This window comes from Natrix helvetica (assembly GCF_964273705.1).
Source record: "Natrix helvetica genome assembly, chromosome: W".
NCBI lineage: Eukaryota > Metazoa > Chordata > Lepidosauria > Squamata > Natricidae > Natrix > Natrix helvetica.
In genome coordinates, this window is record NC_138555.1 from 83310051 (window position 1) to 83380972 (window position 70922).

The 70922-nt window shown below is 44.0% G+C and overlaps 3 protein-coding genes across 6 annotated transcripts; 2 read left to right on the top strand and 1 right to left on the bottom strand.

The window, feature by feature from the left end:
* The first annotated feature begins 5514 nt into the window (after positions 1 to 5514).
* On the top strand, positions 5515 to 19302 carry LOC309400531 (nucleolar protein 9-like). 4 transcript variants are annotated; one of them, XM_081969097.1, is made up of 11 exons: positions 5515 to 5686; positions 7365 to 7607; positions 8821 to 9228; positions 11137 to 11262; positions 12150 to 12291; positions 12608 to 12797; positions 14391 to 14564; positions 14672 to 14776; positions 15527 to 15760; positions 16537 to 16642; positions 18615 to 19302. In XM_081969097.1, the coding sequence occupies exons 2-11, from the start codon at positions 7391 to 7393 to the stop codon at positions 18770 to 18772; spliced, it is 1860 nt and encodes a 619-aa protein (XP_081825223.1). In that variant the 5' UTR covers positions 5515 to 5686; positions 7365 to 7390; the 3' UTR covers positions 18773 to 19302. The 4 variants fall into 4 exon arrangements, with proteins under 4 accessions (XP_081825223.1, XP_081825225.1, XP_081825224.1 ...); XM_081969099.1 differs by having other exon boundaries at positions 14424 to 14564; XM_081969098.1 differs by having other exon boundaries at positions 12611 to 12797.
* A 1126-nt stretch (positions 19303 to 20428) lies between these two features.
* Positions 20429 to 30485, bottom strand: LOC309400532 (lipid transferase CIDEB-like). The gene is made up of 5 exons (XM_081969101.1): positions 30332 to 30485; positions 27104 to 27248; positions 25961 to 26110; positions 22628 to 22818; positions 20429 to 21272 (listed from the first exon to the last, which is right to left on the bottom strand). Exons 1-5 carry the CDS (start codon positions 30370 to 30372, stop codon positions 21134 to 21136), a joined length of 666 nt encoding a protein of 221 aa, XP_081825227.1. The 5' UTR covers positions 30373 to 30485; the 3' UTR covers positions 20429 to 21133.
* A 9643-nt stretch (positions 30486 to 40128) lies between these two features.
* On the top strand, positions 40129 to 46670 carry LOC309400634 (uncharacterized protein; the record flags this gene model as incomplete). Its single annotated transcript, XM_081969194.1, has 7 exons — positions 40129 to 40225; positions 40350 to 40661; positions 41564 to 41875; positions 42783 to 43103; positions 43227 to 43331; positions 45244 to 45341; positions 46497 to 46670. The coding sequence occupies 7 exons, from the start codon at positions 40129 to 40131 to the stop codon at positions 46644 to 46646; spliced, it is 1395 nt and encodes a 464-aa protein (XP_081825320.1). The 3' UTR covers positions 46647 to 46670.
* Between the last annotated feature and the right edge of the window lie 24252 nt (positions 46671 to 70922).

A 70922-nucleotide genomic window follows, 5' to 3' on the forward strand; every position in this document is an offset into this window, starting at 1 on the left:
AAAAAGAAGAAAAGGAAGGAAGGAAGGACTGAGAGGAAGGAAGGAAGGAAGGAGAAAAGAAGGGAAGAAAGGAGAAGGAAGAGGGAAGGAAAAAAGAAAAGGAAGGAAGGACTGAGGAAGGAAGGAAAAAAGAGGAGAAGAAGAAAGGAGAAGGAAGAGGGAAGGAAAAAGAAGAAAAGGAAGGAAGGACCGAGAGGAAGGAAGGAAGGCGAAAAGCGGAGAAGAAAGGAGAAGGAAGGGGGAAGGAAAAAGAAGAAAAGGAAGGAAGGAAGGAATGGGGGAGAGAGAGGGAGGGAGCAAGGAAGGAAAACTAAGAGGGCCACGCCCACCATGCCCACATCCACGCCCACCAGCCCTTCGAGGTCAAACACAACCCTGATGTGGCCCTCAATCAAATCAAGCGTGACCCTCCCGAATTCGATTAATGTCATTCCTAGCGGAAGCGATTCTGACAGAAGCCGAATAGCAAACGACGTCCAATTCATTCTCTCCTTCCATGTCCCTTCGGCGTCAAGCTTCTCCTGCTGGATGATGGACGGGCGAGGTGAAAATTGGGCCTGGGTGTGTGGGCATGAAGTCATCGAGCCAAGCTGGATTTCCCACGGTGGGGAAAACGGGGTGCAATATGTCATCCAGAAGGAACGGGGAAGGAAAGGAGGGGATGAGGCTGATTGACAGGATACTCCTGTACTTTGGAAACGCCTGTCGGAGTTCCATCTCCCTGGGTGCAGGTACCCGAAAAAGCTTTGGCAACCTGCTATTATGCATTCACATTCGGGCAGGCCTGATTTATGCCGACAATTAAGTGGCTATTTCGAAAGAAGGACACGACACAACCCCGTTGGGGAGTTTTCCGCAAAATATTTAGATTGGACAGACTTATGTTTAATTCCAGCCCAAATCAAAACGCTCATTCGTATAATTTACAGGGTGTCCCAGCGGCAAAGATGCTGAGCTTGTCGATCGGGAAGGTCGGCCGTTCGGCAGTGCGAATCCCCAGCGCCGCGTCACGGAGGGAGCTCCCGTGGCTCGTCCCAGCTTCTGCCAACCGAGCCGTTCGAAAGCACGTAAACAAATGCAAGTAGAAAAACAGGCACCACCTTTGGTGGGAAGGGAAAAGCGTTCCGTGCGCCTTCGGGAGTTGAGTCCCGCCGGCCACACGACCGACGGAGACGTCTTCGGACAGCGCTGGCTCTTCGGCTTTGAAACGGGGATGAGCAGCTCCCGCTAGAGTCGGGAACAATTAGTGCAAGGGGAACATTGACTTTAATCATGTATAATTTACAGTATATAGGTGATCCTTCACTTACGACCACAATTGTGCTCCAAATTTCTGTTGCTCAACAAGACGTCATGTGAATTGGACCGTCTTCCTCGACGCAGTCGTTATCACGAATCACTGCGGTTGGGAAGGGATTAACGAGGTTGTTAAGTGAATCTGGCTACCCTATTAAACTGTCAGAAGATCGCAAAAGGAATCACGTGACTCTGCAACGGTCATAAATACCATTTATGATATTTCTCATTTACCGTTACGACGTCATTGAAAAAAGTGACTTATAACTGTTCCAGCGTCTTTCACTCAGTGGCCTGTTCTAGTTTACAACACTACTGAAAAAAAAGTGACTGAGGACCGTCCTTCACACTTATGACCGTCGTCGCATCCCGGTGTGGTCACAGGATCGAAACTGAGATGCTTGGCAACTGGCATGTACTTACGACGGTTGCAGGATCCTGGGGTCTCGCGATCCCCTTTTGCGACCTTCGGACAACCATGGTCAAGGGGAAAACCAGACTCACTTAACGACGATGTTACTCCCTTAACAACTGCAATGGCTCACTTAACAACAGTGTTATTCCCTTAACAACTGCAGTGATTCACTTAACAACTGAGTCAAGGGAGGCCGAAAAATAGGGCAATATCACTGAACAATTGTCTTGCTTAGCAATGGAGATTTTGGGATTCAATTGGTGGTCGTAAGTCGAGGACTACCTGTAATTGTGGCTGTGATCCTGATATTTTTGGACACTGATGCGAGTTTGACTTTGTTCTACTTATTGATTGTGTCACATTGTGTTGTTTCTCGACTGCTAGCCATCCCACGGATCGATTTTCTCTACCCTTAACTTGGTCTTGCGAGTTTCCCGATAGCGTACCAGAACTCCTTGACTTACAACAGCCCGTTTAGTGACCGTTCAAAGTTACAGCAGCATTGAACAAAGTGACCTATTAGGACATATTTTTTTCCACACGCATCGCCGCGTGGTCAACATTCGGAGGCTTGGCAACTGACTCGTGTTCGTGACAGTCGTAGTATCATGTGATTTCCCTTCAGCGACTGTCGGAGACGCAAAGCGAATGGGAAAGCCGGATTCAAACTCCATTCCTCGGAGTCTCGGAGAGTCAGGAACCAAGGAAGGGAACTCCTGCAAACTCCACTCCCCTGGCGCTCCCTCTTTTATTCCCTCTGGGAGGGGCCATTCACCGTCCACCTGTGGCCTTACTCCCAAGTCGACTCCTGTTCCTTAGCCGCTCCCTTCATCTGGCCACTCTGCGCATGCGCACACTGGGAACAGGCTCCAGCTGTTCTTCTGCCTCACGGATGTCCGACTCCGAAGGCAGCTGATAACCGTCAGACGGCCTTGGCTCCGTCTCTGTCTCTGACGCAGAGCCCTCCTCAGAGCCTTCCCCAGACTCCAGGACTGGCCCTGGTTCCTCCCCAACCCTCCTCACTGGCCGACTCTGCTGCTGCCGGTGGGCCATAACACTGCAGGGATTCACTTGCAAGAAAGGTCGTAAAACCGGGCCCACTCACTTAACCGCTGCCTCGCTTAGCAACGGAGGTTTTGGGCTCGTTTCTCATCGTAAGTCAAGGACTAGCTGTATTCCTCACCACTGTGACAAAGATTGAAAGGTGGAGGCTCTGCCCTTGTGAGGCTGCCCTGCCCTGGGTGGATGGCATGAATCAATCCGAGATTTCAAAGGAGGAAGCTGCACTCACCTGTACACCTGTTTGCTGAGCTTTTCCCACCATTCAGGAGGCCGAGAAAGGTTGGGACCACAAATATTTATGGCATTATTGCCTTTGAATTGCCAGGTTACAGGGTTTTTTTTTTCCCCTTTCAGGTGTCAACATAAATTGTCTTCTTGGCCCAACTTCACCCAAGGAGCTGAGTTCCCAGACCTGCCCATTTTCTCTTCCTGCAAGTGGCTTCTTCTGGATACCGTTTCATGATTTTGTTTAGTTTTATTTATCAAACCCATGTGGCGGTTGTGGCCTGCCAGCGGCCCTAGTGGCAAACAAGGACATTGAGGAGGGTTGGGGAGGAACCTGGGCCAGTCCTGGAGTCTGGGGAAGGCTCTGAGGAGGGCTCTGTGTTGGAGGCAGAGTGAGGGCCAGGGCTGTCTGACAGTTATCAGCTGCCTTCGGAGTCAGACATCAGTGAGGCAGAAGAACAGCTGGAGCATGTTCCCAGTGTGTTCACGCGGAGAGCAGCCAGACGAAGGGAACAGCTAAAGAACAGGGGTTGACTTGGGAGTAAGGCCACAGGTGGACGATAAATGGCCCCTCCCAGGGGAAATAAAAGAGGGAGCGCCAGGGGAGTGGAGTTTGAATCCAGCTTTCTCATATATTAGTTTCGCCTTTTAAGTTGCATTACTGGAATAAATGAACTTTTGCACGATATTCCAATTTTTCTCGTTTCGCCTGTAAATCTCATAATTATCCTTATGAAATAAAAGTGATAGCCAAAGCTTGGCTTTGAATATTGTAGTTCATCACATACATTACTACAATAGTAGAGTTGGAAGGGACCTTGGAGGTCTTCTAGTTGAATATTATAGTTCATCACATACAATAATACAAGAATAGAGTTGGAAGGGGACCTTGGAGGCCTTCTAGTCCAACCCCCTGCCTAGGCAGGAAACCCTATACCGTTTCAGACCAATTGGCTCTCCAACATCTTCTTAAAAACTTCCAGTGTTGGGGCATTCACAACTTCTGGAGGCAACTTCTGTTCCACTGATGAATTGTTCTAATTCGCTTTGTGTGTCCAACGGTCCATTCCATATTTTAAATTCTATTCAATTCTGTCCTGTTCTATTATCCTATCCTATCCTATTCTCCATTCCATATTTTCTATTCTATTCTATTCTGTTCTATTATTTATTCTCTATTCTGTTCTTTATTCTCTATTCCTTCTCCATATAGTCTATTCTATTGTTTCTAATTTTTTTTTCTATATTCTCTTCTAATTCTGAATTCTATTCTATTATTATTTTATATTCCATATTCTATTTTAATTCTCAACTCTATTCTATTATTTTATATTCCATATTCTATTCTAATTCGGAACTCTATTCTATTATTTTATATTTCATATTCTATTCTCAACTCTATTCTATTATTATTTTATAATTCATATTCTATTCTAATTCTGAATTCTATTCTATTATTATATATTCCATATTCTATTCTAATTCTCAACTCTATTCTATTATTTTATATTCCATATTCTATTCTAATTCTGAATTCTATTCTATTATTATTTTATATTTCATATTATAGTCTAATTCTGAATTCTATTATTATTTTATATTCCATATTCAATTTTAATTCTGAATTCTATTCTATTATTTTATATTTCATATTCTATTCTAATTCTGAAATCTATTCTATTATTATTTTATATTCCATATTCTAGTCTAATTCTCAACTCTATTCTACTATTATTTTATATTCCATATTCTAGTCTAATTCTCAACTCTATTCTACTATTATTTTATATTCCATATTCTAGTCTAATTCTGAATTCTATTATTATTTTATATTCCATATTCAATTTTAATTCTGAATTCTATTCTATTATTTTATATTTCATATTCTATTCTAATTCTGAAATCTATTCTATTATTATTTTATATTCCATATTCTAGTCTAATTCTCAACTCTATTCTACTATTATTTTATATTCCATATTCTAGTCTAATTCTGAACTCTATTCTATTATTATTTTATATTTCCTTTTTTTATTCTAATTCTGAACTCTATTCTACTATTATTGTATATTCCATATTCTATTCTAATTCTGAACTCTATTCTGGTCTCATTTTTTAATTCCATATTCTATTCTAATTCTGAATTCTACCCTACCCTATCCCTTATCCCTATTCTTGTCCTTTGGCTGGGGAAGATGGGTATGAGAATCAATCCACTCCCACATCGTGCAATGCCATCACAGAGAATTCCAAGAAATCCCCCCTCCCTCCTTTCCCCGTCTTCATTCGGTCATTCAAAAACCGCGCGGACCTCCCCTTTCCCAAGGAATGACTGACTGACTGAATGGGTGACGCAATGAACGAACGAGCCAATGAGGCGAACGGAAGGGTGACGTCACGGGCGCAATGCTTTCTGGGAGGAGAGGCCGGCGCTGATGGCTCCCTCGGCGCGGGGCAGGCCGGGAGGCGGCGTGGCGAAGCTGGTTCCGGGAGGAGGGGGCGTGGCCCGCGAGAGTCCCGCGCAGGCGCGGAGGAGCCCGTCGGTCCGCGTGCTGCCCGGGTTTGCAAAAAAAAAAAAAAAAGGTTATTGCCGCGGCGTGGGAGATGCGCGATCCTGTGATCGCTTTTGCACGCGATCCCGTTGCGATCCAGCAGGAGCAGAGGCAGCCAGCGCGGACTTTGGGGCCTGTAAGTCCTGCAATATTCTGATTCTCCCCCCCCCCGCAAACCCCCGACTTCTCTTCCCTTCCTTGCAAAGTTTTGTTGGGGGAATCCAGGCAGAAGTGCAACCGGTGAAGCGGCCAGGAGGTCTGAAGCAGCAGCCCCCCCCCTCCCCACTCTCTCTCTCTCTCATTGGCCGCGATTGGCAGCTCCTGGTGACTAGGGGGTGGATGCAGAAACTCTGGGTTTTTTTTTGGGGGGGGGGTATTTTATGCCCTTTGACCCTTGGCAGCCTGAACTGCTTTTGGAATTTGGGAGGTTGTCTTTGAAATGGGAAAGCCCTCCCCCCCCTTTACCTTGATTTTATACCCTTATAGTGAAATTGTGCATTATAAATTGAACACACACAGACACACATGCACACAATACAATACAATGCAATGGCAGAGTTGGAAGGGACCTTGGAGGTCTTCTAGTCCAACCCCCTGCCTAGGCAGGAAACCTTATACCATTTCAGACAAATGGCTATCCAACATCTTCTTAAAGTTTTCCAATGTTGGGGCATTCACAACTTCTGGAGGCAACTTCTGTTCCACTGGTGAATTGTTCTCACTGTCAGGAAATGTAATCTTAGTTTTAAGTTGCTTCTCTCCTTGATTAGTTTCCACCCATTGCTTCTTGTGCTTTGGAGAATAATTGGACTCCCTCTTCTTAGTGGCAACCCTTGAGATATTGGAAGACTGCTTTCATGTCTCCCCTAGTCCTTCTTTCTATTAGGTTTAGGTTTTAGGTTTATTTGGATTTATATGCCGCCCTTCTCCAAAAGGACTCAGGGCGGCGTACAACATTAAAAACACACATCACAAAAGTTTAAAAAAAAGATTAAACCCATTTCCAAAAAGACCAAACCGATTTTTTTTAAAAAGAAACAATACATTTAAAATACATTAAAATTAAAATTAACATTAACAGGCCAGGCCGGCTTGCTGGAAAAGCCAACTTTTTAGGGTGCGTCGGAAGGACCGGAGGTCGGGGATTATGCGGAGCTCCGGGGGCAGCTCATTCCAGAGATCCTGCAACCGTTCTTCATATGTTTTATCCTCCAGTCCCCTAATCCTCTTTCTTGCTCTTCTCTGCACTCTTTCTAGAGTCTCCACATCTTTTTTTTACATCTTGGGGACCACGCTTGTTACATCAAACAGCTGATACACCCTCAATCATTAGTCTTGACTAAACGGGCTAAATACATACCATGCACCCACGTGCGTCTGTGTGTGTGAATATAAGCATAGCATATTGTAGAATGTTACCTGTATTATCTAAGGCTATACGGTAGGTAGCCCCCTATGGCTTTGATCGTGGGATGTATCAGAAACATCGGCGTCCAAAAGGTTGTTTTAAAATGCATTGCGTTGAGGTGTTAAGCTCTTCATTTGCTCTTCCTTTTGTCCCTTCCATCCTCACAACAGCCCTGTGAGGTGGGGCTCAGGGAGATTGCAACTGCAAGAGGATTTTAACCCGTGTTTTTTCTCCTTCCTCCCTGCTCTTGTTAACAGCAAACGGAGCCCCCCTGCTGCATATCGGCCGTCCCTCTGCAACACCCTTGTTTTTAAATTCTATCTTTTATGTTTATTGCATTTTCAAATTCGTTTATTGAATTTATACGCTGGTCCAAAGTGACTCCTTCTTGCTCGTTTCCTCGAAGGTTGGCAGGCTAAGCTGTTCAGAAGGATGGGACCCCCTGCCCACCGCCAGAAAACCGCCAAAAGCAGCAAAGAGCAGAAGAAGAAACGACGGGGCTCGCCTGTTTCTAAGCCTGGGAAAGGAGACCCCGAGGAGATCAAAGGAGTCAGCGGCGGTGGTGTCAAATTGGAACCGGCGGTGGGGGATTATTTCCGCCAGGCGCATGATACCTTCAAGTCCGGCTTTGCCTCCGACGAGGAGAAAAGTAATTTTTTTGTTCACTTTAGGGGAGACACGCCAAGCACGTTGTAGAAGAAATCCTCGAGTTACGGCCGTAATGGACCCCTGCCCATCAGCGTCGCAACTCGTGGACGTTCGTAACTGGGGCCATCCACGCGACCGAGTCAATTTTAGGACCTGATTTGGAGCGGTCGTTAAGTGAACCCGCGGTGTCTCTATGAGCTGGTTGGCAAAATGGCAGTAAAATGAGGTCATGTGATTGATAAACAATCCAATGCGCAAATGGCGCTAATGGTCATGTGACCACGAGGGACAGCCATTGGTCCTTCAAATACGGGGTTTAACTATCCCCACGGAAGTCTGCCGTAACTTCAAACGGTGGGTAAGTAATCGGTCATAAATTGAGGAGTACCGGGACACAATTTGGTCCGTTGGAATTCCGTAATTTGGGAAGGTGGGAGGTGTTGTAAGGCATTCTGGGAGTTGAAGTCTACCCACCTTCGGCTCTCCAAGGTTGAGAAACACTGAAACAAATGGTACAGGCGGTCCCTGACTTACAACCGTTCATTTAGTGACCATTTGAAACACTGAAAAGGCGATTTACAGCTGTTCCTCCCACGTTCCACCGTCACGTGATCAACATTTGAGAGTTTGCCAACTGTCATGTACAGCTAGTCCTCAACGTACGACCACAATTGAGCCCCGAATTTCTCTTGTTAAGGGAGACATTTGTGAAGGGAGCCTTGTCTCATTTTACAGCCTTTTTCGCCACCATTCAGTGAGTCCCTGGAGTTGATCAGTTAGTCACGTGGTTGTGGGACACCGTCATAAATACGAGTCAGTTGCAAGCCTGATCCCACGATCACAGGGAGGCTGCCAAGGTTATCACTGAAAAACGGGCATAGGTTGCTTTTTTCAGCGCCGTTGTAACTTGAACGGTCACTAAACGGAAGTGTAAGTTGAGGACTCTGTCTGGACAATGGCTGAAGCATCCCGCGATCGCCATTTGCGGCCTTCCCGGATGAATAAATAAAATAAATGGGAGAAAAGCCGGATTTGCTTAAGGACTGCATGTTTCACTTAACGACTGTGATGATTCGCTTAACAACCCTGACAAAAAAGTTTGCAAAATGGCAACCATTTTGGCACACTCGCCTTATTTGCGAGGGAAATTGTGTTCCCACTTGTGGTCGTAAGTCGAGGACCCCCGGTAATGGCTGTTATGTTGTCCCCCACAGGTCTGTTTGTGAGCAACGTCCTGACGGAGGCCACGGGCGTGGCACTGCCGCTGGCATTGGATGCCTCCGGGTCGCTGTTCCTGCAGGCGCTGCTGCCGTCCGCCTCGGGGGCCAGCTTGGAGCCTCTACTCCGGGCGCTGCTCCCCTCTCTGCGCCCGGTCGCCTGCCACCCCTGCGGCGCCCACATCCTGGAAGCGGCTCTGTGGAGGGTCCCACTGCTGATCTCGGAAGGAGGCGAGGAGGCCCAGGCGCTGGAAGAGCTCCTCCTGGATCTGGGGAAGGGTCTTCGGGACGAACTGGCGACTTTCACACTGGACGTCCACGCCAGCTTTGTGGTGCGGACTCTGCTGCAGGTCTTGGGAGGGGCCCGCGTCGGGTCGGACGGGGGACGGGAGCTCCCGGGCTCAGGTGAGTCGCGGCCATTGAGCGCCTCCCCCATCGTGGAATGGGTGTTTGAGGAGGGGGTGGAAGCCATTGCCCACTTGCCTACCGGTTGAGATCCAATGTGGGAGAAAGATGAGACCTGGGTTAATGCCGCCGCGCCCCCCCACTTCAGACACGCTCCTTCGTCTCAGTCCATTGTACCCCACCTGGTTTGTTTATTTTTATTTTATTTTGTTGTGTTTTTTTGTTTTGTTTCATTATTTTTTATTTTATTTTAGTTTTTTATTTATTGCATTATTTTATTCATTTTATTATTTATTATTTTATTCATTTTATTTTATTCATTTTATTATTTATTATTTTGTTCATTTTATTATTATTTTATTCATTTTATTATTTATTATTCATTTTATTATTTATTATTCATTTTATTATTTATTATTCATTTTATTATTATTTTATTCATTTTATTATTATTTTATTCATTTTATTATTTTATTCATTTTATTATTTCTTATTCATTTTATTATTTTTATTTGATTTTATCTTTTTTATTTACTTCATTTTATTTTGCTTATTTTATTTATTGTTTTATTTTATTTAGTGTTGTGTTTTTTGCTGTGTTCTTTATTTTGTTGTGTTTTTGTTATTTTATTTATTTTTTTGTTTATTTCATTGTATTTTTTTCCCTTATTTTTTCTTTATTTTATTTTTTATTTTATTTTGTTTACTTCATTTTATTTTACTTGTTTATTTTTGTTTGGTTTATAGTTATTTTTTGTTTTATTCATTTATATTATATTTTCTTTATTATTTTTAATTTTATGTTTTATTTATGTTTTTTATTTTTATTTTTATTTATTTAGCTTATTTTATTTTTTTATTTTACTTATTTATTTTTGTTTTATTTATAGTTATTTTTTGTTTTATTCATTTATTTTATATTTTCTTTATTATTTTTTATTTTATGTTTTATTTATATTTTGTTTTTTATTTATTTAGCTTATTTTATTTTTTATTTTACTTATTTATTTTTGTTTTATTTATAGTTATTTTTTGTTTTATTCATTTATTTTATATTTTATATTTTATATTATTTATTATTATGTTTTATTTATATTTTGTTTTTTATTTATTTAGCTTATTTTATTTTATTATTTTACTTATTTATTTTTGTTTTATTTATAGTTATTTTTTGTTTTATTCATTTATTTTATATTTTTATTATTTTTTATTTTATGTTTTATTTATGTTTTGTTTCTTAGTTTTATTTATTTATTTAGCTTATTTTATTTTTTATTTTGCTTGTTTATTTTTGTTTTATTTATAGTTATTTTTTGTTTTATTCATTTATTTTATATTTTCTTTATTATTTTTTATTTTATGTTTTCTTTATGTTTTATGTTTATTTATTTATTATTTTGTTTATTTATTTTTATATTTTATTAAATTTTGGATTTTTATTTTTTATTATTATTTTATTATTAGTATATTATATATTTTTTATTTTATTTTGATTTTGATTTCCTTGATTTTGTTTTATTTTACTTGTTTTATTTTTTATTATTTTATTATTTTTTTAATTAGTTTTATATTATTTTATTTTTAATTTTTTGTGTTATTTTACTTTATTTTTATTTTATTTTATTTATTTGTATCCCACCTTTATTATATTTGCAAATAACTCCTTATTTGAAATCCTCAACTCAATGTATGATGTCCTCAACCTGTGGACTTCAACTCCCAGAATTCCCCAGCCAGCCGTGGTGGGGAGTTGAAGTCCGCAAGTCTTAAAATTGCCAAGGTTGTTGGATACCCTGGTTAATGCCATATTTTGCCAGGGGTTTAGACCAAGTTAATCTTTTCCTTGCAGGAAAATTAGGGTGTCTAATTCACCCCTTCCCCTTTTCTGTCCCCCTTCCACCATTTTAGGGTCTCTTCGTCCCCAGGCCAAGAGTTCGAAGGTGGGGAATGAAGGACCAGCGGTATTCGAAGTCCCCGTCAGTTTCCTTTCCCTCCTACGGGAATTCAAAGGCTGCTTCCAGGAGCAAATTGCAGGTGAGATGCTGCCATCTGCTGGGCAGGTGGGGAAACGGCAGCCTTGCACCGCTTTCCATCGAATACAGATAGTCCTCATTTAACGACAGCAAGCGAGTGTGGAATTTCCGTGATAAGTAGTTGAAGTTGTTATGCGGGTCTCCATAGGAGCTGACTCAATTTTACGGCCATATTTATGACAGTCAAATGACTCACAGCAGTCGTTAAGTGAATCAAGTGGTCGCGGAGCAAATCCCTTTTATGAATGGGCGTTTTTTGCTGCACTCTAGCAAAAAACGTTGCAAATTGGGGTCACGTGACTCGGACTTTGCTACCCGTTGTAAATATGAACTGGTTGCATGCCTGAAATGGGGGACAGTCATAACTTTGAGGATGGGTTGTAAGTACCTTTTATGGGGTCGGTTACTGTGATCACATAACCACAGGGTGGGGGGGGGCAGTCATAGATTTGAGGTCTTAGTATTTTTTATGGTGTCTGTCGTAACTTGAAAAAGTCATTAAGGGAATGGTCATTAAGTGAGGAGGACCTGTATGCCCGTGAATGGGAAAGTGTGAGCTTGGGAAGGTCATACATAGAGGTGGAGCTTTTGCCTCACAATCAGGGGGCTGTGAATTCGATCCTCGGTAGAGGCAGATATTTCTCTCTCGGCACGATGAGAATATATCTACTGAATAAAACTCCGCATTGGCAACAGGGAAAGGCATCCGGCCATTAAAAACACTCCATTCAGTTGCCCAGACTCCACCCAGCAAGGGATTCCGGAATCGTTAAGATGATGATGATACATTTATATATCCTTTGTTTATATACCGTTTCTGATCTGACTTTAACCAAGATCCTTACTTTAACCAAGATCCTTATTAAACTAAACCTGTTTCCCCTCTAGAGTTCATCACCAACAAATGTTTCAGCCTCTGCCTGCAGGTGGCGCTGGAGATCCTACACAGAAAGCTGCCTGAAGAGTGTGCTGAGCTCTGCCGGTCCGTGATTGGCTACCTGAGCAGCTGTAACCCGGCTGCTGAGCAAAGGTAGGCAGTTGGATTGGTTGGATGGTTTGGGGAGGCGGGGATTGGTGGGAAGAGTCACTGCAAAAATTTGCAAGGCTGGCTGGGGAATTCTGGGAGTCGTCGAAGCGGTCGCCGTGAGCTTAAAAGGACTCCAGAGGATGGTAGAGGACAGGAAGGCCTGGAGGAACGTTGCCCATGGGTCGGACACAACTAACAACAACCACAAATTGAGGAAAATCCTTGTGTTTTTAGCTTTTTTCTGCCCGTTGTGTTGGCTTTGGAGATTTCCAGCCAGTGCGTTTGTGCGTGACGGCATTCCTCTCCATGTTTTGCTCAGCAGCCTCCTGATGTTCCTGAAGGACGCGACCTGCAGCCGGGTGCTGGACAAGGTGCTGGAGGTGTCAGATGCGAAGGCGCTGCGCTCCTTCTACAAGGCCCACGTGAAGGGACAGCTGCGCACCTTGTCAGCTCACAAAGTGGCCAACTTCACTTTGCAACGGCTCATCCAGGCCGCCTCGCGGAAACTGGTAAGGGGTGTGTGTGTGTGTGTGTCTGTCTGTCTGTCTGTCTGTCTGTCCTCCCAGCTGGCTTAAAGCGGGGCGTCGATTTTTGGTTGAGCTTGCAAAGCTAAGAAGGGACAGACCTGGTTAAGGCTTCGAAGGGGCAGGTAGAGATTTTGGTTCCTCTGTCAGGAATGGTGGAAGGGACTGGTATGGCCACAGGCTAGAAGCCAGGAGATGGTGAGTTCTAGTTTTGGCTTAGGTGTGAAAGCTGGCTGGGTGGCTTTGGGCCAATCACTGGGAGATGTGGAGTTCTAGTCTCACCCTAGATATGAAAGCCAGCTGGGTGATTATGGGGCAATCACTAGGAGACGGGGAGTTCTAGTTCTGCCTTAGGCATGAGAGCTGGCTGGGTGACTGGATCAATCACTAGGAGATGGGGAGTTCTAGTCCCACCCTAGTCGTGGAAACTAGCTGGGTGATCATGGGCACTAGGAGACGGTGAGTTCTAGTTCGGACTTAGGTATGAAAGCTGGCTGGGTGACTATGGGCCAATCACTAGGAGATGGAGAGTTCTAGTCTCACCCTAGTTATGAAAGCCGGCTGGGTGATTATGGGCCAATCACTAGGAGACGGTGAGTTCTAGTTCTTCCTGAAGTATGAAAGCTAGCTGGGTGACTGGCTCAATCACTAGGAGATGGTGAGTTCTAGTTTGGCTTAGGTATGAAAGCTGGCTGTGTGATTTTGGGCCAATCACCAGGAGATGTGGAGTTCTAGTCCGAACCTAGTCATGGAAACTAGCTGAGTGATTATGGGTCAATCTCTAGGAGACGGTGAGTTCTAGTCTCACCTTAAGTATGAAAGCTGACAGGGTGACTGTGGGACAAACACTAGGAGACAGTGAGTTCTAGTCCCACCTTGATATGAAAGCAGCTGGGTGACTTTGGCCCCAAGTATGCAAAGTATTCCCCAGAGTTCCAATTTATGAAGAGAGACATGTTGGCACACATGGGAAAACCCGAATCTGAAGGCTGAAAATCTGGGTGCGTCTTATACATGGAATACAGCGTTTTTGGCCTCCCGAAGCCCCGCCCCTTCACCAAAATGGCCATGCATACCCTTATGGAGGCTTTGAGAGAGTTCCTGGAGCTACTCTCTCCCTCTCCCTACCTACCTACTGTATTTCCCTCTCTTTCTCTCCCTCTCTATCCCTCTATCTATCTACTTACTTTTTAAAAAAAATTGCCTCTTCAAAACCTTGCTGCGTCTTATACTCTGAAAAATACGGTAAGTATACTTCCAGAAAGCACATCAATTTTAGCAGCATCTCTACAAGTATAATCTGAAATATAACACTACAAACAGTGTATATTCTCTGTACTGTTTGCTGTTTGTTGCAAGGTGGCAAATTGCTGGGAGGCAGAGGCAGATATTTTTCCCTTGCTTTCCTCCCCAAAAGCTAGGTTCGCCTTATACTTTAGAGCGTCTTATACTCCGAAAAATACAGTATAGAGTAATGATCCCTCAGCTCCTAGCGATCTGATAGGAACCGTTGCAGATCAATCAAACAGATCCCTGCCGGTCTAGAAGAGGTGAAAGGGGCCCTTCTCTTAGTCTTAGGAATGTCACCTCATGTATATCCCGTCCCTGAAGCTGGGGCGGCTTTTTCAGGAGCTGGGCCCCGGCGTGGAAGAAATCTTGGCCCTGGAGCATCTCGGCATCATCACGGCACTCCTCGGTGCCTGCCGGAAACGCGGCGCCCACCAGCCGGAGGTGTTGCAGCTCCTCTTGGAGGTAACCAAACTTTTCTTGGTTTTCTGGTTAGTTTTCTGCTCCGTCTTCTCCGGCAAATTGTTGAGCTGGGTGGTTTTTTTATCTCCCCCCCCCCCCCCCCCGCACAGGCCTTCCACTGTTGGGAGCCCCCCGCCCGCCAGCTGGCCTGCGTCCCCCTGCTCGCCTCGGTCCTGGCCTACGAGGTCTACTTTGGAGAGGAGGAGAAAGAGCAGGTAGGTGTGATAACTAGAGGTAGTCCTCGACCTTACGGCCGAAATCGAGTCCCAAATTTCTCTTGGCGAGTGAAAGAGAGTTGTTAAGCGAGCTTTGCCCCATTTTACGACTTTGCTTGCTGCTGCGGTGAAGCGAATCGCTGCTGTTAAGTCAGTCACACGGTCGTTAAGCGAATCCGGCTCGCCCATGGACTAAGCTTGTCAGAAGGTCGCAAAAGGGGATCGCTTGAGTCTAGGAGGGCCGCAGCCATCAGAAATCGGAGTACGTGGCCAAGCAAGCCTATGAGGAGGCTGCCACGGTCGTAAGTGCGAAAAACGGTCATAGGTCACTTTCCCCAGTGTCCTTGGAACAGTCACAACAGCTGTCGTAAGTCAAGGACGATCTGTGTTACCACATTGTCCGGCCTTCACTTGGCCTTCGTGCTGATCAGGTCCCCAAATCGGTCGAATTTTTCTGTCATAAGTCGCTTTTCCCAGTGTCTGGCAGCTCGCCAAGCGAGATAAGGTTCGTCTGGATAAATGTTCCTCTGAAAGACTGTTGGCTAACGCTTGTGGACTGTGAATGAAAGGAATTCAGTCGTGTAAATAAAAGAGATTTTGGCAGGACCAAGACTCTGCTTCATGCTTATTGAGGAAGCCTAGGTCAGAACACAAATTTGGCTGTCTCTTCGTCTTCTGGAATGGGGCCCCTCCCTCCGGGGAATCCAGACTTCATTCCACCACACCTGTCGGATTCTCTTCTTCCTCCAGGAAAGTGCGACACCGCCGGCCCTGAGCGCCATCTCCTACCACGGCTCCCTGATGTTGCAGCACCTCCTGCATTTCACAGACCCTTCCCTTGTGCTGGGCAGCTTGGCCGCCATGCCGCCCGCCGACCTGGTAACGTTGGCTTGCGATCCTTCCGGGAGCCACGTTTTCGATGCCCTCTTGGCCAGCCCCTCCGTCTCCGAAAAGCCCAGGCGGAAAGTGTTGCGCCAGCTCAAAGTAAGTCCCTCCCTGGGGTGGGGGGAGGGGAGGATTCTGTGCTGGGCTTTAGAGGCTGCCGGTTAAGCTCGTTTAATAACGCCCAATCGTGTGCGTTTTGTTGCGTGGGATCAACCTGTTGTGGCCAGTCGGCGTCCAGCGGGGCTGGCAGCATATTCGGACAGTGAGGAGGTTGGGGAGGAACATGGTCCAGTCCTGGAGTCTGGGGAAGGCTCGGATGAGGGCTCTGCGTCGGAGCAGAGAGGGGGCCAGGGCTGTATGCAGTTATCAGCTGCCTTCGGAGTCGGACATCCGTGAGGCAGAAGAACAGCTGGAGCCTGTTCCCAGTGTGCGCATGCGCAGAGTTGCCAGATGAAGGGAACAGCTAAGGAACAGGGGTCGACTTGGGAGGAAGGCCACAGGTGGACGATGAATGGTCCCTCCCAAAGGAAATAAAAGAGGAGCGCCAGGGGAGTGGAGTTTGCAGGAGTTCGCTTCATTGGTTTGTGACTCTCCGAGACTCCTTGCCAAGTTCTGCAGGGATCGGCCTGGCAGCTCTCCAAGCCAGAGAAGGTCTGTGACCGTAAATCCTCCTTTGAAAGACTTTGCTGGATGGGAAGGAGCAGAATTCACAGCCAATGAATCAAAGGGGTTTTTGCCGGGACCAGGAGTTGGCTTCCTGCCCTTGGGAAGTCATGCAGGGGTGTCATTGCGGCTGTTATTTAAAGCAAGTCCTGGATTTTAACAACCGTTCCATCTCTTCCTCCCCCTCCTTTTTTGTTGCTTTGGATTCTCAGGGCCACTTCCTGTCCCTCGCCTGCTCCAAGCATGGCAGCCGGGTTCTGGATGCCATCTGGAGCAGAGCCAGCCTGCCAGCCAGACGGGAGCTGGCCCAAGAGCTGGGTAAGGAGCCTCTGTGCCCCCTTCCCTCCCTCCCTCCTGCTCTCCTTCCTTTTTCCTTCCTTTCCTTCCTTCTTTCTCTCTTCCCTGCCTCCCTCCTTTCTTTTTCTATCTTCCTTCCTTTTTCTATCTTCCTTCCTTTTTCTATCTTCCTTTCCTTTTCCTATCTTCATTTCCTTTCTCTTCCTTTCCTTTTTCTCTCTTTCCTTTTTCTCTCTTCCTTTTCTTTTTTCTTCCTTTCCTTTTTGTCTTCCTTTCCTTTCCCTTTTTCTATCTTCTTTCCTTTTTCTCTCTTCCTTCCCTTTTCCTATCTTTCTTTCCTTTTTCTCTCTTCCTTTCCTTTTTCTATTTTCCTTTCTTTTTCTTCCTTCCTTTTTCTATCTTCCTTTCCTTTTCTATCTTCCTTCCTTTTTCTATCTTCCTTTCCTTTCCCTATCTTCATTTCCTTTCTCTCTCCCTTTCCTTTTTCTATTTTCCTTTCTTTTTCTATCTTCCTTTCCTTTTTCTATCTTCCTTCCTTTTTCTATCTTCCTTTCCTTTTCCTATCTTCATTTCCTTTCTCTTCCTTTCCTTTTTCTATCTTCCTTTCCTTTTCCTATCTTCATTTCCTTTCTCTTCCTTTCCTTTTTCTCTCTTTCCTTTTTCTCTCTTCCTTTTCTTTTTTCTTCCTTTCCTTTTTGTCTTCCTTTCCTTTCCCTTTTTCTATCTTCTTTCCTTTTTCTCTCTTCCTTCCCTTTTCCTATCTTTCTTTCCTTTTTCTCTCTTCCTTTCCTTTTTCTATTTTCCTTTCTTTTTCTTCCTTCCTTTTTCTATCTTCCTTTCCTTTTCTATCTTCCTTCCTTTTTCTATCTTCCTTTCCTTTCCCTATCTTCATTTCCTTTCTCTCTCCCTTTCCTTTTTCTATTTTCCTTTCTTTTTCTATCTTCCTTTCCTTTTTCTATCTTCCTTCCTTTTTCTATCTTCCTTTCCTTTTCCTATCTTCATTTCCTTTCTCTTCCTTTCCTTTTTCTATCTTCCTTTCCTTTTCCTATCTTCATTTCCTTTCTCTTCCTTTCCTTTTTCTCTCTTTCTTTCCTTTTTCTATCTTCCTTTTCTTTTTTTCTTCCTTTCCTTTCCTTTTTCTCTCTTTTCCTTTTCCCTTCCTTTCCCCTTTCTTTTTCCTTTCCTTTTCCCTTCCCATTCATTCCCCGTCCCTTCCCCCTCTTCCTTTTCCTCTTCACTTCCCTTTCGTTCCTATCCTCCCCCCCTCTTCCTCTTCCCTACCCTTGGGGAATAGGGTCCCTATATCCCTGGCTGCATTTTTATGGGGTTCCAAAATTTCCTTCTTAAGCGTAGTGGAAGGGGGTCACTCAATTAAAGCCATGCTCCAAGTAATAAATCCATCACAAGCAAGACTCCGAGGCAGATAAATTCTTCAAAGATTACTTTTATTAGGAATTATCCTATTGGCACTTATCTGGTGAAAACCGATTCTGAGGGTCTCCCGCGGTTTTCACCTAAATTAAAAGTTTTTTCACTTTTTCAAAACAATCAGTCACATGGTCCAATCACGGTTCGGTCTGGTTGCCTGGTGACATCACTCCGCCTTCTTCCGACGAGGTGTGAGAACGTCCTTGATTCTCAAGAGAAAAATATATTGTTTTGGCTACAGAAACTCCTCTATCTCAAATCCCCACTCCCTATCCCTCAGCTCCAGTGTGGCAAGACTGAAGCGGCAAAAATGGCTTCGCTCAGGTCAGCTTTAGGGTTGCCGCCATGTTTCTCAACCTTGGGCTCTGTAAGATGTTTGGACTTCAACTCCCAGAATTCCCCGGCCAGCATAGCTTAAAGGGCCCTGCCAGACTTCTTAAAGGGCCCAAGGCCGAGAAGCACGGAGTTAAAAAACATAGAAAGCTTCTCCGTTTTACAGCGACTTTTATTTGTGCCCTGAAGTCATTCCTCAAACTTAGCCCCCCCTTCTCTTCTCTCCTCCCAGCGGCGCATGAGCCCCAGCTACGACATGACCCCTTTGGCCACCACCTCGTCCGTAACTTCGCCTTGACCCATTTCCTCAAACGCCGAAGGGACTGGGACAGCCACCAGCAAGCGGAGAAAAAGCGGCGGGATCTATTTGCCGAGTTCCTGGAGGATTGAACGCGTGGGGTTGGTTGGCCCAAGATGGGATTTTGGGGGGTCGACCGATGGGATCAAGAGGACTAGCTCCTTCAGCAGGCTTTGTATTTCGCACCCCGCCCGAATCTGCCCAGAAGAGCGTTTGAAAACGCTCCTTCGCCCTCAGGAATGTGGGTAGGATAGGAATCGTTCCTGTCGCTCTCGGACAGCTCGTGATGGGAACTGTAGTCTGAAGGAAAGAAAGAAGACAGGAGGGAGGGAGGAAGGAAAGAAAGAAAGAAGGGAGGAAAGAAAGAAAGAAGGAAGGAAGGAGAAAGAAGGAAGGAAGGAAGGATAAAAAAGAAAGAAGGAAGGAAGGAAAGGAAAGAAGAGAGAGAGAGAAAGAAGGAAAAGAAAGGAAAAGAAGGAAGGAAGGAAAAGAAGGGAAGAAAGGAACGAAAAAGACAGGACATGTTTTAAAATTGCTCCGGGCACCGCCTTTTTGACTCTATTCTCAAATGGAAATTTATTTATATTTTTTAGGTATTAAAAGGCAATGAATTCTTTGCAAATGGCTGTCACGTCTTACTTTTGAGGCAGATGGATTGGCTGCGTTGGCCCACAGCTTCCTGTAACCTTGAAATGATAGTTTAAATCGGGGATGTCAAACTCAAAGCACGCGGGCTGGATCCTGGCCTATCCAATGCGAAGAGGAAACATGCCAGCAGTTTGGGGAGTGGCATCAAACTAACCACACCCACCCACTTGGCCACACCCATCCATTTAGCCAACACCCCCCCCCCCCCCCCGCTTCCCAACAGAGGTCAACCCCAGCCCTGATGCAGCCCTCAACGAAATTGAGTTTGACACCCCTGGTTTAAATCAGGGGATCTTGTCACTTGGCAATTTTAAGACTTGTGGACTTCAACTCCCAGAATTCCCCAGCCAACATGGCTGACGGACTGAGGAATTCTCACGGCTGGCTGGGGAATTCTGGGAGTTGAAGTCCGCAAGTCTTAAGCAGGAGGTTAGACTAGGAGCCGTTATCGGCGGCCCAAATATTGACCAGCAGGAATTAAGAGGCACAGTGTGGGGGCTTGCAATGCAGGTAGTCCTCGACTTACGACTGTAGTGTGTGACTGAACTTTCTGTTGCTAAGAAGACGGTCGTTAAGCGAGTCGCGCACGGTTTTACCACCTCTTTTTTTTGTGACTGAACTTTCTGTTGCTAAGAAGACGGTCGTTAAGCGAGTCGCACCCGGTTTTACCACCTCTTTTTTTTTTTTTGGCCCCCATTGGTTAAGGGAATTGCTGCCGTTAAATGAAGCATGCGGTCATTAAGCGAATCCAATTTCCCCATTGTTGGAAGGTTGCAGCTGGTGATTCCCAGAATACGGCAACCGTCATAAATACACATAGTCCTCGACTTACGACAGCTCGCTTAGTGACCATCTGACGTTACAATGGCACTAAAAAACCGACGTTTTTCACACTTATGGCCATTGCAGCATTCGCGTGGTCATATGATTTACAGCGGACTCCTATTTACGACGGTTGCAGTGTCCTGCAGTCACGTGACACTGATCCCCTTTGCGACCTTCTGACCGGCAACGTCGACGGGGAAAACCCGATTCATTTAACGACCGGGTTACCAATTTAACCACTGCGGTGATTCCAAAGCTGTGAAATGAGGCGAAACTTGCTTAACAAATTTGTTTATTGGACTAAAATTGTGGGCGTAAATCGAGGAGTAACTGTAAGTGCCAGTTGCCAAGGGCCCGGATTTTGATTTTGAATGCTGCAATGGTCATAAATACGAGACCCGGTCATATGTCAGATTTTTTTCAGGGCTGTTGTAACTTGACACTAAATGAACAGTTGTGAGTTTCAACTTCTTCAATTGAACTACTTGTCAAAGTATTAACTAGTCCCTAAGCAAATGGTCGTAAGTCGAGGGACTATTGCTACTTCCTGCTTTCCCAGTTAAATGCAGGTAGAGTGGTAGCTGAGCTGGAGGCTCTACGGCCCAACCTTTGCAAGCCAAAGATTAGGTCTTCAACGTGCCGATTAGCGCCTCCCACTGCTGGATACGGGTCAGTAGGCCAGCTTTGTTAAGCCTGGTTCCCTCACAAAGGCGGTTTATCGTGATCGTACTGCCAGGGGATGATGGGTTTTGCAATCCTACAAAAAGCACATTTTCTGAGGAGATTCTGAAGCGCTTGTATTCTGCTCCAGCCAGGATCAACCTATGAATACTGGACAGAAAACTACAGATAATAGGAACGTCTATCCTTGGTTTAACTATCCGTTAAATCTGACTCCCGAATCAAGTGGATTCCCTTAAGATCGCTTCAGATCAGTTCGAAGCCGGGAAGTTCTCTGGCCTTTTGCACGGAAGACGGCCTCAATATTGGTAGTTGGTTATCTTGACTTGGGGTTGCCAGTTGTCCCCCGCGTCCAGGAGCCGTCGGATGTAGTTGGACGCCCCCAAGAGGACGTGCCCGACCCCTTGCATGACGGCGGAAGCGACGCGCAGGATCTCCCTGAGGGGAAGAAAGAAAAAGGATTTTTGTCAAAATAATTTGTAAACATAGGCGTATCGGTGGTAGATTACGGGCGGTACGACCCGGTACGGCCGTACCGGTACTAGCCAGGAGCAGCGGCACCCGTATCGATATAGTGGCTTGTTTGGCCCACCTGCCTCCCCGCGTTCCATAGCTGTTTATAACGCGACCGGCTAATTGCGCACCGGTGCATAGTATACGTCGCCTGCGCGATCTCCACCGAGGAGCTGGGCTGTCGCAGGGCGGTGATACGTGCATGCATGCGAAGGGCGTGTGCCCAACTAGGACACCCGGTCCCGTACGCAGCGTGTCGGTTGCGACGGGATCCGGAATCCACCACTGGGCGGTACCGTTAGTCCTCGAGTTACAGCCACAAGAGAACCCTACCTTTCTGTTGCTAAGTGGGACCTTAGGTATTTATTTATTTATTTATTTATTTGATTTCTAGACCGCCCCCTCTCCCCGAAGGGACTCAGTATGAAAGGTATGAAAGTCGGTTAGGTGACTTTGGGTCAATCCCCAGGAGGTCGTGAGTTCTAGTCCTGCCGTAGGCATGAAAGCTGGCTGGGTGATTGGGCCAGCCCCTCTTTCGCAGCCCGACCTACCTCACAGGATTGTTGTGGGGGAAAATAGGAGGAGGGAGGAGTATCGGGAATATTTACACCTTAAGTTATTCATAAATGATAAGGTAGGATAAAAGTCAAATTAAAGAAACCAAACCAAACCCAGGTAGTCCTCAACTTACAGCAATTCATTTAGTGACCCTTCATAGTTACAACGGCACTGGAAAAAAGTGACTTAGGACCATTTTTCACACTTAAAACTGTTGCAGCAACTCCATGGTTACACAATCAAAATTTATATTTGTCAACCGACTCATATTTACGACGGCTGCAGTGTCCCAGGCTCACGCGATCCCCTTTTGCGACCGTCGGCCAAGCCAAGTCCACGGGGAAGCCAGATTCATTTAACAACCGTGCGACTCACTTAACAACTGCCGTGTTTCACTTAACAAATGTGGCAAGAAAGATTGTGAAATGGGTTCAAAATCCCTTGACGAATGTTTAAGTTAGCAAACATACGTTTTGGGCTCAGTTGTGGTCGTAATGTGAGGACTACCTCAAATGGAAGCATTGCCTGGCGATGGAGTGGTTTATCCCTCTAATAACTGAAGTGAGTCTTAACACCGATTTTCTCTTCTCTCACATTTCCGCACAAAGTTTTTTTCCAATCTTTTTTGTGAATTGGTGGAAAGTGTTCCCCGGAAAACTCTTGGGCCATCCCCAAACCTCCCTCTGCATCTTCTCCCCGGGAGGGCAAGGAACGAGGCTCACCGCAAAACTTTCTTGGGTCCCAGGCATTTGAAGTCGCAACTCATTGAGTAGAGGCCGTAGAAGGTGGCCGAGATGTTTAGGCTGCCAAAAAGGTCTCGCGGATTCAGCTTGTAAACGTCAAAAGTGATGCGGGCGATATCCTTGCTGTTTCGTGGCTTGTCTCCCCTCAGGCCGAATGACTGTCTGATGCTCTGGGAGGGGGAAACAGGTTGTATTACCGCATGTCGCTTTGGTGCAGTGAAGGAGCGGCGCGGTGGCCTAGAGGTGGAGCTCTCGCCTCACAATCGGGAGGCTGTGAGTTCAATCCTAAGTAGAGGCAGATATTTCTCTCTCTCGGGCACACTGAGAATATATCTGCCAAATATAACTCCGCACTGGCGACAGGGACTGGAATCCGGCCAGTAAACTCTCAGCTCCATTCACTTGCCCAGACTGATTTTGGGGCCAATCACTAGGAGACTGGGAGTTCTAGTTCCACTTTAGGTATGAAAACCGACTGGCTGATTTTGGGGCCAATCACTAGGAGATTGGGAGTTCTAGTTCCACCTTAGGTATGAAAACCGACTGGCTGATTTTGGGGCCAATCACCAGGAGACTGGGAGTTCTAGTTCCACCTTAGGTATGACAACCGACTGGCTGATTTTGGGGCCAATCACTAGGAGGCGGGGAGTTCTAGTTCCACCTTAGGTATGACAACCGACTGGCTGATTTTGGGGCCAATCACTAGGAGACTGGGAGTTCTAGTTCCACCTTAGGTAGGTATGACAACCGACTGGCTGATTTTGGGGCCAATCACTAGGAGGTGGGGAGTTCTAGTTCCACCAGGTATGAAAACCGACTGGCTGATTTTGGGGCCAATCACCAGGAGGCGGGGAGTTCTAGTTCCACCTTAGGTATGAAAACCGACTGGCTGATTTTGGGGCCAATCACCAGGAGATGGTGAGTTCTAATCTTGCCTTAGATAGGAATGGCGCCTGGGTGCCTATCTGTCTGTCTGTCTGTCTCTCAGTCCAACCCACCTCACGGGATGGTTTTTCTTGTGAGGAAAATCGAAGGATTAAGTCTTTTTGCTGCCTTGCGTGACGGAGAAAGTAACCAAGGCAGGATCAAAATCTCATATGCAAGTCAAAAGAAAGGAAATTTGAGATCCCAACAAGAAAAATGCACACCACACCAAAGCAACCCAAGAAAGGGTGTGTGTTTGTGTGACGCCACAAAAACCAAACCCCCCAAACCGACAAATCCAATTTTAGCAGCTACTTTGACTGTGGTTTGGGGTTTGTGTAAAAAAAAATGCACCAAAGGCATTTCCTATAGCTTTATGTTCACCGCAAGTGACAACGGGGTGCTTGGCTGGCCAGGAAAGCCAAATTTACGATGAAATTAGGGCAGAGATGGGCGTAGTTGGACACGATCCTCACCCAAGCTGATCTGGAATGCCTCTAAAATTTATTTCTCACATTTTGACCCCTTTGGCTAAGGTGACGAACAAGAAACTTGGCTTTTAGAATGATTTTGCAATTATAGACATGACCCAAAGCTTGTGAAATGGAAAACCAACAGCGGAAGCTGTATTAATAGAGCTGGAAGAGACCTTGGAGGTCTTCTAGTCCAACCCCCAGGTGTCCAAGACAGGAGACGGTACACCATCCTGGATAAATAAAGGCCCAATCCGAGAGAGAGGGAGAGATATGATAGGTAGATAGATGGATGATAGACAGATTAGACAGACAGACACAGATCATGATAGATGATGATAGATAGATGATAGATAGATAGATAGATAGATAGATAGATAGATAGATAGATAGATAGATAGATAGATGATAGATAGACAGATGATAGATAGATGGATGGATGGATGGACGGATGGATAGAGGTAGATGATAGATCTAGACAGACAATAGATGGATGGATGGATAGACAGATACCAATAGATACCAATAGATAGATGGATAGATAGAGAAATGATAGATAGGTACAGATAGAGATAGATGGATAGATACCGATAGATAGATGGATATAGAGATAGCTAGGGATAGCTAGAGTTAGACAGAGCTAGGTAATATATAGATAGATAACGATAGATGGATGGATGGATGGATGAATGGATGGATGGATGGATGGATGGATGGATGGATGGATAGATAGATATAGAGATAGCTAGAGAGAGAGAGAGAGAGATGATAGATAGATAGATAGATAGATAGATAGATAGATAGATAGATAGATAGATATAGAGATAGCTAGAGTTAGACAGCTAGATGATATATATATAGATAACGATAGATAAATGGATAGATATAGAGACAGCTAGAGAGAGAGAGAGAGATGATAGATAGATAGATAGATAGATAGATAGATAGATATAGAGATAGCTAGAGTTAGAGCTAGATGATATATAGATAGATAACGAAAGATAGAGATGATAGATAGATATAGAGATAGCTAGAGAGAGAAATGATAGATAGATCAATAGATATAGAGATAGCTAGAGTTAGACAGAGCTAGATGATATATAGATAGATAACGATAGATAGATAGACAGACAGACAGAAGATAGATAGATGGATGGATGGATGGATGGATAGATATAGAGATAACTAAAGAGAGAGAGATGATAGATGGATAGATAGATATAGAGATAGCTAGAGTTAAACAGAGCTAGATGATATATAGATAGATACCGATAGGTAGATAAATATAGATAGATAGATAGACAGACAGACAGACAGATGATAGATAGATAGATGGATGGATGGATGGATAGATAGATAGATAGGCAAGAGACAGACAGAGATAGATGATAGATAGAGATAGACATAGATGATAGATAGATAAATAGACACAGATGATAGACATACAGAGAGATGATAGATGGAGAGATGATAGATAGATAGATGATAGACAGACATAAATGATAGATAGATAGATTATAGATAGATAGACATAGATGATAGATAGAGATAGACATAGATGATAGATAGATAAATAGACACAGATGATAGACATACAGAGAGATGATAGATGGAGAGATGATAGATAGATGATAGATAGATAGATAGACAGACATAAATGATAGATAGATAGATGATAGATAGATAGACATAGATGATAGATAGATAGATGATAGATAGATAGATAGATAGATAGATAGATAGATAGATAGATAGATAGATAGATAGAGAGAGAGACTCTCTATCTGAGAGAGTCATAGGGCTGGAAAGGACCTTGAAGGTCTTCAGGTCTAATCCCCAGGGGCCCAAGGCAGGAGACCTCCTATCACCCGAGTGGCTCTCCAGTCTTTTCTTGACTGGATCGGACGATGCTCACCCTGCTGTGAGTCCACTTCTGTCCTTTCTCCAACACCATCAAGGCTGTGTTGTCTTCCAGGATTTCGAAAAACCCCTCCGTCTCAACCAGGGTCCCGTCTTCTTCCAGCACCAGGAAAACCATGCCGGAGATCAAGAGGGTCTCCCTGGCCTACAAAACAAGAAACCGAACAAGCTGAGGCCCACAGGGCGAAGACTCATCCTCCCCCCCCTCCATCCTTAAACTGCTTCTTTGATGCGTTAAATATGCACATCAAGATTTTATGCCCATTTCACAGATGGGGAAAAGTGAGGTCGATTGTGGAAGGACCTGCTGCAAATTCAGAACCTGAGCTTCAAAGCAGTCATGTGTGTAAGTGTGTGTGTGTAGGACATTTTCTGGGAGATAAAATAATGATGATAATTAATACAAACACATCTGTTCTGACCTAAGCTTCCCAAGAGCAGGAAGCAAACTCCCGACAAAATCCACTTTTATTCATTGGCTGTGAATTCTGCTCCTTCCCATCCAGCAAAGTCTTTCGAGGGAGGATTTACGGTCACAGACCTTATCTCGCTTGGAGAGCTGCCAGGCTGAGATCTGCACAACTTGGCCAGGAGTCTCGGAGAGTCCCGAACCAATGGAACTAATGGTCTCCTGCAAACTCCACTCCCCTGGCGCTCCCTCTTTTATTTCCTCTTTAGTTCATTCATCGTCCACCTGTGGCCTTCCTCCCAAAGTCGACCCCTGTTCTTTAGCTGTTCCCTTCTTGTCCGTCAACTCTGCGCATGCGCACACTGGGAACAGGCTCCAGCTGTTCGTCTGCCTCACTGATGTCTGACTCCGAAGGCAGCTGATCACTGTCGGACGGCCCTGGCCCTCTCTCTGCCTCTTACACAGAGCCCATATCAGAGCTTTCCCCAGACTCCAGGACTGGCCCAAGTTCCTCCCCAACCTCCTCACTCTCTGAATCGGCTGTCAGATCCGCTGGTTGCTGGTGGGCCACAACAACATCTGACTACCTCCGGTCCTTGAGAAGGACTCGCTAGGTGGACCAAAATCCCAAATCCAGCATTTTGGAACCAAAATAATAATGATCGAGGCGTTTAAAACAACAACAACAAAAAAAAACCCACACGTAACGTCCCCGGCAAATAGACGAACCTTGTTAAGTAAGTCTTCCAAAGTGCTCGCCATCAGTCCTTTGCGGGTGTGACGCTTGTGATCGCACACGCGGAACGGCCGTTGGGGCGGAGGGCTGGGCGTCCAGACCCGGCGGGAGATTTCCGAGCCCGCATTGGAGACCGACCTGAGTTAACAGAGAATAACAGAATCACAGAGCCGGAAGGGACCTTGGAGGTTTTCTAGTCCAACCCCTCCTCCCGCTCAGGCAGGAGACCCTCTACCATTTCAGACCAATGGTGGTCCAATCTCCTCTTTGTGATGGAGCAACTGCAACTTCTAGTGGCAAGCTGTTCCAAGGGTTAATTGTACTCCCGGTCAGGAAATTTCTCCTTAGTTCTAGGTGGCTTCTCTCCTGGATTTCTCCTTAGTTCTAGGTGGCTTCTCTCCTGGATTAGTTTCCATCCGTCGCTTCTTCTCCTGCTTTGGAGAATAGCTTGACTTCCTCTTCTTTGTGGCAACCCCTCAAATATTGGGAGACTGCTATCCTGTCACCCCTAGTCCTTCTGTTTGTTAGATTGAACAGATAACCGGATTGGAAGGGACCTCGGAGGTCGTCTAGTCCAACCCTGCTCAAGCAGGAGACCCTCGACCATTTCAGATAGAGGGTTTGTCCTCTTCTTAAAAACCTTCAATGTACCCACAACTTCTGAAATCCCACTGTTCAATTGTTCTCACGACGAGGAAATTTCTCCTCGGTTCTAGTTTAGATTTCTCCTTCGTTAGTTTCCATCCATGGCTTCTTGTCCGCCCTTCCGGTGCTTTGGAGAATAGCTTGACTCCTTCTTCTTTTGGGGCAGCCCTTCAAATATTGGAAGACCGCTATCCTGTCACCCCCCAAATCCTTCTTTTCATCAGGCTAGACATACCCAATTCCAGCAACCGTCCGTCGTATGTTTTATCCTCCCATCCCTAATCATTTTTGTTGCTCTTCTCTGCACTCTTTCCAGAGTCTCCACATCTTTTTTATAGTGTGGCGGCCAAAACTGGATGAAATATTCCAGTTCTATTCTATTATAAAGTGGTATTAACGTGCCACTTGACTTTGCAGTGCAGCGCATCGGGGCATGTGCAGAGTGCCCGGCGAAAAGCACGCCTTCCTCTTCTGCAGTGCCACTAAAAAATGTCCTGCTGTAAGATTTGCCCGTCCCTGATTTTCGAGAGATTAGTCCCAATGGGCTCCCCAAACAGCCACAATTAATCAAGATTACGTGGACCTGTTTATTACAGCAACAATTGTTCCTTAGCGGTGAAGGTCAGAGTCCAAATTCCAGGTAGTTTTCTCCAGAAAGAGACGGGGGTGGGGGGAGGGATGGAGTAGTGATGGAGTAGCAAGGGAGTCCATCTCAATTGCACAAATGTATCCATGGAGCAGTGATGCAGATGTGGGTTTTTTTTTAAAGCTTCTGAAGTAAGAAACAAGCCAGGATCTACCTTGCATTTGTAAAATAAGCCAAGATTGGCTGAATGTTGCAGCTGTAGAGCTTGGCTTGTTACAAATAACATTTATTTGATTTAAAAATAAAACTCTTACCTCAAAGGGTTACTTTTGAGGTAAGATGGCGGCTTATACATTTTATAAACAAACAAACAAACAAATGAATAAACCATTTAATCTGAAAAGGTGACTATCCATGTTTTTTTTTTGACTTGTTGCAATATTAATATTTACTAGTTCCCTTTCTCTTCATTATTGTTATAAATGATGAGTTTTTCAAGCTTGGCAAAGTTGGGAAATATTGTTTCAAAACTTTTAAGACTTTCTCAGCCAGCCAAGACTGTGTCTGTCTGTCTGTCTGTCTCTCTCTCTATGTCTCTCTCTGTGTGCCTCTCTGTCTGTCTGTCTGTCTCTCTGTCTCTGTCTGTCTGTCTCTGTATCTCTCTCTCTGTCTCTCTCTGTTTCTGTGTGTGTCTCTCTCTCTCTGTGTGTCTCTCTGTCTCTGACTGTCTCTCTCTGTTTCTGTCTCTCTGTCTCTGTGTGCCTGCCTCTCTCTCTCTCTCTCTGTCTCTCTCTCTCTGTCTCTCTCTCTCTCTCTCTCTCTGTGCCTGCCTCTCTCTGTCTCTCTCTCTGTTTGCCTGTCTCTGACTGACTGTCTCTCTCTGTCTCTCTCTGTTTCTGTTTCTCTCTCTCTCTCTCTGCCTGCCTCTCTCTGTCTCTCTCCGTCTCTGTCTCTCTTTCTGTCTGTCTCTCTCTTTCTGTATATATATATATCTGTGTGTCTCTGTCTGTCTCTGTCTGTCTCTGACTGACTCTCTCTCTCTCTGTCTCTCTCTGTTTCTGTTTCTCTCTCTCTCTCTGCCTGCCTGTCTCTCTCCGTCTCTGTCTCTCTTTCTGTCTCTCTCTCTCTTTCTATATATATATATATATATATATATATATATATATATATATATATATATATATATATATATATATATATATATATATATATATATATATATATATATATATATATATCTGTGTGTCTCTGTCTCTGTCTGTCTCTGTCTGTCTCTGACTGACTCTGTCTCTCTCTGTCTCTCTCTGCTTCTGTTTCTCTCTCTCTCTCTGCCTGCCTCTCTCTGTCTCTCTCTGTCTCTGTCTCTCTTTCTGTCTCTCTCTCTCTTTCTGTTTTTCTCTCTCTCTCTCTCTGTGTGTCTCTGTCTCTCTGTCTCTCTCTGTCTCTCTCTCTCTCTGTCTCTCTCTCTGTCTGTCTCTCTCTCTCTATGTCTGTTTCTGTCTCTCTGTCTCTGTCTCTCTGTTTTTGTCTGTCTGTCTGTCTCTATCTGTCTTTCTGACCCTCTCTGCCTCTCTCTCTCTCTCTGTCTCTCTCTGTTTCTGTCTCTGCCTTCCGGGTCTCTTGAACCCCAACCAGAGATCAAACAAGCCAGGTTTTGTGTAAAACACCCTCTCCCCTAATCACAGTCCCTCAACCAGATAACCATGGACCAAGCTTCACCCCCAAATGAACCTAGAAATCTTTGCAAATGACCAGAAGTTGAGTGAACCCACTTAGTTTGCTGTGGCTTCCTTCATTTCCCACAAACAGGGGTGGGAATCTCTCTCCCCCCTTCCATGTTCCCCAGCATCCTTGGATTGGCCGCCGTAACAAAGTCTCTCTGTGACAGCAGGTCCAACTAACCACAAAGGTAGGCGAGATGTTGAGAGCTAGCTGGAGAAACCAGGATGACCAACAACGTCTCCAGCCCTCCGTTCCCCCCTGAACTTACTTCAACAAAGACGAGGGGGCCAAGGCATTGATAAGATCCATGGTGCCCACGGCAGGGGCTGATGGGCTCCCAGCTCAAAGAGGTCCTTCCTTCCTGCTTCGTCACTGTTTTGTGTTGAGTCGCAGAAGGGACACGCTGTCCTCTCTCTCTCTGGACTCTGAACTGGGATTTGCTGGCAGGAGCGAGTGTGTGTGTGTGTGTGTGTAAAGCATGGTGCAAATTCCAAAGTGAACAACAGAACAGATAGCACGCCAGGGCTATATTCTTGGACTGGGTACTGTTTGCCTGCCAAGCAACCTGTTGTTCTGATCTAGGCTTCCCCCAAAAAGCAGGAAGCAGAGTCCTGACAAAACTCCTTTTATTAAAGGAATGTGATTTCCTCTCCTTGACATTCAGCCAAGGCCTGGCAAACAGTCTTTCAAAGGAGTATTTATGAACACAGACCTTATCTAGCTGCCATGTCAATATTTCCCAAAGGAGGTGCTGTGAAAGGAAAGACTGGGCAGAGAGTCTCTGAGATTCAAGGACAGATCTTCACACTCCTGAAACGAATCTAACGGCCGATTGAACCAATTGTCTCCTGCAAACTCCACTCCCCTTTTGCTCCCCTTTTATGTCCTCTGGGAGGGGCCATTCATCGTCCACCTGTGTCCTTACTCCCAAGTTGACCACTCTTCTTTAGCTGTTGCAGGGCAGGTGTCAAAGAAAAAGTGGAACCAGGCCAAAAAGGGAAATTAGATTTAATTCAATTAGAATGTTGTGGAATAAATTGAACAGAGCTAACACAATTCACTCTCCCTCCGCTGTATTTTAAATCACTTTATTGGAAAGTCGCTAGATGGCAGCACGTACTTCTAATTTTAAGCACCTTGAAAGAGTTTCTGCTGTTAAACTGGGGAAAAAAAAGAGATTTTTGTGACGTCACAAATCCTTTCGTTTGTCCTCCTAGCGGTTTCAAGATTACAACCGCCGCAAACCGAGACACCCAAAGCTTTCCAGACGGTGCTGTTGCATTGTGGGTGCCTCATTGGGGGAGGTTTTCAAAAATGGACTGGGCCTCCATTTGGGTGGTATGAGGACTCCTGCCTTGAGCACATTCTAATAGTTTCCTTATGACCTTCTCATCAACACTTTTCCAAAGTTGTGCAAATACAATTCTAGCTGAGGTTAATACATGAATGATTAAATATACATTCTCTTTCATTATAAATTTCAGGTCGAATTCCCAGCAGAAATGTTTCTGGCTTCAGCTCAATAGGTTGTTGTATCGTCTCTTCCAACCGTGTCTTAATTTTTGCCCAATATTTCTTTGCCCCTCCACATATCCACCACCTATGATAATAAAATCCAGGTATTTGGTGGCGCTTCCAACATTTAGGCTAATGATTTAGCTGAGTTGTCTTTAAACATCTTTGCCAATGGAACTGCATCTACATGGAGGGAGGTATGCAGTGGAGTCCCCCAAGGCTCTGTTTTAGGCCCAGTACTCTTCAACATCTTCATCAATGATTTGGATGAGGGAATAAATGGGGAACTCATCAAATTTGCAGATGACACCAAGCTGGCAGGAATAGCCAACACTCCAGAAGAGAGGCTTAAGATACAGAAGGATCTTGACAAACCTGAACATTGGGCGCTATCTAACAAAATGAAATTCAATGGTGAAAAGAGTCAGGTTCTACATTTAGGCAACAAAAACGGAATGCACAGGTACAGTATAGGTGGTACCGTGCTCAATAGTAGTAACTGTGAGAGGGATCTTGGAGTCCTAGTGGACAACCATTGAAATAGGAGCCAGCCGTGGGCAGCAGCTGCCAAAAAAGCCAACACAGTTCTAGGCTGCATCAACAGAGGGATAGAATCAAGATCACGTGAAGGGTTAATACCACTTTATAAGGCCTTGGTAAGGCCACACTTGGAATATTTGCATCCAGTTTTGGTCGCCACGATGTAGAAAAGATGTGGAGACTCCAGAAAGAGTGCAGAGAAGAGCAACAAAGAGGATTAGGGGACTGGAGGCTAAAACATAGGAAGAACGGTTGCAGGAACTGGGTATGTCTAGTTCAGTGTTTCTCAAACTTGGCGACTTTAAGTCCTGTGGACTTCAACTCCCAGAATTCCCCAGCCAGCTATGCTGGCTGGGGGATTCTGGGAGTTGAAGTCCACAGGACTTAAAGTCGCCAAGTTTGAGAAACACTGGTCTAGTTTAATGAAAAGAAGGATTAGGGGAGACATGATAGCAGTGTTAAAATATCTCAGGGGTTGCCACAAAGAAGAGGGAGTCAAACTATTCTCCAAGGCACCCGAGGGCAGGACAAGAAGCAATGGGTGGAAATTAATCAAGGAGAGAAGCAACTTAGAACTGAGGAGAAATTTCCTGACAGTGAGAACAATTCATCAGTGGAACAGAAGTTGCCTCCAGAAGTTGTGAATGCCCCAACACTGGAAGTCTTTAAGAAGATGTTGGATAGCCATTTGTCTGAAACGGTATAGGATTTCCTGCCTAGGCAGGGGGTTGGAATAGAAGACCTCCAAGGTCCCTTCCAACTCTGTTATTGTATTCTATTCAACCTCGGTGGTGGTAGATGTCATCTGTAAAACATCTTGTACAAATTCTCTTTATATGCAGGTGACATTGTTAATTTGTAATTCCTATCCCACAATTTCTGCCATTTATCCAATTCTATCGTATAGCCAATTTTTTTTCTCCCATGCTATCATTGTTTCTTTTACTCGTCCCCCTTCTGATTTTATGCCCAATACGTAATTATACAGTTTCTTTATTAATCTTCTGTTCCTGTTAGAATTTTATCTAACACTGTTAATTCTTTGTCATTTAACATCTTTCTCATATCTGGACTGAATCTGCACATGGGAATATCACGTTATTTCGATCCCTTGGTCACTCATTTCTTCTTTCCTTTTAAGTCTCCCTTCCTCATTTAAAATATTTTTATATCTGACAATGTATCCCATATTAATAATGAAGGAGTCTATGAATCGATATGAATCAATATTGGCTTCTGCTTATATTATTGTATACTGTCTGAAATTAGTTGTTTTCTAGCTTAGCAAATTGTAACCTTAATACTGGACTGCAAATGTCTTGCTGCTGCCTCTCGCTTCTATTGTCAGCTTCAAAGCTAGGGACGTTCTTGAAAACGTAGAAGAAATTGTTACATGGGGATATCAGGCCCTCATAGATAAAGGGACCAAACTAGGAAGTTTTCCTGGCTCCTAAATCCTTAAAGCGTTCTGCCGGAAAATAACTTGGCAAAGGGGGGCTGCCACCCCCTACCCAAGACTATCTGAATTCTCCATAGATAAGGTAGACAGAGAGAGGAGCTTGAACAAAAGGACGTTTTAAAGACCACATTGGTAACGAATCTTTGTCTCTGATTGGATAAACTTTGTTTCTGTCTGCCTAAAATGTATATAATCCTCTGCGCCCCTCTCGCAGGTGTGGCTCTTCCTTCTGTGCGTTTGTTTGTAGGCTTCCGATATAATCTTGTCACCCATCTTTTGCTGCGGCCATCAATAAAAGCTGATATTTTTTGCAAGTCTCGCTCCCTTTGGCGTGTCAGTAGCTCGGGAACACTGCGGGAACCTTACAATAATATTTGGGCGGATCAAGGCTTCCATTGTTGAAAGATCAAACTGGTATCCTCAAATAATGCGGTTCTTTAATTTCCTCCCACGCCAATCGTAATGCATCCCTCATATAATGTCTCTGAAAATACCCATGAAGATGCTGCAAAGATGGATTGGTGGAGCTGGATGGGAAGGGGCTTCTGGATGGGAGGTAAAGGAGGGGGTTTAAAGGAAATTTGGCCTTTTCTTCTGACTTTTGTTGGTTCCAGACCAATGATATTATTTCTGGCTCCTCTTAAGCTCCGTGGTTGCACAAAGGACTTGACAATGGGACGGCGAGCACCGGGGGTGGCGAGATGCCTGTGTGAGTTTGCAGAAAAAAAAGGTTTGCTGTGGTCAAGGAGGCCTCAGAGATACGAGCTGGCTTGGTCTTGCTGGGCCTGCTCCGTGAAGAGGAGGGTGGTGGAGATGTGTCAATGACGTGCTTCCTTTCCTGCCGATTGCTGAGAGGTGTTTGCAGGTTTTCATTCCCAGCTCAGAGAGCAGAGCAGTGAGTAGGCAGAGAGAAGATCCCAGCTCTGCAAATGGACCATCGGGTGGAGCATGGAAGCCGCCAACGGGAGGATGGGTTGAAGGTGTCAAGCTCCTTCTCTTGGCCTTCTCTCCTTCCCATCACCGATTTCGTGGCTCGTTTCTTGATGCTTCCAATTTTACTAACGTATGAATCCTCCCCGCAAGGTAAACTTGATTTCTTCACCTTCTCCATTTCCCGTTTGAAATGGGAGGAAGGATCTGGAAGTGAAGATTCCTCTCCCAAGAGGTAGAAGGGAAGAAATCCTCACTTTTATGCTTGGGGTGTGTGGGTGGTTAGTATCAGAAGAGTAGTTTAAGGAGCGATCAAAATGGTGCGCGCTGAAAATTCTTCCAATTCTCATTTGTGAAAAGCGATCTAATGTCTTTCCCCCCCCCCCCCCGTAAAATTCCTATCTAGGAACCAGATAGTTTTGTAAACATTTGCTCGTTTTAAGCAGCAAAGACCTGAAAAGACTCAAAGGGAAATTTTCTTGACAATGAGATTTAATTTCTTAGAAATGTGCGTTTTTCTCAAAGATACTCTTTTGTTCTTCGCACTTCCTTTCCTGGAATTTTAGAATGTTTTAGGATGTGAATTTGAAATGTTCTTCCCTGTGACAGCCCTTCAAATATTGGAAGAGGCTATCGTATCTCCCCTAGTCTTTCTCCTTGTTAGACCAGACAAACTTAATGCCTTCAATTGTTCATTGCACGGTTTAGACTCCAGTCCCCTCGCCATCTTTGTTGCTCTTCTCTGCACTCTTTTGAGAGTCTCAACATCTTTTTTGTATCATGGCGACTGAAACTGGACTCCGGATTCTATGCTGCATTAACAGAGCGATAGAATTAAAATCACGCGAAGTGTTAATACCGCTTTATAAGGCCTTGGTAAGGCCACACCTGGAGTATTGCATCCAGTTTTGGTCGCCACGATGTAGAAAAGATGTGGAGACTCTAGAAAGAGTGCAGAGAAGGGCAACAAAGGATTAGGGGACTGGGGGCTAAAACATAGGAAGAACGGTTGCAGGAACTGGGTATGAATACCTTAATTAAAAGAAGGACCAGGGGTGACATGAGATTAGTCTTCTGATACTTGAGGGACTGCCCCAAAGAAGAGGGAGTCAAGCTATTCTCCAAAGCACCTGAAGTCAGGACAAGAAGCAATGGGTGGAAACTAATCAAGGAGAGAAGCAACTTAGAACTAAGCAGAAATGTCCTGACAGAACGGTTGATCAGTGGAACAACTTGCCCCCAGAAGTTGTGAATGACCAACACTGGAAGAGATTGGACAACCATTTGTCTGAAATGGTATAAGGTTTCCTGCCTAAGCAAGCTTTTGGACTAGAAGGCCTCTGTGGTCCCTTCCAACTCTGTTATTCTCTCCTCTCCTCTCCCTTTTCTTAACTTCCTTTGTTCTCTTCTCTCCTCTCCACTCCTCCACTCCTCTCCTCTTCTCTTCTCTCCTTCCTCTCTTCTTTCCTCCCCTCCCCTCCTCTCCTCTCCCTTCTCTCCTCTCCACTCCTCCACTCCTCTCTCTTCTCTTCTCTCCTCCCCTCCACTCCTCTTCCTTCTCTCCTCTCCTCTCCTCTCCACTCTTCCACTCCTCTCCCTTCCCTTCCCTCCTCTCTTCTCCTCTCCACTCCTCTCCACTCCTCCACTCCTCTCCCTTCCCTTCCCTCCTCTCCTCTCCTCTCCTCTCCACTCCTCCACTCCTCTCCCTTCCCTCCTCTCCTCTCCTTTCCTCTCCTCTCCTCCACTCCTCTCTCTTCTCTTCTCTTCTCTTCTCTTCTCTTCTCTTCTCTTCTCTTCTCTTCTCTCCATTCCCCCACTCCTCTCCCTTCCCTTCCCTTCCCTTCCCTTCCCTCCTCTCCTTTCCTTTCCTCTCCACTCCTCCCCCTTCCCTTCCCTCCTCTCCTTTCCTCTCCACTCCTCTCCTCTCCCTTCTTTTCTCTTTTCTTCTCTTCTCTTCTCTCCACTCCTCCACTCCTCTCCCTTCCCTTCCCTCCTCTCCTCTCCTCTCCTCTCCACTCCTCCACTCCTCTCCCTTCCCTCCTCTCCTTTCCTTTCCTCTCCTCTCCTCCACTCCTCTCTCTTCTCTTCTCTTCTCTTCTCTTCTCTTCTCTTCTCTTCTCTTCTCTTCTCTCCATTCCCCCACTCCTCTCCCTTCCCTTCCCTTCCCTTCCCTCCTCTCCTTTCCTTTCCTCTCCACTCCTCCCCCTTCCCTTCCCTCCTCTCCTTTCCTCTCCACTCCTCTCCTCTCCCTTCTTTTCTCTTTTCTTCTCTTCTCTTCTCTCCATTCATCCACTCCTCTCCCTTCCCTTCCCATCCCTTCTCTCCTCTCCTCTCCTCTCCTCCACTCCTCTCTCTTCTCTTCTCTTCTCTTCTCTTCTCTTCTCTTCTCTTCTCTTCTCTTCTGGATGGCCAGATGGTGCAGAGTTCCGGTTTGGCCTCACCAGGGTATATAAAGTGATACAATCACTTGTGATCTCGAAACTATCTTTCAGTTGATGCAGCCTAGAACTGCACTGGACTTTTTTGGCAGCTACAGCAAGCTGTTGACTCATATTTCAGTGGCTGTCCAGCAGGACACCTAGATCCGTCTCACAGTTACTGCTTTTGAGCCAGGCGCCACCTATTCTGTACCTGTGCATTTGGTTTTTTTTTCTAAGTCAACGTGTTATAAAAATGAATGTTTTACTCTGGAAGTCGGGGTTGTGAATAGCATCCAAAAGTCAATCAGAGTCCAAGGCAAAGGATTCCTCAAAGTTCCAACTTATTAAGGGAGCCATGTTGGCACATCTGGGAAAACCCGAATCTGAAAGCTTCCCAGTTTTCTCCAACCCAAAGTTCAAGATCCTGCCCCCACATCCACAAGTCCATCCCATGGTCCAATCTCCCACTGCCATGCTGGCAGTTTCCACCCATCCAGTTCCGGTCAGGTGCAGAGGTGCAAAGACAAAGGATGACCTTGGTTTTCTAGGAAGAATTTTGTTATGGCTACATATCAACTAACTCCGTACAATCCTCCCCTCCCATTTTTCCACAATAGACAATGCATAGTAGAATAATAGAAAGTGTGGCAGGCCAAAGATCCCAAAGAAAAGATGGCTGCAGGCCTGACACTGGACCTTCGCCTGGAAATTCTTGACCATAGAGTCAGAACGCTGAAAGAGGTTCACTTTCCATGTTCCAATAATGGGCCCTCTTTGCACAAAAAATATTCATTTGCAGTGACAAAGCCACAATCGCCAACTTATATTAGCGTTTCCTGTGTCTTTGACATTTGTGGTCAGAGCGCTTCAGCTTCACACGACAAGTTTCAACGTAGACTGATCATAAAAAACAGCTCTATGGAAGAAACACATGAAGGCTCTGGATGAGGCTAATGCAGGGCTCTCTTGCAAAAGAACTTTAATAAATAAATGACTTGGCCAGGCCAAAGGCATGAATTTTCAGGCAGAGGAAGGGATTTCTCTTATGCTGAATTTAGGTAGAGGCTGCAGGGGTGGGATTCAGCTGGTTTGGATGAACCGGATGCTAATTTTATATCTGGTTCGCCGAACCGGTCGTTGCAAGGACTGGCTGGCCTCGCCCACCCCTCCCCTCCCAGGAGTCCCCAGATGATTCGTTTTGGGTGCCAGCTAAGTGCACGGAGGCTCTGGGAGAGTGAAAAAAGGACCTCTGGGAAGTTCTAGGAAATCCAGAAACAGGCTCGTTTCCGTCCTCCGGAGCTTGACCCATTTCCGTCCTCCGGAGCCCTGCGGAGGATGTTTTTGTCCTCCTGGAGGCTTGAGGAAAGCTTCCGGAGCCTGGGGAGGGTGAAAACTCATCTCCCCCCCCCATGGTGCAGGAGGCTGAGTAGGTCATGCACATCATGGCTACACCCACCCAGCAACTGGGCAGAGAACCGGTTGCTAAAATTTTTGAATCCCACCCCTGGGTAGAAGGCTCTTGTTTGTCAGCAAATAGATCAAGGTCTCCCTGAGACCCAATAGAAGTTACGGAATCCCAGCTATTATGAGCCCGGTCCAATATGGCCACTGCTAAGGGGTGATGGGAATTGTAGTCCAGGGATACATGCAGAAGGACACATTTGGCCCATTCTTAGCTCTCAATAGGTCTGTGTTGACTAGTCTGGATCGCCATTGAAGAATTGTTCATTGTGGTTGGTAGAGATGTTGAGAGTAATGGCCTACTTTCTAGACATCGGATGTACACATAAGCCTTGCTTTAATGACTAGGGGAAACAGAGCCTATTTTTTTACAGAATTGTAAGAAGACATGGTAGCCAGTGAAGGAAACACATTGACTCTATTTCTAATCTCAAGAGCTAGGCTGAAGCTGGAGAATTGTATGTAGGAGCTAGGATCAAAGGCCTCTGCTATGCTAGAAACTGGTTTTAGCCAGAATTTACTCACATGGTAGTTAATCTATAGGCAACCCCTAGGAACTAGGACCATAAAAGGTCATTTGTAAATAAGAGCAGGGGGGAATAGAATTAGAGTAGTGGGAGAGGTAATCACGGGCAGAGATAATCAGTAGTGGGATTCAATTTTTTTACTATGGTTCTGTGTGTGTGTGGCTTGGTGGGGGTGGTAGGGGAAGGATACTGCAAAATCCCCATTCCCTCCCCATCCCACTAACCTGCTTTCCAGCTCCGTTCTCCAGTGCAGGGCAACAAAAGAAGACCCAGCCGATCAGCTGGGACTCCAGAGGCAGCGAATAGATCATGGGGCGGGGCCAGCCAGAGGTGGTATTTGCCGGTTCTCCAAACTACTCAAAATTTCCACTACCGGTTTGCTAGAACCGGTCAGAACCGGCTGAATACTACCTCTGGAGATAATGTATTCATTTTAGGCACTTTGGATAGGTTGTGACGGCATGAGTACTAAGCCAATGAGGAAACGATAGGAGGTAAATTTGTAACGGCAATAGGGAATTATAATTATATTGATGATTTAAGGTGTGTCTATTGTACCTGCGTGGGGGCACCCTATGTGTAAAGCAATACATAAAATAACCATTGTTTTCTCTTGGAATTTTTGGTTGGTGATTGTTTATTTCAAACTAGACAACGAATCCCTCATGACCATATTGGAGTGTGCCGTCTGGACTTTGAATCTGGGTTGTAAGTCGCTTTTTTGAGGTCTGTCGTAACTTTCAACATTTATTAAACAATCGGCCGTTAGTCAAAGACTACCTGTAAAGATTTTTATTTGAGAAGAGATAATTTGGTTAGTGGTGCAGTGGTCTAGAGGTGGAGCTCTCACCTCACAATCAGGAGAACTGTGAGTTCGATTCTGGGTAAAGGCAGATATTTCTCTCTCTGGGCACAATGAGAATATATCCGCTGAACAAAACTCCGCATTGGCAACAGGGAAAGGCATCTGGCCAGGAAACACTCTGCTAGCTCCATTCAGTTGCCCAGACTCTACCCTGTAAGCAAGGTTGGTTGCTACCGGCTTGCACTGGTTCAGGAGAACTGGTAGTGGAAATTGCGACCGGGTCGCCAAAGTGGTAGGGACTGCAGACTCGCCATGCCCACAAAGCGGTTCCTCCGTTGCTGTGGCATGTTTTTTTTTGGCATTTTAAATCTTCTGCACATATGCAGACCTATTTACAGGCAACTGGGCATGCACGCGGAGTGCACGTGTACCGAACTGGCAGTAACACTGGCATCAACCTACCCCTTCCTGCAAGGGATTATGGGGTTGTTAAAAGAAGATGATGGTGAGATCATTTGATTGTTTCTGTCAAGTTCTGTAGGTTTCTCTTGGATTCTTGCAACACAATTCTGCTTATAAGCATACAAGAATTTTCATGGGATTCTTTTCAATTTCCCTTTGTTTCTCAGGTTTTCAGAGAACTTTTCTAGCAGCTCCCACCCTGTCCTGGTCACCTTCTCACCAAATTATCATCAAAGGAGAACACATCGAGTTAAAATGTTCTCCTCCAAAAGGAAAGAAGGGAGAGAATTACTTCTTCTTTCACATGAATGAAAAGGGCGAATGGAAGAAATATGCAGAACAGGACGGAAATACTCTGATGGTTCCTGCATTGCGAATGTCTCCAAAAGCAAGCTTTTCTTGTTCTTACATTGGGAGTAGCAGGGAAGGCAGAAAAGCTCAGTCCCCAAAGAGTAACTGGGGTAAATTCTCTGTCATTGGTAAGGAACTTTCTTCTAATTTATAAAGTCTTTACATCACAGTTTCTCCATCTTGACAACTTTAAACTGTGTGGATTTCAACTCTCACAATTCCACATGCTGACTGAGGAATTTTGTGATTTAAGGTTCACAAATTTTGTTTGTCAAGGAGACTCAATACTTGTGTGTATGAATTCATTAAATTTTGAAACATTAATTGTTCAGGAAACAGAAAAAGAGACAGTGCAAGATGTTCAAACAGACCAGTTTGTTTTACTCCAGAAAGCTGAAGGAAATGTGATACAGATAGTCCTTGACTTACTACCGCAATTGAGCCCCACATTTTTGTTGTTAAGTGAGAATTGTTGTGTGTTTTGTCCCATTTCACGACATTTCTTGCCTCAGTTGTTAAGTGAATCACTGTAATTGATAAATTAGTAATCTGGTGGTTAAGTAAATCTGGCTTCGCCGTAGTCTTTGCTTATTAGAAGGTCGCAAAATGCGATCCCGTTACCCTGGGACGCGGCATATGTCATAAATACAAGACAGTTGCCAATCTCTGAATTTTGGTCATGTGATCACAGGGATGCTGCAAAGGTTGTAACTGTGAGAAGTAGTCGTAAGTCACTTTTTCCAGAGCCGTTGTAATTTTGAACGGTCACTAAATGTTGTAAGTCGAGGACTACCTGTATTGCAGGCTTTCACCATGTTTCACCAGGGAGATTTTGGTTTTCCTTCACTGAGATTCTGTCTCTTTAGACTCTCCCTGGAGAGGGAAGGTATATGGGTGAGATTTCAGGGATATTTCTCCCACACTATTCAGGCGGTGATGAGTTATAGGTGCCAATCAAGGTAATCCTGGGGCTGCCTGAAGGACAAGGACATTTGATATTCACTTCTTTTTCCCCTTTGGATCTATCTAGAGCCTTCATCAGCTCCCAGGCTTTCTACAGATCCTCCACAGCCCCTGTATCTAGTTGGGGAGAAGATTGTCCTCTGGTGCTCAATTCCTGACATCACTCTTCAAGGCCGGAGACGCTACCAGTTGTCCCACATAAGGCAAAATGAGGATGAGGCCTCTATAAAGGATCTGGATTGGCATGAAGGCAACATCTCCCTGGTCCTCACAGCCACAAGGGAAGATTCCGGAGTATATAAATGCCGGTACCTAGAATTGAAACATGGGAGAAAAATCCCTTCCGAGTGGAGTCGTCCAGTCTCAATTGTGGTGAAAGGTGTGGATTTTTTCCCCTTCATTTTGAAAATGTGGGTTTCTAGAACTGGGGCTTTATTTATTTAGAGGCTGATTATGAAAGTCTGTCTCTGAAGTATTCACAAAAAGTCTCCGCCCTAAAGCAACGTTTTATACTTAGGCAGGAGAAATCAAAGGTATAAGTATAAATTAGGTGAAACTTGGCTCAGAAATAGGAACGGTGACAGGGATCTTGGAGTCCTTGTGGATGATCCCTTAAACATGGACCAGCTGTGTGCCACAACAGCTAAAAAAAGCTAATGCAATCCTTGATTGTATAAACAGAGGCATAGAATCAAAACCACATAAGGTATTAGTACCATTTTGTGAAGCTTTAGTAAGGCCACGCCTGGAGTACCGTGTCCAGTTTTGGTCATCACATTACAAAAAAGATGTTGAGACTTTGGAAAAAGTGCAGAAAAGATGATTAAAGGCCTGGAGGCTAAAACATATGAAGAACAGTTGCAGGATTTGGGTTGGGCCAGTCTAGAGAAAAGGACTGCGGGGGGGACAATGATGATATGATAGGAGTATTCCAGTTTTGGGAGGCTGCCACAAAGTAGAGGGCATCAACTTATTGAACAAAGCATCCTAAGGCCAGACAAGAAACAATGGGTGGAAACTCATCAAGGAGAGAAGCAACTTGGAATTAAGTAGAAACTTCGTAACAGGGAGGAAAATTCACCAGAGGAACAGCTTTCCACCAGACGTTGTAGGGGCTTCATCACTGGAGGTTTTTTAAGAAGAGACTGGACAGCCACCTATGGGGTCTCCTACTTGAGCAGGGAATTGGAGTAGAAGACCTCCAAGGTCCCTTCCAGCTCTGTTCTGATTGATTGACAGTGGAGTCAAGAACCTCCAAGCTCATTCCCGTTTCTTCTCTTCTCCAGATCCTCTGCCTCCCCCAGTGCTGAAGCTGCACCCTTCTTCTGGATCCCTGGGGGAAGGCAAAGTCCTGTCCATCCTGTGTGTGTCCAGCGAGAGCAACAACACCAAAAGGTTCCATTTCTCCCAGGATGGTGTGGAGATGACCTCCAGCCATGAAGAGCCTGTGAAGAGCATCAGAAACTCCGCGATCCTCACCCTAAATATGTCGGTAGCTTTCCTAAATGCCAAAGATAACAAAAGTCTGCAATTTGCTTGCAGATATGAGGAAAACATAACTGGGCGCTGGGTCATCTCTCCTTGGAGCCAGATACGGAATATCACAGGTGGGTCTTTTCAGCAGGTGGAATTATCTGCTAGCTAAAGGCAGAAGGAACGTTTTGCAAAACTTGATTTAACCATCCAACGAAATCTTGCAGAATGATATTTCTCCCCCTTTTCCTTTGCAGCTGTAACAGACCCATTTGCCCCATCAGTGGCCTATGCAATGCTGGTTCTCCTTGTGCCCGTCCTGGGAGCTCCACTGGTCTTTTACTGGTGCAGGAGGAAGACTGGTAGGTATCCAAGGCCCCAATCAAAGGCAGCATGAACTACCTTTCATCCCACATGTGTGGCTAGAGAAGAGGTTTTATTACAGAAGTGGACGAAGCTACTTGGAAGAGTAAACCTCCAAGAGGTCCTTCTTCAAGACAGTGGAGGCTACTCTGACAGGCATGGTGGCCCTTCTTAATATCAATAACAGAATAGAGCTGGAAGGGACCTTGGAGGTCTTCTAGTCCAACCCCCTGCTCAAGCAGGAGATCCTATACTATTTCAGATAGGTGGTTGTCCAGTCTTTTCTTAAAAACCTCCAGTGATGAAGCACTCACGACTTCTGGTGGCCAGCTGTTCCACTGGTTAATTGTCCTCATTGTTAGAACACTGAACTTCAAAGTGCATCTGACTTTACTTTGTAAAATGATGGAATAAATAAATATATGATAGGATGATAGGACACGGTGGCTCAGTGGCAAGATGCTGAGCTTGTCAATCAGAAAGGTGGGCAGTTCGAATCCCCAGCGTTGCGTAACGGAGTGAGCTCCCGTTACTTGTGCCAAACTAGCAGTTGAAAGCACCTAAAAATGCAAGTAGAAAAATAGGAACCACCTTTGGTGAGAAGGTAACAATGCTCTGTGTGCCTTCGGTGTTTAGCCATGCTGGCCACATGACCACGGAGACGTCTTCAGACAGCACTGGCTCTTCAGCTTTGAAATGGAGATGAGCACCGCCCTCTAGAATCGAGAACGACTGGCACATATGTGCGAGGGGAACCTTTACCTTTTACTTTTAATCTGTAATATGATGGAATAAATAGGGAACAAAATGGTAAGTGAGCACCTGTCTACCCTAGACGAGTTCAAATCACCAGGACCAGACGGATTACACCCCAGGGTTCTGAAGGAACTGGCAGACGAGATCTCAGAACCACTGAACTATATCTTTCAGAGATCCTGGAGCACCGGGGAACTACCAGAGGACTGGAAAATAGCTGATGTGGTTCCCATCTTCAAAAAAAAAAAAAAAAAAAGATCCAGGAAACTACAATATGAGGTCAGGCTGATAGGTCACCTGAGGGTAGAACAAGAAGCAATGGGTGGAAACTAATCAAGGAGAGAAGCAACTTAGAACTGGAGAAATTTCCTGACAGTTAGAATAATTCATCAGTGGAACAGAAGTTATAGAATAGAATAAATTTAATTTGTTAGCCACTCCCTCTCCAAAAGGACTCGGGGCGGCGTACAATAAAAACCATACAAATATACATATACATACAATACATATACACATACATATAAACACATACACATACATGTACATGGAGGAGGTAACAATCGTTAAAAGCATACAATAGTAATCATAGAATTAAAATTAACAATTAAAATACCCTCAGTTAAAATTACAAATTTAAAAAAGACTGTCAGGAGCAATGGGATAAAACTATGGTTGAGTCAGGCCAGCTAATTGGAAAAGGTGGGTCTTGAGCTTTACATGGAAGGAGCGGAGATCGGAGGTAATCCTGATGTCAAGGGGGAGGTCATTCCACAGGGCTGGGCCCATCACAGAGAAGGCTCTGCTCCTAGGCGTCGCCCCCCGACACTGTTTAGTGGACGGCACCTGGAGAAGTCCCTCTCTGTGCGAGCGGATTGGTCGCAGGGATGTATGGGGCAGGATGCGATCCCGCAGGTTGCCTCCAGATGTTGTGAATGCCCCAACACTGGAAGTCTTGAAGAAGATGTTGGATAGCCATTTGTCTGAAACGGTATAGGGTTTCCTGCCTAGGCAGGGGGTTGGACTAGAAGATCTCCAAGGTCCCTTCCAACTCTGCTATTGTATTGTATTGTATTGTATTGTAAATAAATAGTATGATAGTATGAGCAAGTCGTGTTTGTTTATTCCCGTCTTTCTTGTTTTGCACGGATCTGGAAGCATCAGGATGTCAGCGAAGATCTGATCCTAAAGAGGGGAAAGAGGAAACCAGATCAAATGATATCGGATCCGAGAATCTGGAGATGGAGAATTTACAGGTAACGACTTTAAGGAGTCTTTCTTTTCTGGGCAGGACCGTTTATGAAGGATTGGAGGAATCCTGGGCAGTTCCAGAGCTATTGTGTATCACACCAAATTGCCTGGTGGTGAAATTCTGATGGAATGATAGAACCACAACTATAATCTAAAACTATAATTATAGAACTGTAATCAATGGATTATAAAAACCGAAGCTGAAGAGCAATTTTTGAGGGATACTTTCATTTACTTCCTGCTTTGAGTGGCGAGGTCTAACGTCCTTTTTATGTCTGGTAGTCTTTGACTGTAGTAATCTTTTGTTTTCCAATATTTTGTTTTATTTTTCACGAATTGTTGATTTCCAAACTAGGAAGGTTTGGGAGCTTGTCAATGCAATATGAATAGCAACCGCACTGCTTCACAGGGCTTTTACAGCCCTCTCTAAGCAGTTTAGAGTCAGCCTGTTGCCCCCCCCCCAACAATCTGGGTCCTCATTTTACCCACCTCAGAAGGAAGGATGGAAGGCTGAGTCCACCTTGAGCCTGGTGAGATTCGATCTGCCAAATTGCAGCCAGCCAGCAGTCAGTAGAAGTAGCCTGCAGTACTGTATTCTAACCACTGCGCCACCGTGTCTCATATGAAGTGTTGTCTTTGAGAGCATCTTAGATATTAGGGATTCCTCCTCCCAGGTCATAAATAAATCAGAGTGGATGGTATCCTGGTAGAAGTTTCTCCATGAGAGCTCTTTGGATGACAGGGGGTAGAGAATCTGAGTTTGGGCCAGGGGTGAGTTCTACCGTCGTTGGTATCAGTTCGCTTCGCCCACACGCCAGACACACATTCCTCGCACATGCATAGTTCACTGTAAATTGTTTTGCGCATGCGCGAAGACCATGAAAAGCTAATAAGAACATTCCAGCAATGGCAGAGGAGACCCGGGAACCAGTTCGGGGGCGTGGCCATTCTGCCGATTCTGCAACCCAGGAGAAATGACCACTACCGGTTTGCCTCAACTAGTGCGAGCCAGTAGAAACTCACGTCTGGTTTGGGCCTAGGGTAGTGTGGTCGTAGTTCACACTTATTTAGTGTTGGTCAGGATTCTGGGTGGGACACTGGAAGAGTCAACCAGATGGATTCTGGTTGAATTTCAAGCTTGTCTTTTTCTGGCTTTCTAGGATTCAGAGCTCAATTATGCCTTGGTCAGGAACTCATCCTCACTGATCCCTTTGGAACCCAGGACCAAGAATCGTCCAAATACAAGGGAAGAGTACCAAATCATTTACAGTGACGTCCAGGTTCACACAAGCAGAAGAGCAGCCCCATGAGTACCTCTCTCTCAAGGCCACTTTCAGAAGACCAGCCTTTCGATCACCAGGAATGGAGGGCTAGTTCTGTTGGGGAATTTGAGAATAGATGTGGTTGAAACCATTGGAACACGGATGGACTTCAACTCCCAGGATTCCTGACTGGCTGGGGAATTCTGGGAGTTGAAGTCCGCCTACTTTCAAACTGGTAAGATTGAGAAACTCGCGGCCGTACCTTCGGGAGGCCGCCAAAAATCACTCAGAACTTACAGCCTTGACCTTTTGCCCTTCCCAGCTAGTAGAAATATTGGCCTTTTGTCCAGTTGCTGGCCAGGAATTAACACCTGTCCTGCCTTCCACTTTTTGGGCTAAAAGAAACTTTTTGTCTTTGTTGTCAAAGGAGAAACCAGTGGAGGAGATATAAATCCTGTCAAATAAATAAAAAAAATATTGTTGCTGTTCAGTTGCCGAATCGCGCCCAACTCTTCGTGACCGCATGGACCATAGCATGCCCAAATTTTGCCCAAATCCATGTTCATTCCGTCAATGACACAATCCGACCTCCTCATCCTCTCTTTTTGCCTTCCATTTCCCCAACATTGGGGGTCAAATGAATCTTCTCATTAGGTGGCCAAACTATTTGAGCTTCAAAAAATTATGATAAGACTTTTTAAAAATATAATTGATTCTGCAATTGCTGTTGTCGTGGTTTTCCTTCTTCTTGCCTAGCAGCTGTTTTGCCCCAGAGGTCCTATGGGGCCAGAAGATGGGTCTCCACAGGCTTCCCCTCCAGTCACGCAGGTCTCCCATTCACAAGTGAAACATTTGCACTGCTCCAAACACGGAATTTGTAGCCCTGGTTTATCAGCATTTTCATCTTGCAAATTATGCAGATTTATGGCTTCTGCTGCTGATTTTCTTCTCTCGGAGCTGCTGAGGCCCTTCCAGGCTCCCTGATTTGCTGTGACTGGAACTCTGCCCCTTTGAGGGCCACACATTATGAATTTTTGCAACCTGGTCTTTGTAGTACTGATTAGCTAACATGGGTTTCTTGTATTTTAATTATCCTTCTTTCTCTCTTCCTTTCAAACATATGTACAATAATCCACGTATATTTAATCGGTGTCCAGCATACGGTGGCAGGAATCTTGAGCACCTCTGAACAGGAGGAGGGGGTGTGTGGAGGAGCAGAGAGTGGGATTCTGGGAGATGTAGGCTCCACCCAGGAGGAAGGCATGAGAGTGCAGGGGAGCAGAACTACAGGACCCAGCATTCCAAGGGAAAAAGGCGGGGAAAAACGGACTGAGGGAGGAAAACATTTGCAGCTTGAGGGGAAAAAGAGAGAGAGAGAGAGAGAGAGAGAATTTTGCTTTGAGGGGAAAAAATGGCTGTGACTTTCTGGGAGATAATCTGAATTAAAGCCTCAGCAATCTCAAACCACGATCTCATTTCAATAAAGAGTTAAAACGTGGTCCTAGGATGAATATTAGAAGTCTTCCAGCACTTTGGGATTAGGGCAAAATATATCCTGTGGGTTTGCAGATTAACAATCAATAATCTTCGGAAAAATATGAGGTGCAATTTTTTTTGGGAGTGTGTGTGATTTCTGGTCACAATAGAATGAATATAATGTTCCCAAAACTTTTCTATATATATCTATATATTTATCTATATATCTATATATCTATATATCTATATATCTATATATCTATATATCTACATCTATATCTATCTATCTATCTATCTATCTATCTATCTATCTATCTATCTATCTATCTATCTATCTATCTATCTATCTATCTATCATCTATCTAAAAAAATAAAAGACATAAACATAAAAAATTCTCATCCATTACATACATCATGTCGTTTGGTTACAAGCTTTTGTGCATCCATATTTTCAATTACATATATAGTCACAAATTTTCCATCTAATATGACTAGGTACCTCACTTTCATTGTACATCATATATTCAATTACGGTTAATATTTCTTTCCTTTCAGCAAACCTAGTTGCCTTGCATTCTTAATTATCTATTTAATAACAATATACCAATTCCAAATTGTGGAATAGAAATATTAAATTGACGATGTCGACTGCATATAAGGAAAACTTGTATAAAATGTTTTATAGATGGCATTTTCCACCAGCAAGATGGGCAAAAAGGTTTAAAGATAAGTCGTTTTAAGAGGCTGGAAGTGTAATCAAACATCTGGATCATATCATCCCATGTGGTGGACATGCCCAAGAGCAAGAAAACATTGGACAAAAATACACAAAACGGCTGGAAAAAATGATAAAACTACATGTAGACCCGAAACCAGAGATATTTCTGTTGGGCATATGACCAGAAAAAGATGATAAAAAGACTTCAGTTTGATAGCGTCTTTATCTCCTCTTCTGATAATAACCAAACGTTCCAAGGCATAATGTTGAAGATTTGTTCCCCTTGGGAGAGAAATCTTGAGTTCCATCTGCTTCACCTCATTTTATCTCAGAAAATGGAACAAGTAGAAGCGGAGAAATGAAGTTTACCTTGGGCGGTTGATTCACACAGAAGGATCTGGAGAAAAACTGTAAGAAACAAGAAGTGAGCTACCCGATTTATGGTGGGAACAGGAGAAGCTGAAGAAGGCCAAGAGAAGCGATAAACTTTCAACCGATCTGCCCAGTGGTGGCCTCCGTTCTCCAGGGAACGGTCCATTTGTGGAGCTGGGATCTTCTCAGCACCGCCGCTGCTCTGCTTCTGAACTGGGGGTGACAACCCGGTCTGCAAACGTTTCTCTTGGCAACAAAAAGCAAGAGAGGAAGCACGTCATCAATAACTTTCCACCACCCTCCTCTTCACCTTGCAGGCCCAGCAAGGTGAACCCAGCTCACCGCTCAGCTCCGAGGCCTTTGTGACCACACGAAAACTTTTGTGCAATCTCACAAGAGCTTCTCACCGCCTCCAGCCCTAGACAGGACATTGTCAAGTCCCCTGTGTAACACAGAGCTTAAAAAGAGCCAGAAATAACATAATTGGTCTGGAACTGACAAAGCAAAACGCCAAATTTCCTTTACGTGATTCTTTTACTCTTTGCTTCAAAGCTTCTCCCCCAGCTCCAAAACCCTCCCTTTACCTCCAACCCAGAACCTCCTTCCCATCCAGTTCCACCAATCCATAGCGTAGCATCTTTGCCGCATCTTCAAAATTAGTTACCAGGATCCACAGGAGCCCAGGAGGATGGGGGCAGTGAGCCGATGCACAGAGAAAGGCTTTGGGGAGGTCAAGAAGGATGGGGAGCTGAGCTGCGTCCTGGGCTGGATGAGTGACACCGTTCCTCCCTCGGCCGTTGTGTTGGGGGACTGACTCAAGAGAAGTTGCAGCTCTCCCCAGATCTTTTGAGAGTCTGCCGGCTAAGAAATATTGGAAAAGAAAAACCACAAGATGCATCTCTTTTTTAGCTTTTATTTTGCTTTTTCCTCTGACATTAAGTGCTTTTCCTGTGGCTTCAGGAACACCCTTGAAAAACCTTGATTTTCTCTCTCACACGTAAGAGTCTGATGTGAAATCCCCAAAGCATGAAGATTCACCTATGACTAGGTAGATCCAAGGGATATTTAGTGGTTGTTTGATGCCTCAGGCCTATCTCTCTATCCAAATCAAGGTCTCTTTTTTAAACCTCTGATAAAGGACAAAACACAGCCAGGGTTGGAGCTGAAAGACCTCAGGAAATCCAGGCCAAGCAATCAACCCTGGAGCACACATGCCCTTAAAGATTTACTTTCTCCAATACATTAAAGTGCCAATTCAGAAGAAGAAGAAGAACAAGAAGGAGGAGAAGAAGAAGAAGAAGAAGAAGAAGAAGAAGAAGAAGAAGAAGAAGAAGAAGAAGAAGAAGAAGAAGAAGAAGAAGAAGAAGGGGGGATTACAAACAGAACAAGTCAACTCTTTCCAGCAGGCTCAAGTCTACAGATAACTAAGACTCGTAGAATAGGACAGGATAGAATAACAGAGTTGGACAGGACGTTGGAGGTCTCCTAGGATGGTGTTGAAGATTTCCCCTCCCCCCTTTTTATTGGCTTTCCTCTTCTGCTATTTATTGAATTTATTGAATTTATTTATTAAAGCTGACCTCGGAGGTCTTCTAGTTCAACCCCCTGCCTAGGTAGGAAACCCTATACCGCTTCAGACAAATGTTTATCCAACATCTTCTTAAAGACTTCCAGTGTTGGGGCATTCACAACTTCTGGAGGCAACTTCTGTTCCGCTGATGAATTGTTCTAACTGTCAGGAAATATCTCCTTAGTTCTAGCATGCTTCCCAATTCCTGCAACCGTTCTTCGTACGATTTAGCCTCCAGTCCCCTAATCATCTTTGTTGCTCTTCTCTGCACGTTTTCTGGACTCTCAACATCTTTTCTACATCGTGGTGACCAAAACTAGATACAGTATTCCACGTGTGGTCTTACCAAAGCAGCCTAGAGCAAAGTATATGTAAAGCAGTATAAAACACAGCTGGGTATTATGGTTTTCCAGGAGACAAAGGATCTGATGTCCATCAAGAAAGGGAAGAAGGAATATTTTATTTCTTGATCCAAGCCTCATTCATCCCTTCTGAAAACCAGCAGCATTTTTGTTATTATTTTCATGCCAAATCTAACCCTAACCCAAATTTACTCCTCTGGTCCAGAAAAGAAACTTCTTTGCATGAATTGGACAGCCTGATACCATTTTCTTCAGCCAAATTCCCTCTACAGAGACTGAACCATGAATTAGCCTCTGGTTAAAGGAGGAAGGAGCCAAGAACTCTTCATCTCTTGAAGGCTGATGTCCATATCTTCACCTAATAATAAGAGGCTGGGCCAAGAGAGATACATTTTGCTGCAATCAGGGAAGGTTTTCCTGCTTCTGTCAGGATTAAAACGCAGGGGTATAGTAGATCATCTCCTCCTCTTCCTCTTGTCTAAGATGGTTTTTCATTGTTGGACCAATGAAGAGACAGAGTGAAGATGTTCTTGGTGTCGCTGTAGGTGACTTCAGATTCTGGGGGAGGAAGGACATTGTTACTCATTCAATCTGCAGGCAGATGAGGAAGCCATTGAAAACAAGGGATTTCTCCATCATTTTACAGCATTTTTAGAAATAAATAAGGTCGACCCATCTGCTACAGCCCAAAAAGATTGCTAGCCCATCAAGGAAAAGAAGAATTGATCTTTGGCCTCAGATCTGACCCAGTCTACGTTGTTTCCTACCTCAGATTCCTGATGGTGATGAGATGCTCCTGAGAAACCCATTGGGACCTTGTCTTAAAATTTTGGCTAGATTAGAGAAACCTTTAATGGTTTGTAAGATACCAAGTTTTCTTAACTATCTCTTTATATTTGTTTGGGCTTAAAGGCCAAAACATGAAACTGAAGGCCATAAAGAGAATTATTCATCTCCATTTTTAAAAGAAATATATAGGGGTACTACAAGGCTTAAATTCTTTGGTTGAAACCAAAGAAATGAAGAAATGTAGAAGAAGGTATTCAGAGAGATCAAGGCAAAAGGACTCATGGAAGGGAAATCCTTGAATTGAACAGTGAGACTTCTGAAAACTCCTAACAGTATACCAAGATATAGTATAGAATGTATACCATTTACATTATACATTTTTGTATACTATATGTACGTACAATGTTCTATATATTGTATAGAATGCAAAGGATGTGTGTTTTGTTTTATTTTTTTGATAGTTTTCTTATGTACGATGTACATTGAAGATGGCATTTCATTTCGTTGTACGAGGTGCAATAACAATAAAGTAAACTAAACTAAACTAAACTAAACTAAGTTTGTTCCTCATGTCATGTCTGTCCATTCCTCTCAAATCCTGACCTGACTCTCCCTGAGGATTTCTCAGTCAACATCTCCAACCACATCAGGAGCCACATCTGGGACTCCAAGTAAGGGAACCCTTGACCCCAAATGGCTTCACTTACTGCTCTTCTTCTTCCTGCAATAAAAGGCCAAAGGAACCAGAAAGATTATAAGAGGAAGCACCATCCGGGCATAACTCCAAATCAAATTGAAACCTCGGTTCCGAACTGGTTCAACTACAAAAAAAAGAAGGATTTTAAAATGTATTTCTTGGTGGAACATTTTTACCGTGCCCTGTAATTGAAGGTTCAGATGCTTTTTCATCTACAATTGACATGGATTCCTCTTGCCTTAGTCTCACGTCTAGACGTACTGTTTCTCTAGTTCTTTTTTTGTCCTTCCTAACCTCTGAGCTCCAGCACAAGGCCAGTTACACAAAGACTATAACAAATAGCTAAATCAGGGGTTGCAAAACAGCAGATGCCTCCACCCCCTGAAAAGACCCACCTGTGATAGTCTGACTCCAAGGAGACATGACCCAGCGCCCATTGAGGTTTTCCTCGTATCTGCAAGCAAATCGCAGGCTTTCATTGTTTTGGGCATATGGGAAAGCTACCGACATATTTAGGGTGAGGATCGCGGAGTTTCTGCTGCTCTTCAGAGGCTCTTCATGGATGGAGGTCATCTCCACACCATCCTGGGAGAAATGGAACCTTTTGGTGGTGTTGCTCTCGCTGGACACACACAGGATGGACAGGACTTTGCCTTCCCCCAGGGATCCAGAAGAAGGGTGCATCCTCAGCACTGGGGGAGGCAGAGGATCTGGAAAAGAGAAGAAACGGGAATGAGCTTGGAGGTGCTTTGACTCCACTGTCAATCAACCAGAACAGAGCTGGAAGGGAGACTTTTTGTGATTACATCATTATACAGGCTCTAAATGAGTACAGCCCCAGTTCTAGAAACCCACATTTTTAAAATGAAGGGGGGAAAAATTCCACACCTCTCACCACAATTAAGACCAGACAACTCCACTCGGTAGTGATGTTTCTGTCATAGGTCCGTTGTAGGTACCGACATTTATATAATCCAGAATCTTCCCTTGTGGCTGTGCGGACCAGGAAGTTGTTGTCTTCAGACCAATCCAGAACCTTTATAGAGGCCTCATCCTCATTTTGCCTTATGTGGGAAAACTGGTAGCGTCTCCCACTGTGACGTAAGTAGTAGAAAGTATAGCACCACAGGACAATCTTCTCCCCAACCAGGTACAGGGGTTGTGGCGGGCTTGGATAAAGTCTGGGAACTGCTAGAGGCTCTAGATAGATCCAAAGGGGAAAAAGAAGTGAATATCAAATGTCCTTCAGGCAGTCCCAGGATTACCTTGATTGGCACCTATCACTCATCTAACTGCACGAGAGTTCTCGTTTGGACTTTCCTTCATGTAGAACATGACATGTTCTCTTTCCTCAGAAAATACTCCTTGGAATCAGGAGGTTGAAGAAATCTAGGCTGGGCAGCTTTACCACCTGAATAGTGGGGCAGAAATATCCCTGAAATCTCACCCATATACCTTCCCTCTCCAGGGAGAATCTAGGGAGACAGAATCTCAGTGAAGGAGAACCAAAATCTCCCTGCTCCAACATGAAAGACTGCAATACAGATAATGGTTGACTTACGATAGTTCATAAAGTGTCCGTTCAAAGTTACAACAGCACTGAAAAATGTGACTTACGACCGTTTATCATACTTATCATTTTTGCAGCCTTCCCATGGTTACATGATCAAAATTCAGGCGTTTCTCGACTGACCCCTATTTAGGATGGTTGCAGTGTCCCTGGGTTATGTGATCCCCTTTTACGACCTTCTGAGGACAATGGGGAAGCCAGATTCACTTAACAACCAGGCTACCAGCTTATCAATTGCAATGATTCAGTTAGCCACTTTGGCAAGGAATGTCGTAAAATGAGGCAAAACTCACTTAACAAATTCTCAGAAACATGGGGCTCAATTGTGGTCGTAGGTCGAGGACTATCTGTATCACATTTCCTTCAGCTTTCTGCCGTAAAGCAAATTGGTCTCCTTTTTTGTTTCATTAACAATTTCTTTTTAATTTACTGAATTAATGAGCACATGTTGAGTCTCCTTAAACATTTTGTGTTGTGAAAGATGCCTTAGGCATCTTTCTAAGAACGTGATTAATATTTCTCAACCTTGATGAACAAAATTAGTGGATCTTAACTCCCAGGGTTCTTCATATGGAATTCTGGGAGTTGAAGTTCACACAGCTTAAAGTTGTCAAGTTGGAGAGACTATGATGTAAACACTATATAAATTAGAAGGAAATTTCTTACCAATGACAGAGAATTCACCCCAATTACTCCTTGGAGACTGAGCTCTTCTGCCTTCCCTGTTTTTCCCCGTGTAAGAACAAGAAAAATTCGCTTTTGGAGACATTCGCAATGCAGAAACCATCAGAGTATTTCCGTCCTGTTCTGCATATTTCTTCCATTCACCCTTTTCATTCATGTAATCGAAGAAGTAATTTTCTCCTTTCTCTCCTTCTGGTGGGGAACATTTTAACTCGATCTGTTCTCCTTTGACGAGAATTCGGTGAGAAGGTGACCAGGACAGGATGGGAGCTGCTGGGACAGACCCCTGAAAATCTGAAAAACAATGGGAATTTGAAAAAAAATCCCATGGAAATTCTTGCAAGCTTATAAACAGAATTAGAAGTATTGCAAGAATCCAAGAGAAACCCATAGAAGTTGACAGAAACAACCAAATTATCTCTTCTCAAATAAAAAAAGTCTTTACGGGTAGTCCTTGACTTACGACCGGCTGCTTAGTAAATCTTCGAAGTTACGACAGACCTCAAAAAAGCAACTTACAACCCAGATGGCATGTCTCAAAAGTAGGCTCCATTAGGGACATTAAGTCCAGCCTTAAGTATACATCTGATGATTAGAAAGTAGACCATTACTCTCAACCTCTCTACTAACCACAATTAGCAATTTTTCAAGGGAGATCCAGGCCTGTTGAGAGTTAAGGATGGGGCACAGGTGTCTTCCTGCATGTATTCCTGGACTACAATTCCCATCACCCTTAGCAGCAGCCATATTGGACAGGGCTCATGATAGCTGGGATTCTGTAACCTCAGGAGGATCTCCAGGGAGACCTTGATCATCTTTTGCTGACAAACAGGGACCCTCTACCTAAATTCAGCATTAGAGAGATCCTTCCTTCTGTCTGCAGATTCACATCTCTGGCCTGGCTTGCTAATTTATTTATTGAAGGGCTTTTGCAAGAGAGCCACGAATTAGCCTCAACCAGAGCTGTTTGGTCTACCTGAATCGTTTTGTCGATGCTTTTGCTAGATGGAGCCATTGTTAAAACCAGAACTTCTTTCACGTCTATTTTGACACTTGCCACAGGACCCTAAAGAGGCTGGCCACAAATGTCAAAGTCACAGGAAATGCTAGTGTAAGTTGGCGATTGTGGGTTTTGTGCGCGTACTAAAGAATTTTGCAAAATGGGGCCTATTGTCCTGGGCCAAGGAAAGGAGACGTGCAGTTTGCTTAATCTACAGTCAAGAATCCCCAGGTGAAAATCCAGAGGTGAAGCGTTCATCGTTAGCATGTTGACGGACTTGAGCATTGAGCCCTGGCCAGCAAGATGCGGTTGAGTGGTGAGAAAAGTTAGGTTTTGCACTCAGGCAAAGAAAAGAACAACAAGTGCAGAGGGATAGAATAGGTGGCACCTCACCCACTGCAGCAACTGTGAGAGGAATCTTATTTTTAACAGTTTATTTATACATTTTCATTTATGTACAAGTGCTTTGTGAACAGGGTACCGTCTGAGTAAGTTGCTCCCATAATACTTTCCCCGATCCTAAATTCTACCTCTTTTATCCAACCATTTATAAAACAAGCCCCATGTTCAAAAATACTCCACATTTCTTTTATCTTTAATGTCCATTTTGGCACCATCTAATATATTTTTTTAAATTACATCTACTTCTCTCGGTGTTTCCTCAGGTTTCCAGCACTTTGAGAATACAATCCTTGCTGCTGTCAAAACGTGTAGTATTCAATAAAATTCCCCTTATCATATTTTTCTGGTATTATAGCTAACAAAAATATTTCTGGCTTAATGGATGCAGCTTTCACATTTTTTCTAACCATGCATGTATTTTTGTCTGATATTTCTCAGCCTTCACACGTGTCCATCACATATGATAGAATCACTACTGCCGGTTCGCTCGCTGGTGCACCGCACACGCATGCGCAGTGCAATGAAAATTGTTCTGCCCATGCGCAGAAGCAAAAAACAATATGGCGGTACCTATGGCGCCGCCTGGAGAACCAGTTCGGGGGTGTGGCAGGCCTGGGTTGCTACCGGTACCAGTTCAGCCGAACCGCTCCGAACCGGTAGGAACCCAGCACTGGCAGAATCTTGGAATCCTCGTGGACTCTCACTTAAATGTGAGCCAGCAGTGAGTGGCAGCTGCCAAAAAAGCCAATACGGTCCTAGGTTTCACCAACAGAGGGAGATCCCTCCTCCCATTTTACCTCAGAAAATGGAAAATGGAAGTAAAGAGATTAATTTTACCTTCGCCGGTTGATTCACCCAGAAGGATTTGGCAAGAAACCAGAACCAGTTCAGCCGAACCGCTCCGAACCGGTAGAATCTTGGAGTCCTCGTGGACTCTCACTTAAATGTGAGCCAGCAGTGTGTGGCAGCTGCCAAAAAAGCCAATACGGTCCTAGGTTTCACCAACAGAGGGAGATTCCTCCTCCCATTTTACCTCAGAAAATGGAAAATGTGGAAGCAAAGAGATTAATTTTACTTTCGTCAGTTGATTCACCCAGAAGGATTTGACAAGAAACCAGAACCAGTTCAGCCGAACCGCTCCGAACCGGTAGGAACCCAGCACTGGTACAATCTTGGAGTCCTCGTGGACTCTCACTTAAATGTGAGCCAGCAGTGTGTGGCAGCTGCCAAAAAGGCCAATATGGTCCTAGGTTTCACCAACAGAGGGAGATTCCTCCTCCCATTTTACCTCAGAAAATGGAAAATGTGGAAGCAAAGAGATTAATTTTACCTTCGCCTGTTGATTCACCCAGAAGGATTTGGCAAGAAACCAGAAGAAACCAGAAGAGAGCCACCCGATTTATGGTGGGAAAAGGAGGAGGTGAAGATGGTGAAGAGAAGCAATAAACTTTCAACCGATCTGCCCAGTGGTGGCCTCCGTTCTCCAGGAAACGGTCCATTTGTGGAGTTGGGATCTTCTCAACACCGCCGCTGCTCTGCTTCTGAACTGGGGGTGACAACCTGTCCTGCAAACGTTTCTCTTGGCAACAAAAAGCAAGAGAGGAAGCACGTCATCAACAACTTTCTACCACCATCCTCATCACCTAGAAGGCCCAGTGAGGTGAACCCATCTCACCGCTCAGCTCCGAGGCCTTTGTGAATGCAGCAAACATTTTCTGCAATCTCACAAGAACATCTCACTGCCTCTAGCCCTAGAAGTGCCATTGTCAAGTTCCACTATGCAACCCCGGAGCTTAAGAAGAGCCAGAAATAATATAAGTGGTCTGGAACTGACTAAACATAGAGCAAAATGCCACATTTCCTTTACATGATGCTTTTACTCTCGGCTTCAGAGCTTCTCCCTGAGATCCCCAAAGCCCTCCTTTACCTCCAATCCGGGATCTCCTTCCCATCCAGCTCCACCAAGCCATAGCGTAGCATCTCTGCTGCATCTTCAAAATTAGTTACCAGGATCCACAGCGTTGCTCAGAAACTTAACCACTATTAAACTGTTGTAGAAGGTCATCAGAAGTAGTTTAACATGCGGTGGACAAGATGGCTAACTGGTCATCCCTGGAAGGCTCCATAACACTTCCAAATGTTCTTCTCACCGAAAAAAGCAAAGGAGGGGATGAATTCAGGAGAAGAAGAAAGAGGCCCCAAGTTAGAACCCTATTTATTTAATTTTATCCCCGCTATTTCTATGCTGCCTCAATCAGACAAGTCTAAACAGCTCAAAACTCCTGCCGCAGAGCAATCATGCACTACTAACAAAGCCAATAAAATTGACAGTTGACAAAATTAGCTTTTCCCTCCGGCTTTCTTTTGAATCCTTATTGGCAATTCCAACGGAATGATAAAATATAAAACAACAACACACCACCACCACCAGATGAAAAATAACGCAGCTCTTTGACGATATTGCCAAGTTGAAGTGCTTCTTTATTAATGCATTATTCTTCTTTTGATGGCACGGATGTATGGCTCCACTTTGGAAATGCAGGGCTTAGGAGAAGAAGTGGAACGAATCAGGTCAGGTACATAAGGCTGGCATTTAGGTCTTGCAAAAAGCAAGAACGTCTTGGCATCTTGGCTTCTTGTCATTCACACCTCTTTTTTTAAATTTTTCAATTTTATTAACAAACATGTAAAATACACACACACAAAACTTAGACGTACAACACATTTACACAATGCAATACAAACAGGAGCTTCCTGTTCTTTCTAGTAGCAATTATCAATCAATAGTGCTCACCTTATATTATTTCCCCTTCTATTGTATATCATTTGAGTTTCACCATTCTTAACTTTCTTATTTTACTCATAACTATTATTTTTGAGTTTTGTTACATTCCTTCATTGATTCTTGTTTCTTTCCTCCATCCACCTTTACCATTTATCCCATATCTGGTAGAATTCTGATTCTTCTTTTCCCTGAATTTCTTTAGTTAGTTTGTCCATTTCAGCACAATCCATAACCTTTCTTATTATTTCATCTTCACTTGGAGTTAGTTTGTTTTTCCATTTCTGGGCAAAGGCAATCCTTGCTGCCGTAATTATATGTAGTATTAAATACTGGATTTCTTTTTTGTATTTTGCAGACATTATTCTAATAAAAAAAAATTCAGGTTTCCATTCTATTTTAATCCCCATTATTGCCTCCAGCCAATTTTTGATCTTTTCCCAAAACTTTTTAGCCTCCTCACAGGTCCACCATAAATGGTAATACATTCCGTATATCGATTTGCATTTGCAACATTTGGGAGGTATTTGTTGAGATTTTAGCTAACCTTGTTGGTGCCAGGTGCCATGTATAAAACATTTTGTATTGGTTTTCCTTGTATGCAACTGAGAGTGTCATTTTTAAGTTTGTTCCCCAAATTTTTTCCCATTTGTCTAATTCAATATTATAGCCAAAGTTCTGCGCCCATTTTATCATTTGTTCTTTCACAATTTCCTCTTCCATTTTATACTTCAGGAGAAATTTATATATTCTCCCTATCATCTTTCTATCTGAGCTTTGAATAATTTTATCCAATTCGTGTGGTTCTGTTTCAATGTCATATAATTTGGTATCTTTATTGTATTTAGTTTTGATTTGAAGGTAAGTTAGCCAGTCAACTTTCATGTTCCGTTCTGCCAATTCTTCAATTGTTTTTAAGTTTCCCTGTCTATCAATTAAGTCTCTATATCTTAGCATTTTGTTCAAATCTATAAAATTTGGATGGGTTGACCTTTCTGTCGGTGATAGCCAATTTGTAATTTTCACATAGTGGGTTTTTTATTTATTTTTGAGCCATTTTTGCAATAAAGCTCTTCTGATTAAATGATTTTGAAAGCATTTGTGCGTTTTATTTTTATCACCCCACACCGCTTACCGCACCAGATTGCTATTTTTATTTTTCATTCTCTTTGGGTGCAAGAGAGGATGGGGGCAGTGAACTGCTTCTCAGAGTAAGGCTTTAGTGAGGGGAAGAAGGCCGAGGAGCTGAGCTGCAACCTGGGCTGGATGAATGACGCACGTCCTCCCTCGGTCATTACGCTGGAGGACTGACTCAAGGGAAGTCGCATCTCTGACTCTCTCTGGGGAAGGAAGAAGAGAGTGACAGAGAGGCCAAGAAGAGATTCCCAGGAATCCCGAAGAGAAGATGGAGACCATCCCTTGGATGATAGGTTTGGGACCTCTTTCTTCTACTTGCCATCTCAATCTGACTTTCCTCCTCGCTGAAGAGACGATTGCTTTACTCCCACGTTCTTTTCTTATTCTAGATCTTTCTCAGCAAACAAGAACTTTCCTGTTTCTTACAATTGTGTCTCTTGATTTACGACCATCTTGATTTACGACCATCTGAGCTAAAGGGCGTGTGGGTGGATGCAGGGCAGCCTCTCTTCCTCCCACCAGAAACCCCCAGAAAAAGACCCAAAACTGCAGCTTCAACATCAATTAAAGAGATTAGGAAGTTGGGGCAATGGATGAGCAAAGAAAGGGGTCGTTCTGTGGGACACATTGAGGGGTGTTGAGTATAAGGAGCCCCCCCCTTTCTCCTTCCTGCTCCTGTCAAAAGACTGAGAACTGAAGACATAAGAATAGCTGAATTTTGGAGTGAAAATACTCCCGATAGTCTCGTTTTTTGTACTTCAAGCTAATCCCAGACATAATATAGATGGTTTGGGGACTCTTGTGACCCCCAAAGGCCAGAACATGGGTGGGAGAAGAGCCTTTTTCCTTCATCTCATCTGATGCATCCATTCAGAGAAGAAGATTCAGTTGAGGATGGTGGGGATGAAAGTCTCTCACAGGCTGGGATCATCTCTCCTTCTCTTAACTCCACTTTCCCTCCTTCTCTTTTTCAGTCCTTTCATGGATCCTCCTGGGAGCAGGTAAGAGACCCTCATACACACTTTATTTGTGTTCACAAAAATGTAGGTTGTGGTTGTTGCATCTGGATGGTTTTCTTAGATCACGGAATCGGAATATAGATTTAGAAGGAGATGGAGTAAAAGACCTAAGAGAAGAATATGGAAGACAAGCCGAAAAAGAGAGATAAGATTAAAAGCTTGGATGTGGACAAGAGATGATGGATAAGGGGAGAAAAAGACTAAAAGATTTTCCAGGTTTATACCTTCATAATGTGTACTAATATTAGAATTATATGGACTGGATAATTATTTTGTATGCAGTGTAATAAACATCAGGATAAATATTTTAATATAAATAGATATGAAGAGTGAAAAAGTGATGAATAAGAATTACGTATCAATTGGAAAATGAGAGCTTGAATGATGGTATTATCGAACATGTATAAAATATGATTAGCGGTGAAATGATAAAATCAAACAATGAACGATTAGAAATGAAAAAAATATAGTTTAATGTAAACGTGTGTATTAATAGTAGAACAGCTGAAGATGGGAAATAGAAAAGAAACATCTTAGGATATTGCAGCAGCATGGGTGGGTGGGTGTGGGTGTAAAAGGTTAAGACAGAGATAGAAAGAAGAGGGGAATAATAGTATAGATATATTAATATATTAAGGTATACGAAAGAATAGGAAGGAGGTCTCAGCGCTGGTTCTTGAGGCAAACTAGCTTGCCGTGCCAGCTCTGATCTGATTTTGCAATGCAAGAAAACGAAACTCCAACCCTCCTGGGGTTTCCAAGCTTTTCCTGGTTGAAAGGTTGGAAGTAGTTCTCAGTGAATCCGTCAGGAAGACTTCTGGCTTAGAGGAAGAAGAAGGGGAGCAGGGCCATAGAATTGTCCTCACCTGGAGAAGAGAGAATCAGTCAGTCAAGGATCCCCAGAGCTGTTTAGAGATGGGAATCGGAGTGGATGTTCTGGTGTAGAGATTTGGTTCCAGGAAGAGATCAGAAGGAAGGACTCAAGGCTTCTTTTTCTTTTCTTTGCTTCACGGACAGATTCAGCTCTTCTGCCCGCCAAACTGTCCTCATCTCTTCCATACACCATCATTATCAAAGGAGAAGAGATTCCTTTAAATTGCTCCCTCCCAGAGGGATCTTCTGCAAAATCGTTCTTATTCTACTGCAAGGATCAATCGGACGTACCAATCAAACATGAAGATACCTATAAAAATACCCTCATTCTGAAGACTGCAGATCTGGATTCAGGCCAAACAAAGATAGTATGTACATGTATGTTCTGGGGATCATCTGGAGGAAGCCAGTTTTCTTCCAACAGTAACCAGTTGGTCTTCTCAATCATTGGTAAGATTAATATTTATTGTCGAGAAATACTTAAATCAAAGCCCCAGTGCTCAACCTATGAAAATATACATCAAACCATTCAAAAATTCATCCAATGAACAAAAAAGCAAAGAAGCCAATTCATAGTTATAGGAATAATATGTCTTCTATAAGAAAATGTTTAGAAGGACCGTTTTTTTATGGGGGAAAAGATCTTCCCGATGGATTATTATGGTGGTGAGAATATTGTGAGAGCAGTTTCAGAAACGAGGGTGACTTCTCCACTCTTACACACTTCATAGCTATGTACCGATCTCCTGGGTTGCCTATTGCAGAAGTTTGCATTGCTTTTATTTGAAGATTTGAACAGTTTTAAAAAGTCAGATGATGGATGGATATTCTGAGAGGATTGCCACTTATTACTCGTGACGGTCACGTGACGTGACTTCTTGTTAAATGGGGCGCAGCCTGTTCTATCTTTGTATTTCCGTGGCCTTTCTACTTTTACTACCGGTTCACTTCGCGTGCGCTTTGCAATTCAATGTCAATTTTTCTTCACGCACGTGCAGAACGATTTACAGTGAACTGCGCACACGCGCACACTACTAAACAACATGCCGGCAACAGCAGCGACCGGGAACCAGTTCGGGGGCGTGGCCAACCTGGGTTGCTGCTGGTTCTGCGACCCAGGACAAAATACCATTCCGGTTCAGCTGTATTGGGCAGAATTGGGCAGAATACCATTCCGGTTCAGCTGTACCGGGCAGAATTGGGAGCAAGCCACCTCTGTGTGACTGTCATGTGACTGCTTGTTAAGTGGGGCATGGTGTATTCTATCTATGTATTCTGGTGGCCCTTCTGATTCCCAGCAATCAAGTGATTTCCAAAGTTTAATTGGGTCAAAAGTAGGAATCAGTCATCACTAGGTCCATCAGGAAGGGCCCTGACTTTGGGGGAGAAAGAGTGCACGAGTTTAGTCTGGCAAGATTCTGTCTATTTGGCTGTTTGCACAAATCCATTAGTATAACAGAATAACAGTTGGAGAGACCTTGGAGGTCTTCTACTCCAACCCCCTGCTCAAGCAGGAAACCTTACATCATTTCTGACAAGTGGCTGTCCAGTCTCTTCTATAAAACGTCCAGTGCTGGAGCACCCAAATCTCTGAAGGCAAGCCCTTCCACTAATTGTTCTGATTGTTAAGAAATTCCTCCTTAGTTCCAGGTATCTTCTCTCCTTGATGACTTGATTGCCAATAAAATGAAATTCAATGGTGAAAAGAGTCAGGTTCTACATTTAGGCAAGAGAAACGGAATGCACAGGTACAGTATAGATGATACCTTGCTCAGTAGTGGTAACTGTGAAAGGGATCTTGGAGTCCTAGTGGACAACCATTTAAATAGGAGCCAGCCGTGTGCAGCAGCTGCCAAAAAAGCCAACACAGTTCTAGGCTGCATCAACAGAGGGATAGAATCAAGATCAAGTAGACCATAACCTACTACTAGATAAAGTAGAAGAATGTGGGTTAGACAGCATCACCACCAGATGGATTCGTAACTGGCTGACCAACTGCACTCAACGTGTAGTCCTCAACGGAACTGCATCTACATGGAGGGAGGTATGCAGTGGAGTACCCCAAGGCTCTGTTTTAGGCCCAGGACTCTTCAACATCTTCATCAATGATTTGGATGAGGGAATAAATGGGGAACTCATCAAATTTGCAGATGACACCAAGCTGGCAGGAATAGCCAACACTCCAGAAGATAGGCTTAAGATACAGAAGGATCTTGACAAACTTGAACATTGGGCACTATCTAATAAAATGAAATTCAATGGTGAAAAGAGTCAGGTTCTACATTTAGGCAACAAAAACGGAATGCACAGGTACAGTATAGGTGGTACCTTGCTCAACAGTAGTAACTGTGAGAGGGATCTTGGAGTTCTAGTGGACAACCATTTAAATAGGAGCCAGCAGTGTGCAGCAGCAGCCAAAAAAGCCAACACAGTTCTAGGCTGCATCAACAGAGGGATGGAATCAAGATCATGTGAAGTGTTATTACCACTTTATAATCCCTTGGTAAGGCCACACTTGGAATACGGCATTCAGTTTTGGTCGCCACAATGTAGAAAAGATGTGGAGACTCTAGAAAGAGTGCAGAGAAGAGCAACAAAGAGGATTAGGGGACTGGAGGATAAAACATATGAAGAACGGTTGCAGGAACTGGGTATGTTTAGCTTAAGAGAAAGAAGGACTAGGGGAGACATGATAGCAGTCTTCCAATATCTTAGGGGTTGCCACAAATAAGAGGGAGTCAAACTATTCTCCAAGGCACCTGAGGGCAGGACAAGAAGCAATGGGTGGAAACTAATCAAGGGGAGAAGCAACTTAGAACTGAGGAGAAATTTCCTGACAGTGAGAACAATTAATCAGTGGAACAGAAGTTGCCTCCAGAAGTTGTGAATGCCCCAACACTGGAAGTCTTTAAGAAGATGTTGGATAGCAATCTGTCTGAAACGGTATAGGGTTTCCTGCCTAGGCAGGGGGTTGGACTAGAAGACCTCCAAGGTCCCTTCCAACTCTGCTATTGTATTGTATTGTATTGTATTGTATTGTATTGTATTGTATTGTATTGTATTGTATTGTATTGTATTGTATTGTATTGCACATTGCATTGCATTGCATTGCATTGCATTGCATTGCATTGCATTGCATTGCATTGCATTGTATTGTATTGTATTGTATTGTATTGTATTGTATTACTTTCCATCCATTGTTTCTTATCCTGCCTTCTTTGGTGCTTTGGAGAATAGGTTGACCTTCCTCCACTTTGTGGCAGCCCCTCAAATACTGGAAGACTGCTATCATGCCGCCCCCCCCCCCCACTTCTTCTTTTCTCTAGACTGGCCAAACTCAATTCCTGCAACCGTTCTTCATATGTTTTAACCTGCGGGCCTTTCATCATCTTAGTTGCTCTTCTTTGCACTTTTTCGTAAGTCTCAACATCTTTTTTTTTTACATCGTGGTAATCAAAACTGAATGCGTTATTCCAAATGTGGTCTTACCAAGTTGTTACGAAGTAGTGTTAACACTTAATGTCATCTTGATGCTATCCCTCTGTTAGGTTGGTTGATTCTCTGTCATTCTTGGGTTGGGCCTGAGAGTTTGCCTTCTTAACTTTGGCCTCATTGAATGGTGTTCTCTCTTTTGAAAGCACGTTTTCTGCACAGGAGAGGTCAGGAGTTGGGAAGGCTGCATGAACTGTGGTGTAGAAGAAGAGCTTTGATGTGAAGAAGGAGGCCAAGGACAGAGCTGTGGAATATGTGTACGGGTGTCCTTGGTGAAGATGACCCGGTTCTTTTTTCTTGCCAGGGTTAGAGGACAGAATTATGCGTAGGTGCAGCCTTTCAGCTGCACAGCTCTGCTTGTCCAGTCCTGCTTTCTTCCAAATTCTCCACTCACACTGAGTCACACCAGGCCACCATGGACTGGTTTAAACCAAGACAATTCTGGAAATATTCCACCATACAGATTTCAATCCAGAAGGTGTAATATCCTTGCTAATTCTCCAATAAGTCAACTGGTGGCCTTTTCTGATTGTCGTTGGGATGAGACATTTTTGTCGCATAGAAATCAGTGACAAGGACAGCTGTTCTCCTGTTAAAACAATGTTTATTTATTGTATGGCACATGTACTTCACATTTTGATAAATAAAGCAAGAGATAAAAATACAAAATGTGAAATGGAAAGCTTAAAATATTATAAACATATATCTAGACTAGCTGGATAACCGTGCTTCGCGACAAAACTATGTGATTGGGCAATGCAGGAGAAATCTGGTCCACAATCCATTGGCTCAGTGGTGGCCGGTGATTGAAAGACATAAGGGAATATCACTCCCGCCGCCTTGAATCCAGAAGCAGTTCTATAGGTGGAAGGCATAGACATTTTGGTGAGGTACCGACGTTTAGTACTGTAAGTAGCCCCAGACTGCTCCTGAGAAAAGGAGTGGAACATCTGCCAGTTTGAACTGAGGTAACGGAATGTGAGGCAACTGGCAATTGGAACAGAGTTCTTTTCAGATGGGGAGGGGGAGTAGAACTCCTTAGCATCAGAGTGTGTTAATTACTGTATAAGAAATACTAATGATCTGATGGTCATTTTGAAAAATCCTTTCTTAGCAAGCACTTAGAAGCCAAGAGGAACATATGTGTCAAATTTCAAGTTTGTAGGCTTTACGGTTTTGGAGATTTTGTGATGAGTAAGTGGTACTTGGCTTTTATATATATGTAGATTACAGGTAGAATTTTTTGTTTTGTTTGCCACAGCCTGGAACTCAACAAAATTTCCACTCTAGGTTCTAATTTGGTACTCTGTCACTAGATGCTGGAGAGTTAAAGAAAAGTCACCACAAACTTTTTACTAAAAATGAAACCGTCATAAACAAACTGAGCCCTGTGATTTTTCTAGTCGCTGAAATATAGCAAGAGAGAGAGAGAGAAGTGGGGAATTTTTGTTTCTTGACCTGAGGCAGGATTTTTTTTAAACAAGGAAAGATTTATTGTAATTTTCCCTCTAAATTAAAGTAAAATAAATTTTCCTCTTTCGTTTTCCACTTTAAATCTCATTTTGCAGAATATCACTGCTTTGCTTCATAGAAATGGTATCTTAGGGCCAAGGAGGCACTGTGGATGATTTGAGGAAACTTCTCTGCTTCACAGTAGACATTAATTTATCTCCGAACATTTTATGCAGACGGCCCCCCTTCCCCAGAGCTGAGAGTGGATCCGTTGTCCCAGAGGGTGAAGGAAGGTGACCCCTTGCTCTTCCTCTGCTCAACGGAAGGAGAAAACGCAGAGAAGAAGTTCCACTTCTACAAGGATGGGGTGGAGATCACCAGCAGCTATGAAGGTCTTAGGAAGGAGTCCAGTGATCTCTCAGATCCTCTTCAAAATGTCTCTCTGAGAATCCCGCATGCCACCTTCAACCACAGTGGGGAATTTGCTTGCAGTTATGAGAAAAATATAAATGGGCGCTGGGTCATGACTTCTTGGAGCCAGGGAGTGAAGGTCACAGGTGAGCCCGTCGGGGGAAGGATGGATGGGATGAATTCTTGGGATGTGAGACCATCAGGAACTCCCACCACCACAGGGTACACTAGGAAGGACAAAGGAAGTCCCGGGGAAAGGCAAATTGGCTTCTGTGGGGTTGCTAAGTAAACTCCACAGAGGCATCCATGAGAAATGCAGAAGTGAGTTTGCTGTAAGAGATTATTTCAACCAGAGATTTAATATGATCCAAACCTTGAAGAACGGGATGGGTTAAGACATTCTGATAAGAAATACTAAATCATCCCTTTTTTTTTCTTACTCAAACCAGTGTGGACCCAAGATTCAGATCCTATGTGGAGATATTCCTGGATGGCGATTCTTCTTATAATCCTGCTGGTTCCACTTGCCTTTTATTGCTGGATAAAGAAGAGGAGTAAGTGAAGCAGTTTGGGTTGAAGGGTTCCCTTACCTGGAGTCCTAGAATGACAGAGGAGGGGGAAGGAGAGTCAGGCCTGGATTTGAGAGAGACAGGGAGAAAATACACGAGGAAGACGGAAATAAACCATTTCATGTTTCTCTTTATTTTTATCGCCGCCTTGGAAGAATCTCAGCTTGCAGACAAGAAAGAGGAAGAAGGTGGCCGTGGAAAAGTGACGTGCAGTCAGGTGAGGCAAGTGAGGCACAGCCTCACCACTCTCATCATGAAAAGAAAAAAAAATGTAAAAGGAAAAAGCTGAGCTAGTTGCTGCCTCACCATGGATGACTCTGCTTAACTGTTTTAAAAAGCCTCTAAAAGAGTGACTTTAGGCGTTTTATGATCACTCGAGCAGAGTTAAACAAGGGTTAAAAGCCTAAAAATCCCTGACGTAGGTGAGGCACACAGTTCTCCTGCCTCATAGTAGAGGGTGCTTTTTTGGAGGCTTTTTTCCAACAGTTAAGCAGAGTCATCAACAGAAGCCAGGCAAAGAGCCGTGCTGTAGCACACACACTTTCCCCCAGCCTCTTTCTTTTGGAAGTCTTGGATCGGCTCCCCTCCGGCTTCTCTGCCTCTCCTCTCACCCTAGCTTGCCAGCAGGAAGTGAGTGGGTGGGCTTTATTGCATTCCAGGCATTTTCCACCTAGACAGCAGGCTGCATTGGCAATGGGGGAGGTGTTTGGGGAAGGCAGCAGGGGAATGGGGGAGATGGCAGAGGAGCTGCTTTCAAGCCACTGGAAAAGATATCCAATCCAATTTTTGTGTATGTGTGTGTGTGTGTTTGTTTGAGAGTGAGTGAGAGAGGGAAGGGAGTAGGAGAGATAGTCGAATCCAGTTTCTCTCTGTGTGTTTGTGTTTGTGTGTGTGTATGTGTATGTGTGTTTAAGAGAGGGGGAGGAAGAGAGAGAGGGAGGGAGGAGGGGAAGGGAGAAGAAAAAGAAAATGAAAAGAGGAAAATTATTTCGCAAAGGAGAAAAACAAATGCTGTCGCTTTAAATCGGAACTGAGCATGCCTAGCTGTGGAATTCTGGGAGTTGAAGTCCACAAGTCTAAAAATATTTGAAACCCACCACTGTGTCAGTTCCTCACCAGCCATAAACCTCACCGCACCGCCTTGGAATGATGGAGCCTCCAGCAGCAACAGCAGTTAGACCCTCTCCTTTCAGGGTAGCTGGTGGGATTAATGAGTGACTTCAACCCTCTCCAGAGAAAGATCTCTTCACAATGGAGAGTGAAGTTATGTTCCTTAAATCCCCACTAATGACTTACAGTTTCCTGTGGAGTCATCTGACTGTCATTGTGTAGAAACAAGAGGGGCGCAGGTGGGCTTTCGAGTGCCTGAACTACTCCGTTGTAATGTTGGTAGATAGCTGAATTTCAACAATTTCAAGCAGTATTTACTTTCCAAAGGTTGTCTTGATTTCTGTGAATAGCTATTTTTTGTTCTTTCACTTGTTTGATTTCAGCCAAAAAAATTAGGCATTGTAGGACCCCTAGATATGCCGTTATGACCTTCAGCCTAACAAATTATACGTTGGCCATAAAATTAAATGATCTTGAAGCCCACAGAAAAAAATACAAACAGAAAAAGTATATTTCAGACCACTAGGTATCTTAGAAGCCATTAAAGAGTCCTCCAATTTGGAGGGGGGAGGGGGAGTTTTAGGGGGATGTGCTTGTGGGTTTGTCAACAGCATCTCAACACCATCAACAATCTGAGCGTCAAGACTCTGACTAATGAACTCAAGCAACTCAGAACCCTAAGACTTGGCTCCTTCTCTAAGGAGGACATCGTATCGGCACAGCTTCAATGGAAAGCCAAGTCGAGATCTCTCCCACGGTTTCAGTAGAATTGAACTAGGAAATAACCCCATCCTAAGGGTCACAGGTCACATTGGCCAATTATGTCAATTGGCAGGCTCTTCAGGCACTCACTCATCTCCCATCCTTATCGCTGGAGATGACCTCGGTTCTGAGAAGAAAGCTCTTGGTTGTGTCTAGTGATGCATTCTGGCCTCCTTCCCCCCTGTGTGGCAACTGAGGAGAGAGAGATGGCTGAGGTCAGGATCAGTCCGAAGTTGACAGTGAGACAAGAAACTAGACTGGGTCAGATCTGATGCCGAAGGTCTATCCTTCTTTTCCTTGATGGGCTGGCAATCTTTCTAGGCTGTAGCAGATGTATCAAGCTTATTTATTTCTAAAAATGCTGTAGAATGATGGAGAAATGCCATGTTCTCAACGGCTTCCTCATCTGCCGGCAGATTGAACAACGTCTTCTCATTCCCTCATTTTTCCCAGGACTCTGAGGCCACCTACAACTGCATCCAGGACTCTTTCTTTCTTTCTTTTTTAATTGTTTTAATTAAACAAAAAAAAAAAAACTACACAAAAACATTCTTCATTACACCTTCCAGAAAGCATGTCGATTGGTTACAATTAAATTTCGTTCGTTACTACAATCGTTCTTTATATTTCATTCATATTGAATTGTACATTTTAAATCAGAAATCTTTATACCATCAATATACCATCATTCTCATTTAACTATATTGGTTTAAACGTGCTTTTGTCTAGAATCATTTATATTTATATTATAATAAATCTAGACAAAAATTTATTGCTAGAATTTATAAGTACCGCGGAGAGATTACATCTTTATAACAAAATCTAAACAACAACAGAATTTTTTTTTAATAAAATTAGTAAATCTTTTCCCCAGGTCCCATATTATAGTTTATATCCAAATTGTTTTTACCAGTTAGAGTTATTATTTCATTATTATTGTCATGATGGGTTATGTGTTAACGAATAAACATTTTAAAAATGAAAACATTCTATAAGCAGCTACAATGTTCTACTTATTTATCACCTAGAATTAACAAATTTTTTATTTTTATTTTTATTATTTTTCCCCCCATTCAA

Bases quoted from the DNA above. Each gene is read 5' to 3' on its own strand.
- LOC309400531 (XM_081969097.1), top strand. From the start codon at position 7,391: ATGGGACCCCCTGCCCACCGCCAGAAAACCGCCAAAAGCAGCAAAGAG. The intron at 12,292-12,607 runs GTAGGCAGTTGG...TGTTTTGCTCAG, and splicing joins AACCCGGCTGCTGAGCAAAG to CAGCCTCCTGATGTTCCTGA. The intron at 14,565-14,671 runs GTAACCAAACTT...CCCCCCGCACAG, and splicing joins TGTTGCAGCTCCTCTTGGAG to GCCTTCCACTGTTGGGAGCC.
- LOC309400532 (XM_081969101.1), bottom strand. From the start codon at position 30,372: ATGGATCTTATCAATGCCTTGGCCCCCTCGTCTTTGTTGAA. The intron at 26,111-27,103 runs GTTCGTCTATTT...CTTGTTTTGTAG, and splicing joins TGGAAGACTTACTTAACAAG to GCCAGGGAGACCCTCTTGAT. The intron at 21,273-22,627 runs GTGAGCCTCGTT...TCTTCCCCTCAG, and splicing joins GGACCCAAGAAAGTTTTGCG to GGAGATCCTGCGCGTCGCTT.